General features: G+C 47.7%; 3 protein-coding genes across 5 annotated transcripts; 1 reads left to right on the top strand and 2 right to left on the bottom strand.

The window, feature by feature from the left end:
- Positions 1-28,665: 28,665 nt before the first annotated feature.
- LOC132438486 (antileukoproteinase-like) lies at positions 28,666-30,807 on the bottom strand. The gene is made up of 4 exons (XM_060032702.1): positions 30,705-30,807; positions 29,865-30,023; positions 29,466-29,615; positions 28,666-28,879 (listed from the first exon to the last, which is right to left on the bottom strand). Exons 1-4 carry the CDS (start codon positions 30,784-30,786, stop codon positions 28,875-28,877), a joined length of 396 nt encoding a protein of 131 aa, XP_059888685.1. The 5' UTR covers positions 30,787-30,807; the 3' UTR covers positions 28,666-28,874.
- Positions 30,808-42,867: 12,060 nt separating this feature from the next.
- Positions 42,868-54,930, bottom strand: MATN4 (matrilin 4). 3 transcript variants are annotated; one of them, XR_009522199.1, is made up of 11 exons: positions 54,725-54,930; positions 52,148-52,261; positions 50,833-51,402; positions 49,977-50,099; positions 48,035-48,157; positions 47,822-47,944; positions 47,606-47,728; positions 45,603-46,016; positions 45,349-45,501; positions 43,624-43,730; positions 42,868-43,208 (listed from the first exon to the last, which is right to left on the bottom strand). XR_009522199.1 is itself a non-coding variant. In XM_060032700.1 (11 exons), the coding sequence occupies exons 2-11, from the start codon at positions 52,224-52,226 to the stop codon at positions 43,158-43,160; spliced, it is 1,875 nt and encodes a 624-aa protein (XP_059888683.1). In that variant the 5' UTR covers positions 52,227-52,261; positions 54,725-54,930; the 3' UTR covers positions 42,873-43,157. The 3 variants fall into 3 exon arrangements, 1 of the variants encoding a protein (XP_059888683.1); XM_060032700.1 differs by lacking the exon at positions 43,624-43,730 and adding an exon at positions 43,297-43,403 and having other exon boundaries at positions 42,873-43,217; XR_009522198.1 differs by lacking the exon at positions 42,868-43,208 and adding an exon at positions 43,296-43,403 and having other exon boundaries at positions 43,608-43,730.
- On the top strand, positions 53,441-63,009 carry RBPJL (recombination signal binding protein for immunoglobulin kappa J region like). The gene is made up of 12 exons (XM_060032701.1): positions 53,441-53,459; positions 54,693-54,801; positions 56,074-56,199; positions 57,395-57,465; positions 57,635-57,750; positions 58,018-58,192; positions 60,398-60,535; positions 60,950-61,059; positions 61,333-61,485; positions 62,234-62,389; positions 62,522-62,625; positions 62,736-63,009. The coding sequence occupies exons 1-12, from the start codon at positions 53,441-53,443 to the stop codon at positions 63,007-63,009; spliced, it is 1,551 nt and encodes a 516-aa protein (XP_059888684.1).
- Positions 63,010-70,445: the final 7,436 nt, after the last annotated feature.

The raw sequence follows: 70,445 nt of genomic DNA, 5'->3' as shown, positions 1-70,445 counted from the left end.
TAAATATTCACTGACAGATGAATGGATGAAGAAGTGGTACACATACATGATGGAATATTGTCCAGCCAAAAAAAAGAAAGAAGGAAATTTTGCCATGTGTAACAACATGGATGGACCTAGAGGGCGTTATGCTAAGTAAAATAAGTCAGACAAAGAAAGACAAATATCTCACTTAAACGTGGGATCTAAAAACATCGAACTCACAGAAACAGAGCTTAGAATGGTGGTTGCCAGAGGCTGAGTGGTAGGGGAAATGGGCGATGGTCAAAGAGTACAAACTTCCAGTCAAAAGATGAATAAGTTACCCCCAAAAGATGAATAATTTTCAGGGATCGATGTACAGCATGGTGATTACAGTTAACAAAACTATTGTACGCTTGAAAGTTGCTATGAAAGTAGAGCTTTAAGGTTCTCACTGTAATAAAATGGTAAAATTACAATAAAATGGTAATTATGTGAGATAAAGAACGTGCTAACTAACCTTATTGTGGTAAGCATTTTACAGTATATAAGGGTATCAAATTATCCCATTGTACACCTTAAACTTACACAATGTTTTATGTCAATTATACCTCAATAAAGCTGGAGGGAAAATCAAAATTACATGAAAAGATACAGTCATAGAAGTCTTTTCCCATCCCTATCCTTCACTCCACTTCCACCCAACCCTTATAGGTAACAATTTTATTCCTTTCTGGTTTATCTTTCTTATATTTTCATTATATATATATATATATATATATATATATATATATATATATTCTTATTTGGATTTGTTTCTTACATGAAGGATATCTTACTTTATACATCGCTGTCACTAAACAATATAACTGACAATTACTCCATCTCAGCTCTTAGGGAACTTCCTCATTCTATAGTGCCCCAATATTCTATTGTGTGGTTATATCACAGTTTACTCATCCCATTTCCTTGTCCTGCACAGATAAGCAATCCTTTGCCGTTATGAATGACGTTACAAATTATGTTAGCGTGATGGTTGACATATGTTTTCAGGGTAGCTTCCTAGAAGTTAGACTGTTGAAAGGATAAAAACATGTAGTTTTGTTAAACATTTGCTCAGTTCCCATCCCCAGGAACTGCAGTATTTTGGATTCCTACCAGCTATGTCTGAGAAGGATTATTTCTTCATAGCCTTGTTGATGGAGTTTGTTGTCAAGCTCTTGAATTTTTGCTAGTCTGGCAGGCAGGAAACAGGATAGTTTCAATGTGTAATTTTCTATTCATATACCAATATCACAGTGCTTTAACTATAGGGGCATTATAGTGTCTTCTGACATATGGTACGGCTAGTCTTTTTGATGATTTTCTTTTTTAGGGGTTTCCTACTTTTATATGAAGTTTAGAATCAACTCCTCAAAAATTATTGGTACTTTATTGACATTATATTAATGAAGAAATTTGACATTTTTATTATGCTGTAATCACTCCATCCAACAACAAGGGATGTCTTCCCATTTAAGTATACTTTTGAGTCTTTGAGAAATATTTTAAAATTTTGATATTTTCCCATGGCATTTATTTCTAGTGTTTAAGTGTTTTGTTGTATTGTAAATGGGACGTTCTCTTACATTAAATCTTCTAACTTCTTGTTTATGTGTAAGAACATCAGTGATTTTTGATGTTAATATAAAATATTATTAAATGATTTTATCATTTATACACATTAGACTTAACATGGAATCTCTTGGCTTTTATAGATACACGATCATGTTATCTACAATGATAATTTTATTTCTAATTTTTAAAATCCTGTGCAATACATTGGCTATTTCTTCCAATACAATATGAAATAGTAGTGAAGTTAGTGGACATCCTCACCTTCTCCTTAATCTTAATGGAAAAGCCTTTGAGATTCTCTATTGAGAAGGTGTTAGCGCATTTTTTAGTTTATCAAATGCACATATGGTTTTTAAAAATAATAAATGGGGCTTCCCTGTTGGCGCAGTGGTTGAGAGTCCACCTGCCGATGCAGGGGACACGGGTTCGTGCCCCGGTCCGGGAAGATCCCACATGCCACGGAGTGGCTGGGCCCGTGAGCCATGGCCACTGATCCTGCACATCCGGAGCCTGTGCTCTGCAACGAGAGAGGCCACAACAGTGAGAGGCCCGCGTACCGCAAAAAAAAAGGACCAGAGGAACCAGAGGTTGTGCAAGGAACAGAGGAGAAGAGATACTGCTGCAACATGAATGATAGTTTTTAAAAGGACAATCAAAGAATGAGAATAATGACAGATGAGGTTAAAAATTCTAAAAAGAGTGGGGGAAAATAAATATGAGGAAACCATTCAGAGACTAGAATTACAAGTTAGAGAGATGGAAATAAGATGGAAAAATAAGAAATTTAGAGAATCAATCACTAAGATCAAATCTGGCTAATGAAACTTTCTGAAAAGGAATCACAAAAATGGTGGTGGTAAAATTATTAAAGAAATTATTTTAAAAAAAAGAAATTATAAAACATCCCAGAATTGAAATGCTTAGTGAGTACCCAGTTCACAAACATAAAACAAAACAAAACAAAACAAAAACCACCTACATTAAGGCTAATCATTGTGAAACAGTACATCAAGGATAAAGAGAAGATTCTATAAGCTATGAGATGGGTGAGAAAGAGAGTCACATCGCATTCAAAGGATGGGGAATCAGGATGGCATTTGACTTCTCAGTAGGAACACTCCAGAAGTCAGAACAAAAGCAATATTCTCAAATTTTTGAGTGAAATTATTTATAATCTTATTCTAAGCCAAAATATCAACCAAGTGTGAAGGTAAAATACAGATGTTTCCCAAAGTGCAATGTCTCAAAATATTTTCTTCCTAGGTACCATTCCTCAGGAATCTACTGGAGAATGTGCTCCAATAAAATGCAGGATGTAACAACAAAGAGAGAGAGAGAGATGAAATCCAGGAATAATATAGGAAAGGAGCCAAGATAATAATTGCCAAGATCATGGCAAAGAAAAGCCCAAAACTGGAGCAAAAGAATGGAACACTCCTGGAGAGGCATCTCATAGAAAACAAAATGGAAATGACTAATGGGCCGAATAATGGCTCCCACAGAGGCTCACATCCTAATCCATGGAAGCTGTGAATGCTCCCTTATACGGCAAAAGGAGCTTTGCAGATGTGGTCAAATTAAGGGTATTGATTATTGATATGGGAAGATTATCCTGTATAATCTGAATGAACCTAAACGTCATCACAAGTATCCTTGTAAAAGGGGGGCAGAGAGAGATTTGACAACTGAAGAAAAATTAGGAGATGTGACAATGGACTCCCTGGATCACTCATACCAGTAATCCTCAGCTTCACCAGGCAGTGCCCAGGGAGAAGAGACACCGCCCTGGCCTCTGTTGCATCACTTGGGAATTCTATAGACATCTCATATTCCAAAGAGAAGGTCCTGCCCAGAAAAAGTAGTTCCCGCTGGATCTAGGTGTCCACTTCAGTTGGGAGTTAGTCAGTTGGTGACCCAGTCAGTCATTTAGACAATCTGTCCGTCAGTGCCACATGCCACCAGCCACCAGCACTGCTTGCGGGGACCCTAAAGGAATCGGTTGCTCTTCCAGGAGGTGTGTGGACCTCCGTTTGTGGTCTGAGATGTGGAAAGGGTTGAATTCTTTGCTAAAGCACAGACCCAGGGCTGGGGTTTTGCAGCATGAGGAGATCAGGACCTCCTGTAACCTGCACCTCTGCCTTGTCCAGTTGAGGCGGAGCCTGGGAAATGCCCAGGAGTGTCTGGCAAGGGCAGGAGACTCTATCCGCTTCACCAATGTAAGAAGGACAGTTAGTGCCGGGGTAATAACCTCGAGGGCCACAAGGGCAGGTGTGGGCACATGTGTGTTCCCTCATGAAAGCTAAAGAGGAGATCCAGGCTTATTTCAACGTCCCCAATCCATCTTCCACTTGGTCCAGACCCACAGGAAGGGGCTCTCTGCCCTTTTCCCTCTGCTAGGCTTCCCTGTCCTTCAGTATCATCCCCACTCCCAGTCCTTCAGCAAGAGCCCCCCCCCCAGAGTCAACATCTCAGCTGTGTTCTCTTAGGAGCAAACTTAAGCCAAGGGCTCGAGAGCACCCAGGAGAAACTCGTAAGGGGTTGAGGGGAAGAAGCAAAGCAATGGCATGATTTCAGAGGAAGTCCCAGCCTCAGCCTGATCCCACAGGGATCTTTGAAGCATTAAAAACAGGGATTTTTTACATTTTTTACAAACTCCCATACTGGTCAGACATTGCCTAGGAGCCGAGGCGAGATCACATAAAGTCCCAGGCATTTTTGGTTCTTCCTCTGGGCAAAGTCTCAGAGTGAGTCCTTAGCAGCAAAACACTAATCTGGGTCATAGCCATATAGAGACAATCAAAGGTATTGAAGGAACCTGGGCATGGCAGCAACAGTGTTCAACGCAGCCAGTCACCTGGGGCAGTGCTCCCATCTCAGACATTTTTGGCATGAGCCCTGGAAGAGAGAGCAGCTTTGATGGGTCAGGAGGTAGCTTTCAGACTACAACCTGCAGCCCTGCTCTATCAGTTAAGGAGAAGGTTGGAAGGTGTCTTGTGGAGCCAAGCAACTGCAGAAGGTCCTCCTGCCGAGATGAATGTCAACAACAGCCAGTGCAGAAGTGTTTCTAAATGTTGCAACGTCCTGTGTAGGCAAGCAATGTATTTACCCCATAGAGGGCAAGGAGGAAGTCCAAGCTCAGATCAAAGTCCTTCGATCCAGTTGGCCTCAGTATCCCGGTACCCCAGACCTATGGCGAGTGGGCGCCTGCCTAGTTATTTCTGGCAGAGCCTTTGCAAGGCCTACCTGCAATTAACACCACCGTTGCCCCAGGCAAGGTTTCCCACAGGGTTACCTGGCACGGTGCTTTCTCCCCTCTGAAGGCCCTGGAAGGAAGGTCATCTTAGACTGGAAAAGAAGCAGGCAGCTGTGGTCCAGGGCACAGGAACCTTGAAGTGGAATAAAAACTGCTTCTTGTTTACAGTATGATTATGGAGGATGACTGTATCTCTTTGAACCTCAGTTTTTCCCTCTGCAAAATGGACATGACCACATTCATCCGTATGACGTCCTACCCAGGGCTTTGTCATCCATAAAGCGCTGTGGGCACTGATTTCCTCCTCTGGGTTCTGGGTGATTAAAGCCCAGCAGCACCACCAGAGTTGGGGGCCCCTCAAGACTCCTCCAGCCAGTGTCCTGACTTTCCTGATGAGAATCCTGAGTCAGTGAATAGCTAGGATTGACCCCAAGACCAGGGATCCTTTCATTTTGCCACCTTGTGCCTCTTCTTTCCTGCCCCAAGTGGTCTTGGAACTTGACGGCCAGAGGTCCCCCTTAAGGTGGAGGATCTGGAGGTAAGGTGGCTGTCCCACAGTGGAAGCTGTCATCGAATGTTCTTTCTGCAGACGGATTATTGCCCATGTGGTGAAGCTGAGGATTCCTGGTATTAGTGATCCAGGGAGTCCGTTCCTACGAAACGTGTAATACCGGGCATTCCAAACTGAAGCCTCGGTTCTACCATGAATACTTCCTCTGTGTCTGGTCTTTTGTGTAGCCCTGACACCCAAAAAAGAGCTGAGCACAGAAAATGTGTTTTGATCAGAGAATGAATAAAAAGCACATGGTTCTCTCTACATACCCAGCATCTGTGATTCATAGAGTCTGCCCTGGTAGCTGGGAGTGGGTGTTAACATAGAGCCTCTCTCCTATAGCGTGAATCCTAGTACCAGTGGGCATGCTCTTCCCCTAAGCTATGCATACTGTCGGCAAGCAAAATTTGCCACCCCAAATCGTGCCTCTTTGGCATGAAGATTAATTTAGGCTGATTATTTTTAAGGCCCAAAAGACTCAGGAAGAACCTTTGACCTTCCCTCTAATTGCCTAAAAGACATGTAGATAACATTTTTTTTTTAGATTTCACATATAAGCAATATCATATGATATTTGTCTTTGTCTGACTTACTTCACTTAGTATGATAATCTCTAGGTCCATCCATGTTGCTGCAAATGGCGTTATTTCATTCTTTTTTATAGCTGAGTAGTATTCCATTTTATATATATATATATATATATATATATATACACCATATCTTTAAAAAAAATGATACAAATGAACATATATACAAAACAGAAATAGATCCACAGACATAGAAAACACTTACGGTTACCAAAGGGAAAAGAGGGGGAGGGATAAATTAGGAGTTTGGAATTAACAATTGCACACTACTATATATAAAATAGATAACCAACAAGGACCTACTGTATAGCACAGGGAACTATACTCAATATTTTGTAATAGCCTATAAGGGAAAAGAATCTGAAAAAGAGTAGACATAGATACATGCATAACTAAATCATTACTTTGATGCACACTCAAAACTGACACAACATTGTAAATCAACTATACTTAAATAAGTAAATAAATAAAATTTTAAAAATAAATAAAAGAAATGTAGATAGAGGACCTGTTCCAGGAAGGGAGATATCACTGGAGAAAACTGTAGTATGAACTAAGTGTGTAGACAGGAAGGAACCTAGCAAGGTCTGTTTGTTTTTTTTTTAAATTCCTCTATGTGTCCATTATTTCTGTACGGCCCAGCAAACATTTGTTTACCAAACATTTGCTTCTCCATCTCCATATGAATTGCTTTCCTCCTCTTTGAAATTCCAAACTGCTGTCCCCAACATCCTTCCTCCTTTGTCTTTAGCTGAACATGGTATTTAAGGTGAGGGCTTCAGTCATTCTGGCGAGTTACTCAGTTTTCCTGGGTCTCTCCCATGTGTACGTGTTATTAAGCTTTTGTTTGATTTTCACCTGTTAATCTGCCTCATGTCAATTTAATTCATAGACTAGCCGGAAGAACCTAGAAAGGGTGGAGAAAACTTTCTTCCTCCCTGACAATACTTAAAATTCAAATTGCTTTTAGGTTTTTCCTTTTGGCAAGGCTAGGTTGTTCTTGTAGAAAAAAACAAGCAATTCTGCCAAGTGGATGAACCGATTTTCCCTTCTGCCAGCAATATATGTCTCTGTTTCCCCACAGCTTAATAATACATTGTCAGACTGTAAAACTCTGGCCAATCTGATATCTGAAAATGGATATCTTATTTCAGTTTGCATACATGATTATATGAGACCAAATACATATCCAAGCGCACACATAATCATGTACTTCGTGCTGCATTAACAAACAATTGTGAAGTCTCAATGGCATAACGTTGTACAAGTTTATATCCACAGACTCAACAGAATTATGGGGATGTTTGCGAGGACATTCCAACCTTACGTAAATTTCAAAAGATCCATCTGGGAAGAGCTGGAGAGGAAGAAAACCCTGCAGGAAGAAATTCACCTGTGAAGCTCATTTCTGATGGGAGGAGATCTGACGGCCACAGTTGTCATCCAGTAGATGACGGGTAGAGAAAGGGTGTGGTTGATGTTATCCTCCCTTGTTTTCACCATGTTTTCCAGTCTCTATCTTTTGGCCCAATTTGGCAGGTTTCAGCCCTGCTGCCCACCACCAACTTGTTGGCGTGAGACCACTATCTCAAGTAGCCAGCCTCATGGCGAAGTGGTCCTCCATTCCCCTTAGAGATTGTTGGAATATTTCAGAGAACCTTTTCCAAATGTGTCAAAGGAACACTGTAAAAATTTGGACACAGATGACTGTCCCCAAGGACTAGCATGAACTGGGAGGGAGGGATTGGAGCGTGGCTAATAGCGCTTCCTTCATGGGTTCACTCAATGAATCATTTATTGTTTCATTCATTCAACACACATATCATATGTCAGGTTCCCAAACTGTATAGCAATCGTCATCCTTCTGACGACAATTGCAGTCTACACAGGCCTGTTACTGAGCTAGATGCTGGGATTTATCTTTGGTTGAGTTCTCCTGGAAGCAGACCCTGAGGCAATAATTTGAGGACAAATAATTTACTTGGGAAGTGATCCAGAAGCATTTTTCAGAGAATGGGTTTGTGAGATGGGGAATGGACGGAAGCCAAAAAGTGTGCAGTGCTGAGAAGTTTACTGCTGTGGGCAACTGGGGCTCATCCTGTTGGAAAACTCTGGAAGATTTTATAGAACTTGCCTTAGAATTTCCCACCCTGGATGAGAAAGAGGAGGTATTTATCCTCCAACTCCAATCTGTCATTTGCTGATGGCTGCTCCCTGAAACCCCTCAGACAGAGTATCGCAGGATTATAGCAGATGCCACTGGCATGTACTGGAGTGGAGAGTGCCCTGGGACTATGGACAGGGCACAGAAGGGTTAATAGCTATAAGATCTAATCATCAAAAATAGCCAAAAATTTTGGCTGAAATCAAGACCTTAATTAAAAAATACTTTATTGCTAAAAAATGCTTAGAAAAAAAACAAAAGAGACTTACTGTAAAGCTACATGTCTTAATCCACTCAGACTGCTATAAAAAAAAATAACATAAACTGGCTTGATTTAACAACAGAAACTTATCTCTCACTGTTCTGGAGACTGGGAAGTCCAAAAACCTGCAGAAGAAAACATAAGGAGAAAATCTTTGCGACCTTGGATTATGCAATAATTTCTCAGATATAACACCAAAAGCATGATGAAGAAAATATTGAGTGGGCTGTCATCAAAATTAAAAACTTCTGGACTTCCCTGGTGGCGCAGTGGTTGCGAGTCCGCCTGCTGATGCAGGGGACACGGGTTCGTGCCCTGGTCCGGGAAGATCCCACATGCCGCGGAGCGGCTGGGCCCGTGAGCCATGGCCGCTGAGCCTGCGCGTCCGGAGCCTGTGCTCCGCGGCGGGAGGGGCCCCAGCAGTGAGAGGCCCGCGTACTGCAAAAAAAAAAAAAAAAAAAAAAAAAAAAAACTTCTGCTCTTTGAGAAAACACTGTTAAGTAAATGAAAAGACAGGCCACCAAGGGCTCCCAATTCAGAGTCTTTCATATAAAAGAACCCTATTGTGAGCAGAATAATGCTTAGTGCTTTGCCTGGGTGATTGTACATCTTCATGGGGAGCTATGTGAGATAACAGGCTCTCTTTTTAAATACTTTTCACTTTTGTCAAAGTTATACGTGCAAATAGACTAAAGAGTCACATAGTTTACAAAGCATGTTGTGAAGCATAGAGGTCGCTTACCACCACCCTCCCCCTAGAGGGGACCGCTTTTAGTTTATCATCTTGACACTTGTATCCCTGTCTCTAAGTAACATTCATTATTGTAATAATAATGTTACATCTCGACTTTTCAGTTTTAGATGTAATCCATTGACTTCCCAGGACTGAAAACGAGATTTTTGTCCACCTCTTTGCTCCCTACACCTCCAGCACTTCCACTCCCCTCCCTCCCATCAATGTTATATGATAATTGTGATTTCATCAGCACTACTGTTTACAGTATTATGACTATGTAAACACTTGTTACAGTTGAACTATGTAGTAAACCAAACCACTTTTCCCTTCTGGCACAGCTTTTTAATTTTCTCTGATGTGAAAAAATTGTCTGGTTTTGCGTTTGCTTGGTTTTCTATGTATGTATTGCCTATTCAACCACAAATCCCCCAAATCGCCTCTCCATGTATTCACATGTGTGTGTATTTATATCATACTCATAGATGTTCTATTAATTTCACCTTCCAGAAGATGAATTTCCTGGAGCCCTCTGACTCCCTCCAATCTGGGCTGGTAGCTCTGTATTGTTTTTCTTATTTATTTATTTATTTTTGGCTGCACTGGGTCTTCGTTGCTGTGCGCGGGCCCCCTCCAGTTGCAGCAAGCAGGGGCCAACCCTCACCGCAGCACGCGGGCCCCTCCCGCTGCGGAGCATGGACTCCAGGCTCGCAGGCCCCAGTAGCTATGGCACACGGGCTTCAGCAATTGTGGCACACGGGCCCAGCCACTCCACAGCATGTGGGATCCTCCCGGACCAGGGCTCGAACCCGTGTCCCCTGCATTGGCAGGCGGACTGTCAACAACTGCACCACCAGGAAAGTCCCTTTTTTTCCTTTTTTAAATAGCAAATTTGTAATGCTTTTATTTTTTCTCCTTAAATTTCTTTAAAAAAATTTTTTGTTGTTGAAGTAGCGTTGATGTACAATATTATATAATTTACAGGTGTATATAATATAGTGGTTCACAATTTTTAAGGTTTATACTTCATTTACAGTTATTGTAAAATATTGGCTCTATTCCCCAGGTTGTACAGTATATCCTTGTAGCTTATTTTATGCATAATAGTTTGTACCTCTTAGTCCCCTCCCCCTATATTGCCCCTCCCCCCTCCCTTCTGTCCACTGGTAACCTCTAGTTTGTTCTGTCTGTATTTCTGGCACTCAACTGTCATGCTGTTATTTTCTGTCACCATCATCATGGGGGCGCTCTTCTTTTCTGCTCCTACGTTCTATTTTCTGTATTTCATGCATTTTTTCCTTGGTTTCATCTTAATAGGCTTTCTTTTGCTGTTCAGAATTGTCCCATATGAATTTCTCGCCATGTAACCAATGTCCAATAAATGTCCACTATAATCATGAAAAAGCAGTGGGGGTAATTCTAGGGTGTGGGAGAATTTTTTGAGCATGTTAACTAAACTCCTTTTTTTTTTTTGCGGTACGCGGGCCTCTCACTGCTGCGGCCTCTCCCGTTGCGGAGCACAGGCTCCGGACGCGCAGGCTCAGCGGCCATGGCTCACGGACCCAGCCGCTCCGCGGCACGTGGGATCTTCTGGACAGGGGCACGAACCCTCGTCCCCTGCATCGGCAGGCGAACTCTCAACCACTGCACCACCAATGAAGCCCTAACACTCCTTTTTTAACTTGCTATTCAGCTGACTGCTGAGAAGAGCCCTGTTGGTTTATCTCAGGAAATGTGGCTTAAATGTGATTGGCTTCACATTAATTTCACTTCCAACCACAGTGCTAAGGGGTAGTGTGTTCACCCTTCAATGTCCTTCCACCCTTTTCAACTCAAGTCCCCCTCTGTGATCTAGTCAGTTACTATTATTCCTACTTCACAGCTGGGAAGGCTGAGGTCCAAAGAGGTTTTGCTTGCTGTCTCCTCTTCACCTGTCATTCAGCAAGGACTCTCTGTGTGGCTGGCACTGCAGGTATTACATCGAAACAAGTCAGGAGAAAGCAAAAGAAAATGTCACCTACCATTCAGGGAAGAGAGTGACGCTGGGTAATCTGGCAACAAATGTGGCAACGCCCAAGAGTCCCAGAGTGTGGGAAAGTCAGGGCACTTAGAGACGTCCCAGCTAGCCGATTGCTTCAGGCTTCTAAGAACCTCCTTTTTTTTTTTTTTAATTAATTTATTTAATTTTTGGTTGCGTTAGGTCTTCGTTGCAACAAATGTGGCAACGCCCAAGAGTCCCAGAGTGTGGGGAAAAGTCAGGGCACATAGAGACGTCCCAGCTAGCTGATTGCTTCAGGTTTCTAAGAAGCTCCTTTTTTTTTTTTAAATTTATTTACCTTATTTTTGGCTGCGTTGGGTCTTCGTTGCTGCGTGGGCTTTCTCTAGTTGGGGGGGGCTACTCTTCATTGCAGTGCTTGGGCTTCTCATTGTGGTGGCTTCTCTTGTTGCAGAGCATGGGCTCTAGGCGTGTGGTGCAAGGGCTTAGTTGCTCCGCAGCATGTGGGATCTTCCCAGCCCAGGGCTCGAACCCATGTCCCCTGCATTGGCAGGCAGATTCTTAACCACTGGGCCACCAGGGAAGCCCCTAAGAAGCTCCTTTGTAATGCCCTGTTCTGCCCTCTTTGCCCCCTCCCCTATTCCACCCTAAAGGTGGGTGGTCCTCTAGCTTGTTCCTGAATGGCTTCCTGACCAGCCTGGTGACACCTCCCCCTCCAAGTCCTACATTTCCCTTCCTAGGCCTCACACTCTTGCCTAAGGGCAGAAACAGCCAGCAACACTCGGGATGACGTGGTCCCTGTCCTCACCTGAATGTTGGGCTTATGAAATAGCAGCTGGGAGGGCTCAGGGCAGTTCTGGCAGGACCACACTCGTAGGAGCGGGTATAAAGGGTGAAGCCAGCACTGGCTACCACAGCTCCACCTGCCCTCAGGATGAAGCCTAGCAGCCTTACCGTCTTCCTGGTGATATTTGCCTTTGGATTCCTGACGCCCTGGGTTGTGGAAGGTGGTTTCCAAGGTGAGTTGGACTCTCTCAGGCCATACGCAGGTGCCTGAGTCAGTGATAGCTCAGAGTGGGAATAGCCTCTTCCTTGTAGCCTGGGGGCTGACCTTGAAGTCACCATTCCAATGGTCGGGCCTATGGCCCCTAATTTCAAGCATCTCTCTGAGGACTTCAACTTAGGGAGTTTCTGCACATCCAGAAATTTACCTTTCACCAGATGGACCTGTTTACCCCAGCCCCTGTATTTCTTATTTTTCTTTCTCTATAGCTCCTTCTTTACTGTTTTGTTTGTTTTTTTTTATCTCTCTTTTTCTCTGTCACATGATTTTGGTCACTATCTTTTTTAATTTTCCAAATTGGTCTCTTTTTCTCTTAATGTTTCTTATTTTAACAGTCATTCTCTCTTTCTCTATCTCCTTCCCAGTAGATCTGTTCTCTTTTATTTAATCTCTGATGAGTGGCCTCTCCTGGAATCACTGTCCTGTGCTGCCTCCCTCCCAGGCAAACCCGGGCAAGGGATACCTGACCATGAGCTCTAGTTAGCACTTACTGGACCTGGCCTATACTGACTTGCAATGGCTGATTGTAAAATCTTCAAGACTTTTGAGAGCTAGTTGATGTCACATTGGTAGCTTGAAATTAGCCATGATGGGAATATTTACACCACGCAAATTGGCAAACTCTACAAAGTCTCCCTCTTAAAACATCTAGTAACACACCACCATCTATACCTTCTTTCTTGTGCCATTGACTCCCTCCTGGCTGAGTGGTTGGCTGAGCTAGGCACTGCCCCACACCTGCCTTGAAACTAGAATCCTAACAGTTCCCTTTATTCCTTTGGGGTCAGCCACCTGGGTTAGGTTTTCTCTCCTCTCCTGGGAAGCTGATTCCTTCTCCAGGATTGTGGTCATGACTCAGCATCAGCTTCTTCTTCCTCCTTTGTTCTTACCTTTCAGAAAGATGTAACCCTGGAGCCTGCCCCTTCCAACGCCTTAGGAAGTGCATTGGCCATGAACTCTCTGAATGCTGGAATGACTGGCAGTGTCCACGAAGGCAAAAATGCTGCTCCAACGGTTGTGGCCGCGAATGCATGGATCCTGTATTCGCGGAAGACTCAGGTGAGAAAGTAGAGTCTTGGAAATGGGGACCACGGAGATTTGAGCTTGAGGACACGCATCCTGAGGAAGTAGAGAGTGCTCCTCTGAACTGGGATGGAGGCTGGGATAGAGCCAGGGATCCTCCACCCCCAGCTCTGTATGCTCAGGTAGGCAGTGGGTCAATTCGTGAGCCAGTCAGCCAGCTGGCCAATCAGTTAATGAATCAGTCTGTCTGTCAGACACATACAACACTGGTTAGGGTCCCCTTGGTGGGAAGGAGTCTCCTTTAGGACATACACCGGCCTCAGTTTTGGTCCTGAGGTTGGGGAAGAACTGATTTCCATGCACAGGGTGGAGATGGGGTTGGGAGTTTGGGTGATGTGCTAAGGGGTGAAGCCTCTGAGTTGTGACTTTGTTTTTACCAGTTAAGTTCACTCCTGGGAAGTGTCCAGTGGTTACTGGCCAGTGTAAGAGACCCAACCCTCATAAACAACTGCCTGAATGACAGCCACTGCCCGAAGGGTCTCCAGTGTTGCAGGGGGGTGTGTGGGAATTCATGTGTACAGCCGGTTAAAGATAAGGAGAAGACTGGCAAGAGCCACACCCCCCTGTATCCTAATATGGTCTCAACCTCCTGGTGCCCTTGCATGTGAAGGAGGATGTTTGAGGTCTCCCAATACTGCCCCCTCCCCCAAGCAGATCCTCTGCCCTTCAACACCCTTCACCCCTTAGAGTTCCTTAGACAAGAAGTGCCAGGGGGCACCTGTGACAGGTAATGCTGGGTCTTGGGAAGGAAGGCTTCTTGGAATAAGCCAGGAGGAAGGAGCATGTTACAAGGGGCAAAGGTTCTATCTTTTAATATCATCTCTGCCTCTGACTGACTGTGTGCCTATGAGCAACTGACTGTATCTTTCTTAGCCTCAGTTTCCCCATCTGTAAAATGGACACAATTATATCTACTGAGATACTAAATGTAAAAGTGCTTTTTAAGACTTAAAGTGCTGTGTGCATTGAGAGAGTGTTGCTATGGTTATGGCTTCGATTGGCTGGGTTATCTGGAACCAAAGGGAAGTCTAATAAGATGCATAGATGTAGATCTGGCCCAATGCCCTGATTTTACCAGAGGGGAGACTGCAGCAGAGAGCCAGTGAAAAGCCTGGATTCTTTTCTTGATTCCTAGATCAAAGACTGGCACTGTTTCGACAATTCCAGCACCATTCTCTCTCTTTACGTATCCCAAAGGACTTAGGGCCTGGTGGCAGAAGGACCCTCTTGGTAGGAAGGATATAAGGGTCGCTTAAATTGTTCCTGTGCTGAGGATCCGCTTTATTTTCTTTCCACAGAGTTAAATGTGCCAGCGCCATTTGCATACAATTAGCACTTCCTGGTCTGTGTGATTTGGGGATTACCTTTTTCCGCCAAGCTTGGAAAAAATGAGAGCACCTTGGTGAAGATGTGGTTCTGTGACCAATACCTCCTTGGGGGCCAAGATTTGGCCTGTTTTATCTATGTATCCCCAGCATCCAACGTGAAGCTTGGCACACGACAGGAGATGTCTGCTGATTAGTAAATAAATAAATGTACCAGGTTTTCTCTGCGTTTCTGTCTTCCTTGACTCATTGTGTCTGGTCTAGGATATGAGGTGTGAGATGAAGAATAAAATATCTGCATGTGTGGGATTTCTCCCAAAACCTATAAAGTAGAAAAAAGAAAGTGTTTTGGATCTAAGCAGATATGGGTTTAAATCCTGCATCCATAGATTACTGGCTATGTAATTTTGGGCAATGACTTTGTTCCACTGAGCCTTAGTTTTGTCATCTATAACATGGAAACGGTAACAACAATGCCAATTTCATAAAGTTATGAGGATTAGAGGTGATAACATGTGAAAGGAATAGCTCAGTGATTGTCACATACTAGGGGTTCAATAAATGCTAGACTTACCTCAGGGTAAGCAAGGCACAAGGAGTTAAGAAAATGGTTGAATTTGATGACATCAGTATCAAAACTGACAAACACAAGAGTTGAAAGATAAATGATAGCTTAGAGGTAAATATTTGGAATGATTATCACAGACAAATAAACAGAATGAAAACTATGTGAAGAATTTTTGCAAATAAGTAAGAAAACAACCTACCTCTTAGGATAAATGAACTATGAATAGAATGGACGATCAAATAAGAGACTATTATTGTAACAGATGGTATATAGACATATAAAGAGCTTCATCCTCACTAGTTACAAGGAAAAAGCCAGTTAAAACAACCGAACACCATTTTTCATCGGTCAGAATGGCAAGAATTAAAAGTCTACAATATAAACACTCAGAGGCTCTTAATAGTTTGCTGATGGAAGTGTAAATGGGTACAACCACTTAGAAGAGTGATTTGGTTATGCCTAATAAAACTGAAAATTCACATAAGATATCATTTAGCAATTATCTTTCCAGAGACATAGGAGAGACAAAATACCTGCCAATGGGAACCTAACACATGTATTAGGATGTTTAGTATAAGATTGTTCCAAAGAGTCAGAGATCGAGACCAGTCAAGATGGCTCTCATTTGTGAAATGGTTAAATTTTCATACTTCGATACGCTTGCTATGCTATAGAAAAATAAAAATAAATTTATATGAATCAACATGGAGAAATATCACAGAAAACTTATTGGGAAAATCAGACTGGTGATATAAATGTGTCGTATGAAGTATTCATATACGTTTTAAAATTACACATAAAATACCAAGCTGGTTATGGGTATATACCAAAGAATACACACCAAATGCAGGACGATGCCCTCCTACCTAGAAGAGGAAGTAAAAATGGGACTGGTAGTGCTGAATATGGAAAGTGATGATTTATCTTCAAGATTTAATACTTGAACAAAATAATGCCATTTGCAGCAACATGGATGGACCTGGAGATTGTCATACTGAGTGAAGTAAGTCAGACAAAGACAAATATCGTATGATATCGCTTATATGTGGAATCTAAGAAAAGGGTACAAACAAACTTATTTACAAAACAGAAATTGAGTCACAGATGTAGGAAACAAACTTACGGTTACCAAGGGGGAAAGGGCGGGGGAGGGATAAGTTGGGAGGTTGGGACTGACATATACACACTACTGTATATAAAATAGATAACTAATAAGAACCTACTGTATAGCACAGGGAACTCTATTCAATACTCTGTAAAGACCTATATGGGAATAGAATCTAAAATAAAGAGTGGATATATGTGTATGTATTGATATAACTGACTTTGCTGTACAGCAGAAACTAACACAACATTGTAAATCAACAATTCTCTAATAAAAAATTAATTCATAAAAAAAGGATTTAATACTTGAAAACAAAATGAATATATAATGTCCCCACTCTAGGTACTTCTAGGATAAAACATGTCTTTCTCAAAAAACCCAAAACAAACAAACAAAAAAAAACCTTTCTCTCTTTCTTTTTCTTCCAAAAGCCACACCCAACAACGTGGAGAGCAAAAAACAAAAACTCAAAAACCATCTTGGGTGAAACTAGAAATCATTTGTACCCACTGGCTACAATATAGAACTGGAAATCAAATTCTTAAATTGCAGAAAGGTGAAAGCTAATGGTTTGCAGCAGGAGATATTTATGGGAAGCCCTGCAGAATGTTTAAAAGGCTCTGAAATTAAGAGTGGGAAAGAGAGGGAGATTGTTTCAAGGGAGGTGTGCTGTTTTAATATCTGTACAAAGAACAATTAGACTCCCAGGTCTATGCCCATACCTTGGGCAACTCCTAAAGAAGTTAGAGGCTTTGGTCTCTGTAGAAATTGAAAGGGAGGAACCCTGGGTTCAGCCATCCCTGGCACGGGGAAGGAACTGAGACATGGTGCAGAGAATGAGAAGGATCGAAAAGCTCTTGTGAATAGTAAGGTCTCCCAGCAGTCTTCCACTCCGGCTAGAACTTACTGTCAACTAGCTTATCTAAAATCAAATATTTGGACGACAAAGTTAATTTTGCTCTGAGACCCTCCCAAGGTCTATATGGAGGAATCCCATCTTATTGCATGTGGTCCATTAATTCTGCCTTATTGTTTTAAAAGAGCGTCTGCCCGGGCTTCCCTGGTGGCGCAGTGGTTGAGAGTCCGCCTGCCGATGCAGGGGACACGGGTTCGTGCCGCGCTCCGGGAAGATCCCACATGCCGCAGAGCGGCTGGAGCCTGTGCTCCGCAACGGGAGAAGCCACAACAGTGAGAGGCCCGCGTACCGCAAAAAAAAAAAAAAAAAAAAAAAAAAAAGAGCCTCTGCCCTTCCAATCCTCTTGGTAAGTTTTGAACCCATCCTTCACTGACTGACGGGGTTCTGTGCTCAAATCACTTCTTCCTAGTCACTTGATTTCTCCCTTTTTAAGAAGATTGGGGGATGGGGGGATTTTCTTTCATCCTGACTCTTCAAATAGCTCTTCTTTTAGGGAAGTTAGCTTGAGGGGGTATCTCTTACTTCCAACCAAAACAAGCCTTGACTCAGTCTCTCAAAGAACAGGCAACGTGGGTGTTGAGAAACCACTTGATCAGGTTTCAGGAACAGAGGTTGATTCCCAATTTTGCTGCTGACTCATTCTGTGACATTGGCCATGTTCCTTGACTCCTTTGTATAATAAAGGGATGATCCAGTTGAACTGTAAGATTCCACTTTGCTCTGCTGTTTTACGAATTAATGATTCATAGAAGCACCTTTGAGGGAAAGCCCCAGTGGTATGGGCCACGTTCTTGAGTTGGATGAACTCCCTGTGTCTACAGGTTCCCCTCTTTATCTTTCAGCCTCATCTTCTCCAGCTGTTGTGGTCAGCTTCCAGGGCACCTCCTTACCTGGTGATTGTGACTTATGAGGGTCCCAATGAGTCTAATAACACCGTCTCAGTGTACAGATGGGAAAACTTAGGCCCAAAGAGAAGATGTGCCCAAGATCATAGAGTAAGTCGCTGGTAGATCTCAATATCTTTATCTCCAAGCCCCATATTCTTTTTCTTTATTTCGAGTTAATTGTTTTCAGATTACGTAGTGGATACTGTCGTCGGCCGTCAGATCCCTTTAGGATGAAGGCCGCCGAGCCATTAGGTGCTGGGGTGTTGCTGGCTGCTGACGCTGAGAGCTGAGTCCCTCCCTGGGAATTTCCCTGGGCCATAGTGAGCTGTTTCAACCAAGGTTACACCCATTCCCAGGGGCAACCTGTATCCACAGACTGGCTGATGTTGGGGTACAAAGGCTCAGCTCCATAGTTTGATTAGGGGCACCTCTGAAGGACCCTCCCAGCTCCAGAGCTCCCCAGGGGATTGGCTGAGCCTTTGTTGCAATGAATCACAAGTCCACTTCTTTTTCTCCCCAGCTGTGTTTCTCTTACTTCTCACAGGTGTTGCTTCTCAGAATACTCCCCAGAAAACCTCCTACACATAAACATCTGCCCCTAAGACCGCTTCCCAGGAAATGTGACCTAAGGAAGATTATACAAGGTAATCATTGCCAAAAAACAATATTAATATGAAAAACTGCTCTGCTAAAGACAATGTTAAGAGAATGAGAAGACAAGCCACAGACTGGGGACAAATGTTTGCAAAAAAACACACATGATAAAGGACTGTTATCCAAAATAAACAAAGGACTCTTAAAACTCAACAATAAGAAAATAAACAAGCAACTCACTTTAAAAATGTGCCGGACTTCCCTGGTGGCGCAGTGGTTAAGAATTCGCCTGCCAGCGCAGGGGACATGGGTTCGAGCCCTGGTCTGGGACGATCTCACATGCCTCAGGGCAACTAAGCCCTCGCACCACAACTACTGAGCTTGTGCTCTAGAGCCTGTGAGCCACGACTACTGAGCCCATGCACCACAACTACTGAAGCCCGCACGCCTAGAGCCTGTGCTCCACAACAAGAGAAGCCACCACAATGAGAAGCCTGTGTACCTCAAGGAAGAGTAACCCCTGCTCGCCGTAACTAGAGAAAGCCCGCACGCAGCAACAAAGACCCAAAGCAGCCAAAAATAAATACATAAATTTAAATTAAAAAAAAATAAAATTAAAAAATAAAAATGTGCCAAAGACCTTAATAGACATCTCACCAAAGAAGACAGATGGCAAATAAGCATATAAAAAGATGCTCCACCTCGCACGTCATCAGGGAAATGCAAACAGGAAAAACAGTGAGATACCACTACACACCTATTAGAATGACCAAAATCTGGAACACTGACAACAGCAAATGCTGACGAGGTTGTGGAGCAACAGGAACTCCCATACATCACTGGTGGGAATGCAAAATGGTACAGCCACTTTGGAAGCCAATTTGGTAGTTTCTTACAAAACTAAACTTACACTTACCACACAATCCAGCAATCATGCTCCTTGGCATTTACCCAAAGGAGTAGGAAACATATGTCTACACAAAAAACTGCACACAGATGTGTATAACAGCTTTATTCATAATTGCCAAAACTTGCACGTAACCAAAATGTTCTTTAGTTGGCGAATGGATAAATAAATTGTGGTGCATCCAGACAATGGAGTATTATTTGGCTCTAAAAAGAAATAAGCTATCAAGCCATGGAAAGACATGGAGGACTTAAACACCTATGAATTACTAAGTGAAAGAAGCCAATCTGAAAAGGCTAAATGCTGTGTGATTCCAGCTATACGACATTCTGGAAAAGGCAAAACTATGGAGACAGTAAAAAGATCAGTGGTTGCCAGAGATTGGGAAGGGGGAGATGAATGGGCAGAGCACAGAGGATTTTTAGGGCAGTGAATACTCTGTATGATATTATAATGATGGCTATATGTCATTATACATTTGTGCAAACCCATAGAATGTACAACACCAGGAGGGAACCCTACTGTAAATGATGGACTTTGGGTGATTATGATGTGTCAGTGTAGGTTCATTGACTGTAACAGGTGCACCACTCTGGCGAGGGATGTTGGTAATAGGGGAGACTATGCATGTGTGGTGGCAGGGGGTGTATGGGAAATCTCTCTACCTTGTTAATTTTGCTGTGAACCTGAAACTGGTCTAAAAACGTTAAGTCCTTAAAAAAAGAATTGGAGAAACAAGGAATTTCTGGACTCCTTAAATATTATTAAACTCATTGATAAGAGTTTCATTTTTAAAAAGCGATCATTGTCAAAAAATTGGAGAAGTAGAAAAAAAGAACCCTATCACCGCTTCTTCAGCATGTGTGTAACCTACGAGTTTATCTCCTCTCAGGGCTTGGCCTCCTCCCCCTGCTGCAAGATGATACATGGGCTGGACTGTATTTTCCTGAGCCCGGGGTCCTTAGTCTAGAATAACCCTTGCTGGAGGTAAGGGAAGAATACAGCAAGATGATCTGGTGAGGTCTTTGGCATTCCATGTTTCCCAAAGTAATCCAGAGTGGGCATTGACACAACATGGTTAGTGCACCTGCTGTGAACTGCAGATAATTTTCTTTATTTGTCCGCAGGTCAGGTGAATATTGGGTGGATGAGATGAGAGACAGACTGAAGGATAAACAATTCTCAGATCGCGTACAGTCTAAATCTACACAAAGAGAAACATTTTCCGAAACTGCCCGTAATTTGCAAAGCCATCCTCCCAGCCAAGTATTGGCGTTATTTCACGAAGCAGCCCTTTTGCTCCTTTTGAACTGTGGCTCTTGCAATCGATGGGGAATAAGAAGCACTTTATACAGAAGACAAACCAAGGCTTTCACAGGACCACGTGTCCAGGCTCGCCCGAGGTCTCAGGCGGGCCTCTTGCCTCCTCCCCACGCTTTGTCTAGAGGGAAGGTGTGGCTTGTTCTTTCTGATTCAAGTGCGTTTTTTCCTTGACTGTGATTACACTGTATATGTAATTTCATATCCTCTTCTCTGGTTTATGTTATAACACAATTTCCCGATGTCGTACAAACTGCATCAACATCTTGACCTTCATGAGAGCAGGGGCGTCAGCTCTAGCAACCTCAGGTACACCATGCGCTTGCCTGGGAAAGGCCACTCAGGAAACAATTGTTTAGCTGAACTCAGCTAATGACTACATTGTTATCCACTTCAAGGCTTTGTCATCATTTCTGTAACTCCACTGGACAAACCAGTCATTTCCAGTTCTTGATTTCTTTTATAGATTATGTGGATATGTAAATCCTTGTGCATGAATCATTTTTTCTTTAATTCAGATTTCTCTGTTGGATCAGATGCCTAGAGGTGGAATGTATAATCAAAGCATTTGGATATTTTTAAGGCTTTCAACACAAATCATCCCTACTCTCTGCTTCTCCCAAGGCCTTCAACAAAATCAAATGAGACAGAGGACACAAATGATTGTGTTAAGAATTTACAGGGTGCCTGGAATATAGTCAGCCCTCAGGAAATACTCCCCTCATCCCACATGTAAAGACACGCATAGGTGTGCTTGTAAACATACAGATCTGCAATCCAATGCACCCAGCCTATGAGTACTGACGCTCTCTCCTAAATAAAGTATAAGCTCTCCTGGGCAGCTACAAACAGGTATGCCAGACCTGTCAAACTTGACTGTGAATGAGAATCATAAAATGCATATTCTGATTCAGTAGGTCTTAGATGGGCCAGAGATGCTGTACTTCTCCAGCTCTCTGGTACGCCAACGCTGCTGGTCTGTGGACCACGCCTTGAGTAGCAAGCAGGTGTGCCACAAAGACACAACAGGCACATAGAAACACATATGCAGGCATAAGTGAAAACCCACATATGCACATGACTTTGCAATTTCTCAGAAATACTCTAGGTAATAGGAGTCAGATCTCCAAGGGCATGGACCCACATTTCATGGGAAAAATTTGATCTGTTGGCATCTGTCCAGAACCTAAGAAAAGTTAGGCTCTGGGAGTGCTAGGGCAGTGCTAGAGTGGGGTGGGACAGAAAAGGACAGGACAGGACAGTCTGGACATTCTGTCCCTGAAGTAAGTGCTGCTCCCATGAAATGGGGGCTTGGAGTCCTCCTAAACTGTCCGATCTAGACCTCTCTGGTACCTGGAAGCCTTCACTTCCCCTTTGGTAGCAGCAATCTCCTTCCTCTGCCCCAGCTTCCCCAGGGTCAGAAAAGCAGGGAGTATCCGGTGAACTTGTGGTTCACCTTTTCCTTTTCCTTTTCCTAACAGTATCTTTTGTTAAACAGAATTTTAATTTTTGGGGGGGGGGGGTAGTGACAAGAAAGAGCCTTATTTGTTTATTTTTTTCAGTCAATCATTTAAAGTGAACAATTCAGTATCATTTACTACATTCACAGTGCTATGTAACTGCCGCCTCTATCTAGTTCGCAAACATTTCCATCACTCCACAGGAAACCCCCTTACCATTAAGCAGTAATTCCCCCACCCCCAGCCCCTGGCTACCTCCAGTCTGTGTTCCATCTCTGGATTTTTCATATAAATGCAGACATACCATACATGACCTTTTGTGTCCGGCTTCTTTATCCATGTCAGAGCATGTATCAGTATTTTAGTCCTTTTTATGGCTGAACTTCCGTCATAGGGATACACAACATTTTGTCCATTCACCCACCAATGGCCATTTGCGCTGGCTACTAGAAATAGTGCCGACAAGAACACGTATGTGCGTGTACTTTTTTAAAAAATAAATTCATTTATTTATTTAATTTATTTTGGCTGCATCGGGTTTTTTTTTTTAACAACTGTATTGGAGTATAATCGCTTTACAATGGTGTGTTAGTTTCTGCTTTATAACAAACTGAATCAGTTATACATATACATATATCCCCACATCTCTTCCCTCTTGCGTCTCCCTCCCTATCCCACCCCTCTAGGTGGTCACAAAGCACCGAGCTGATCTCCCTGTGCTATGCGACTGCTTCCCACTAGCTATCTATTCTACGTTTGGTAGTGTATATATGTCCATGCCTCTCTCTCGCTTTGTCCCAGCTTACCCTTCCCCCTCCCTGTGTCCTCAAGTCCATTCTCTAGTAGGTCTGCATCTTTATTCCTGTCTTGCCCCTAGGTTCTTCTGACCATTTCTTTTCATTTTTTTTTAAGATTCCATATATATGTGTTAGCATACGGTATTTGTTTTTCTCTTTCTGACTTACTTCACTCTGTATGACAGTCTCTAGGTCCATCCACCTCACTACAAATAACTCAGTTTCGTTCCTTTTTATGGCTGAGTAATATTCCATTGTATATATGTGCCACATCTTCTTTATCCATTCATCTGTCGATGGACACTTAGATGGCTTCCATGTCCTGGTTATTGTAAATAGAGCTGCAATGGACATTTTGGTACATGACTCTTTTTGAATTATGGTTTTCTCAGGGTATATGCCCAGTAGTGGGATTGCTGGGTCGTATGGTAGTTCTATTTTTAGTTTTAAGGAACTTCCGTACTGTTCTCCACAGTGGCTGTACCAATTTACATTCCCACCAACAGTTCAAGACGGTTCCCTTTTCTCCACACCCTCTCTGGCATTTATTGTTTGTAGATTTTTTGATGATGGTCATTCTGACCAGTGTGAGATGATGATAGCAGGCAACTTCCCAGAGCTTTCCTCCAGCACCCCTCGGACTGTGGACCAGCTCTGGCTTGGGACGACCCAGCCAACTTCTCTGCCAACCAGTGGGCTGCCACCACATCCTCTCCAATGAGTCTAAATCCTAACCTTGGAGAGGATTCACTCTCCTGCATTTTGTTCTTTCCCCGACTACTCTCCCTCAGCCCTAGGGTTTTCTTTCTTTCCTTTTTAGTTAATCCCTTGTAACCACTAATCATTTTCATATTAAACCTGCCCTGTTCACATTACTGAGTTCTTTCTGTCTTCTCATTCAATGCTTATACACTAAAGGTCTATGAATCTATCCTTGGCCAATATCGCAATATTTTATTTACTCTAACTTTATAATAAATCTTAATAATTTGTAGCATAAGTTTTTCTGCCTTATCATTTTTTTGATGTTTTTTCAAAATTTATTTATTTTTGGCTGCTTTGGGTCTTCGTTGCTGCACGCGGGCTTTCTCTAGTTGCGGCGAGCGGGGGCTGCTCTTCCTTGCGGTGCGCGGGCTTCTCATTGCGGTGGCTTCTCTTGTTGCGGAGCACGGGCTCTAAGCGCACGGGCTTCAGTAGTTGTGGTGCGCAGGCTCAGTAGTTGTGGTGCACGGGCTTAGTTGCTCCGCGGCATGTGGGATCTTCCCAGACCAGGGCTCGAACCCGTGTCCCCTACATTGGCAGCATATTCTTAACCACTGCACCACCAGGGAAGCCCCTTTCTGTCTTATTCTTATATTCTTCTTCATTTATGTCCTTGCTATTCTTGTCCCTTTGCTTTTCCAAATAAATTTTTTTTCCAAATAAATTTTTAAATAGCTTCTGCAAGATACATACACATGCAAATAAACAAAGCAACAACAACCTATTGGGATTTTCATCCAGGGTGGCAATGAATCTATAAATAAATCTAGGGAGAAAATACATCTTTACAATATTAGGGTTTGCAATCTATGAATATGCTATATCTCTTTCTATTTAGATATTCTTTAATTTCTCTCAAAAAGTTTTACCATTTACTACATAAAGATTCTGCGCATCTTTTCTTAATTTTATTTATAGCTATTTGATTTTTTATACTACTATAAAAATTTCATCTTTAATTGTTTCTTTCTGGGATGTAGAAGTATAATTCACTGTTTACTGCTGAGTGCCTGATCTATCAGCATCAGAGACCAACATTCATGCTCAATATAGAGCCGTTCCCTGGGGTGATCAGCCAGCTACCTGGTGGCAGGTTGATTACATTGGACCACTTCCATCATGGAAGGGGAATAGACACTTTGGATATGAATTTGCCTTCCCTGTATACAATGTTTCTGCCAAAACTACCGAACATGTACTTATAGGATACCTTATCCACCTGTCATGGTATTCCTTACAACACTGCTCTGATCAAGGAACTCACTTCGCAGCAAAAGAAGTGTGGCAATGGGCCCATGCTCATGGAATTCACTGGTCTTACCCGGTTCCTCACCATCCTGAAGCAGCTGGCTTTATAGAACAGTGGAATGGCCTTTCGAAGACTCAGGTAGAGTGCCAGCTGTTTGACAATACTTTGCAGGGCTGGGACAAGGTTTTTCAGAAGGCCGTCTATGCTTTCAGTCAGTGTCCAATATATGATGCTGTTTCTCCCATAACCAGGATTCACGGGTTCCGAAATCAAGAGGTAGAGACAGGAGGGGTACTACCCACTATTATCCCCAGGGAGCCATGAGCAAATTTTTGCCTACTTGTCCCCTTGACTTTGTGCACTGTTGGCCTAGAGGGGTTAGTTCTGGAGGGAGAAATGTTTCCACCAGGAGACACAACGATGATTCCATTGAACTGGAAGTTAAACTACCATCCTACCACTTTGGGTACCTCATGCCTCTGAATCAACAGTCAAAGAAGAGAGTTACAGTGTTGGCTGGGATGATTGATCATGACTACCAAGGGGAAATTGGACTCCTACTCCACACTGGAGGTAAGGAAGAGTATGTCTGGAATACAGGAGATCCCTTAGGGACCTGGTAATATTATCATACTCTGCAATTAAGTCATCAGAAAACAATGACCCAATCCAGGCAAGGCCACTAATGGCCCAGACCCTTCAGGAATGAAAGTTTGGGTCACCCCATCAGGTAAAGAACGATGACCAGCTGAAGTGCTTGCTGAAGACAAAGGAATATAGAATGGGCAGTGGAAAAAGGTAGTTATAAATACCAACTACAGCCATGTGACCAGTTACAGAAATGAGGACTGTAATAGTCATGACATTTCCTCCTTATTTTGCTATAAATACATGTGTATGCGTGTTTATTTTCTTTCTTCTCTTATTACCTTATCATGTAACATAAGATGTATTGACCTTATATCATAGTATTTATGTATCGTTAATTTTATGTCATAGAATTTGTTACTGGATATGAAGGAGGAGAGTAAACATCACTCTAGAGCTTTACTTCCTCTTCTGGGGAAGGAATGAATGTGTTTTGGTTTGTATACAGGATAATTGTACGCTGTCTGGCAGAATTATGACCCTGTCATTGTCTTTACTTGAAGATTAAGTATGGTTTAAAAAGATTCATATAGGTGCCGAGTTGACTTGTAATCATTTATTTTATGTGTCAACTTGACTGGCCATGAAATGCTCGAGTTAAACATTATTTCTAGGTTGCCTGTGAGGATGTGTCCAGATGAGATTAGCATTTGAATCTGTGGACTCAGTAAAGTGAATTTCTCTCCCCAGTGTGGTGGGCTCATCCAATCTGTTGAGGGCCCAGTAGAACAAAAGGTGAAGGGAGGAGGAATTTGCACCTCTTCTCCTGCCTCTCTGCATGAGCTGGGACATCTCACCTCATTATCTCCTGCCCTTGGACTAAAATTCACACCATCAGCTCTAACGGGTTTTTTTAAACTGGCTGTGCCATGAGGCATGTAGGATCTTAGTTCCCCAACCAGGGATCAAACCCGTGCCCCCTGCAGTGGAAGTGCGGAGTCTGTACCACTGGACCACCAGGGAAGTCCCAGCTCTTAGGTTCTTAGGTCTTCGGACTTGAACTACATTATACCACTGACTTTCTTGGGTCTTCAGTTTACATACGGCAGATTATGGGATTTCTCAGCCTCCATAACTGTGTGAGCTAATTCCTCATGATAAACATAAATAAGTAAATACATACATATATACATTGCTATGAATACATTTGTGATATATATATATATATATCTTACTGGTCCTACCAGTTCTGTTTCTCTTAGGGTAGAACCCTAATACTCTATGTTAAAAATTAACCTCAATAAAAGTTGTCAGTGTGAACTTTAAAAAATAAAACAATTGTTTTCATTACTAGTTTGAGCTTTGCCCTACCCAGTTGTAAAAATTCCTCCTTTTTATATAACAAATTTCCACAAATACACAGATTTCCTTTTAGATGTTCTATTCTATTCCATTAGACTATTTGTTTATTCCTATACCAACATCATACTACATTTATTATTATAATGTAAAAATAATATAATTAATAATATTTTGATATGTGGTCTGGCTAGCCTCCATTCCTGTACTTTTTTTTTTTTTAAATTGCAAATACTCCTTTTTATTTTTTATTTATTTATTTTTTTGCGGTACTCTGGCCTCTCACTGTTGTGGCCTCTCCCGTTGCGGAACACAGGCTCTGGACGCGCAGGCTCAGCGGCCATGGCTCACGGGCCCAGCCGCTCCGTGGCGTGTGGGATCCTCCCGGACCGGGACACGAACCCGCGTCCCCTGCATCGGCAGGCGGACCCTCAACCACTGCGCCACCAGGGAAGCCCTATTTTGTCTTTTTTTTAATCGTTAACCTAATTAAGTTCTCTGTTTCCTTTAGAATCCATAGAGCAAAGTTCCCTACTTGGCTCTAGCTCTCGGAATTCCGGTTCTTGTTACTCTTTCCACGCCACTGAGTCAAGAACCATATCACTGTCCTGTGGTTCTGGCCAAGAACATGTCATCAAAATGACCTACCATGACAATACTCCTAGTGTTGGGAAAGGCAGTCTCATGCATGCATCCCCCACTACAAAAGAATGGGCCTTGGACCTGGAATACTTACTTACCAAGACATAAGGAGCCCATACAACCTGTGCCAGGCTTATTGTCATGAGTGGAAATATCTTTCCCTGTTTTAAGCTCAACGCATGCTCCTTTGTTTTGTGTGTGTGCCCTCTGGCATCTGGTTAACCCCACTGCTGTATCTGCCCTCAGTGGGGAAGGGATGGGGTCCTTCTACCGTGTCATGAGAGGAGTGCCTACATGTAAATTGCCCGGTATCAGGTGCCAGGAGAGACTCCCTAGCCATGGGAAATCGAAGCCCGCTATAGAAGCATCTTGTGTAAGTGAAGCATTGTTTCATCCATGCTGTGCTTTCCTTGGAGACTCTGATACCAGCATACAATGGACAGACATATGTGTTTGGAGTCCTCCCTTGGGACTGGTAATCGGGTACACGTTGTTCTGCTCAACACTTATTTTAAGATAGAAGCAATAGTGTCTTGGGAGAGAAGAGAAATGAAAGAGGCTCATGATCACCACAGAAGGAAAGTATCCACCATTTTCTGAGAACCTGCTATGGCCCTGTAACATTGCTCTTCATTTTGCATTGGATACCCCAATGCTCCAAACACCAAACACTGTGACAAGTTGATTTTTATCATCACTTTGCAGGGCAAGAGATTAAGATGTAGGACATAAAGTCATTTGTCCCAAACCACAGAGCCAAGGCTTTTCAGACTCATGATGTAAATTCTGGTCTGTCCAGCCCCTAAGCCTCTTCCTTCCACTCCATATCTGTAAGAGGGAGGCCTCTTATTCAGACATTCCCTCATCATCTCCCACCAAACTGGTATTCCCCAATGAACCACAGAAGCAGGATGTACAGAGAGAAATATGCTCATTTATTTATTGACCAATCAACAGGCATTTGCTGGCAGCCTACTGGGTGCCAAGCCTTTCTGCAAAGAAGATATTGGTGATAGGACCAAGGCTTCACCACGGAGTGCCCCAGTGATCCAAGCGTGGGAGTAGAAGGGAATTCCCACACCACGCAGAGTAGGAATCCAGAGCCACTTCCAAGTGGCAGGAATCAGGCTGTGAGAGAAAATGAGATCAGGACTTCAATACAGGAACCAGCCAAGTCATCTCCACATTCTCTCCCCAAGAACTCCCTTGAGATAGAGAAAATAGCAAGGTGCTGATATAGTTGTGTGAGTCTTGGTATCGGGAGGCTGATTTCAAGTCTCTATTTTACTAGAAAACTCTAAGCTTGGAGCATTGAGCAAGATTATCCTCAAAATCCACTGATCTTTTGGGCTTTGACCCTAGACAACATCTTGGAAATAACCTTAATAATACATACTTAGTGCACAGTGCTTTTGACAATGCACTTTCAAGTTCATTATGTCCATTTTACAGATAAGGAAACTGAGACTCAGAGTCACTTGCCCTGGGGCCCTTATTCAGAAGGGCTGGGATATAATCAGAGCCATGAGTCATCCTATGGAAATCCTTGCCCTGAGGCCTGGGGAACAGGGCTCTCGGAAGACAAGGGAGTCAGGCAGAGGCTTTCCTTGGGGTCCAGATCAGGAGTCCCCCTGTTTATATGCGTGGAACTCCAGAGGGTTGAGACTGAGAGAGCTGGAGGGAAGGAGGTCAGCCTGCCCCAGCCCCTCCTTACCTTTCACAGGGAGCAGGCATTCTTTCCCACAAAAGCTCTCGCAGCACTTTAATTCACCCATGCACTGGCTGTCTGTCTCACATCGATTGGGGGGGTTAAGCATCATACATCGGGTGAGGGACACTGGACACATCCCAGGCTTCTCCTCAACTGATGAGAGTAGAGACATGGGTTAGAAACCTTGTACCTTCCATACTAGCCCCCTGCTTCTGGACCCCAGCCCCTGCCCCAGGCCCTGCCCCAGCCTGAGCCTCCCATCCCCATGACCACAACATCCCTCCTGAGGCCGGGATACCCCCTCAAGGTAGGCTCTGGCTCTCTTCTGACATTGGGCCCCCAGTCAATGCAGGTGGCCAGTTGTCCAGTGCTGCATGGCTGGTGGCTCTCTCACCTCCTCACCTGGGTTCAAGATGTTGACAGGATCCAGGCATGTCATTCCGCAAGCATCAGGGCAACATTTCTTCTTCTCTGGACACGGACGGTCAATGCTGCACTTGGGTTTCTCATATTTAAGGCACTGGGCAGGTTTTCTAGGAGGGCAGTCTCCAGCTTTCAAAGCTTTGGAAGAGAAGTTCAAGAGTTTTGGAGGAGGCTGGGTGTTGAGTAACCATCACGGCTCCTGGACAAAGCACCGCTTTCCAGGAGTGACCCTCACTCAGGGGACCATCCACAAAGTCCAAAGTGAAGTCCCTGTCTGATCTCCATGAAGAGTGACAGGCTTGATGAAATCACACACGTGGTCAGGAGGAAGGCATAGGCTTCCCAGCCAAGGTTTCTTTCCCCAGGGAGAAGCAAGGCTCCACACAGGCAGAGAGGCAGGCTGAGCATGACGGAGATGGAGGGAAATAAACAGAGATAAATAGAACCGACAGAGCAGGTGAAGAGCTAGAGCCAAAGACAGGAAAACAGAGATTAACGGGAAGAACGAGCAAGAGTCAGACTGATGATTGGAGAGCCACTGACCGGGAAATGAGGCAGAGAGAAAGAGAGGGAGAGGAATAAGAATAGAAAGGCAGTGAGACCTGGGCTGACAGATGGCTGAGGAAAAGAAGAATTTCCAGATGCTCAGAAGCTTGCACAGAGACCTTGGAGCCCAGATGGACATGAACACACCCCCAGGGACGTCTCCTGAAACTAAGCTGAGAGATTACAGTCTAGAGAAGGGGCCATCCCCACACCACTACGAGACCCCGTCTCTGACCCTGCAGCCAGGATCATACCAGGGTGACTCCAACTCACCATTTCCAGCACCTTCCACAGCCCAAGGTGCCAGGGTTCCCAGGGCAAGAAGCACGAAGGGGAAGAGACCACTGAACGTCATGGTGAGAGCAGGGGTGGCTCTGCTGGCCCAGCCGCCCCCATTTATACCTTCCCTAGTGGGCGTGGCCTCACGAGCATTTCCTCGGCCCCTCCCAGCTTCAATGGCATAAGCAGGAAGTTTGGCCAGAGACCGGGAAGCTTGATACCGGTCATTCCTGTCCCGAGCAAGACTGCTAGGCCAACAGAGTAAAGGCCAGAGAAGAAATAGGAGAGGCTGGCCTGGGAGATGTCGCCAGGCTGATAAGGAAACCATTTCAGGTGTCCATCTGAGCCCTGAGCATTGTAGGGGCCCCAGGCTCCTTAGCCTTGTTAGTGGAGATGGAGGGTAAAAGGTCAAATGCAAAAATGCTATTTAGACCTGGATTCTGAGCTGAGACGTTGGGCAATGCACCCCTAGTTCTCCCACTCCTGGGGGCACTATGCCAGGCCCTGGGGATACAAAAGTTAATGGGACACATAGATACGACACAGTGTAGTAGGCAAATGTATGAATGTTAGTGTTAACCTAATCTGGATTCAAACCTTGGTACCACAACTTACTATCCGTTGCCTTGGACAAGTCAGAAGACCTTCTAGTGTCAGTTTCTGTAAAGTAGGCACCATTATACTTTTTCTTCTTATAATTGTCATGGGGAGTAAATGCGCCTCTGGCCCAAGGCCTGGGATATAGTAGACACTTAAAAATGGTAGCCATTATAATTATTACTATTATTACAAAATAGTCTCTCTCTGATACACACACATGCATGTGCGCACGCACGTACGCACACACACGTACCTCGGAGCTCACAGAAAGTTATCAAGTCTTCTGCTAACTCGGATTATTTATTATATCTCAAAAGATCCTTAGTCCAACTGACTGTCTGTGGAATCTACTTCTGTACTCTAGAGCCTCTGTCACTGACTCGCTGTGTGACCTTGGTCAGAACACTGCAGCTCTCTGAACCTCCATCTCCCCATCTGTACAATGCGAGGGTTAAACTACGAGGTGAAGTTCTCGTCTAGAACCGGTATTGCCATGACTCAACAGCCCCACACTGCTGACTGAGGGCACTGCTGGTAGAGGCTCTCCTATTCTCAAGGCCCGTCTGGGCTGTGCTCACAAGATGGCCTCTTAGGATCGAGGGTAGGAAGAGAGACCAGGAGAAAGACTGGCGGCTGTTCCTTCGTAAGGAAGGCTACCATACCTCATCTCTGGTTCTTGGCTGTAAGACTCAGTCATGCCTCTGGTTGGCTCTCTCTCTTTCACTCACAAATACCATCTGCCTTGCCATCCACTGGTGTTGGGGGAAGGGAGAGGAGGGGGTCTCCGACATCCTTTATGTCAGATGCTCTTCTCTGGGCCTCGCCTTACCTACTTCTTTGCCTGTTGATTTGTTTCCACACAAGACTATGATTTCTTTGAGGGAGAAAACATGTCATTAAAAGATCACAGACTTTGGAATTACACTGACCAGGTTTCAAATCCTGACTCTCCCACTTAATGAATGTTCCTTTACATAATTATAGCTAATAATTACTGAGAAGTTGTCGCGTTTCAGGCACAGTGCTGAATACTTTGCGTGATTTAGCACCCTTAAACCTCATGACAATATATTAAGTAGGTAATATGAGTCATCCAGTTTGGTCTGCCATACAAGGTGAGAGGAAGAGGAAATACTTTGGGTGAGGTTGGTCAGGGACGGCCTAAGAACTGATGCTTCTTGCCTAGACATGGAAAGCAGCCAAGAGGTACCGTGAGTCCAAAGCTGGGGTCAGAGGAGAGAACCCCTGTGAGGTTCACATCTATAGTTTGTGCAATTCATGTGCCAGATGTGCAGATGATAAATGAGCTCCAGAGAGAAACATCAGTTAGCATAAACTTTGTGTTTGGTGTCATCTTTTAAAAAGGATAGGGAAATCTCTGGTGGTCCAGTGGTTAGGACTCGACACGTTCACTGCCGTGGCCTAGGTTCAATCCTTGATGGGGGAACTGAGATCCCGAAAGCTGTGTGGCGTGGCCAAAAAAAAAAAAAAAAAGGATATATATTTTTATTTTGATGGAGTCAGTTTTACCCATCTGTCCCTCTATGGGTTGTACTTTTTTTTTTTGTGGTATGCGGGCCTCTCACTGTTGGGGCCTCTCGTTGCGGAGCCCAGGCTCCGGACGCGCAGGCTCACCGGCCACGGCTCACGGGCCCAGCCGCTCCGCGGCATGTGGGATCTTCCCGGACCGGGGCACGAACCCGTGTCCCCTGCATCGGCAGGCGGACTCTCAACCACTGCGCCACCAGCGAAGCCCTGGATTGTACTTTTTACGTCAAACCATCCTTACACAATCCTTTCCATTTTGTTTAAATATTTTCACAAGTTTTGTCTTCCACATTCAAGTCATGAATCCATCTGGAATTTATTTATTGTGAATGGTTTGAATTAGGGATCTTGTTTCCATTTTTTCCTATTATGGAATGCCAGTTGTTCCCCCGTATCATTGATCCCTTATTAATTTATAAAACCACATCTATTTTGTACCAAGTTTTTGTATATAGATGGATGTGTTTCTGTGTTCGATTATTACTCAATTTATTTATTCTCAAACCAGTCTTCCTTGGTACTCTTTTCATTAACATCTCCGTTTTACATACCTTGTTGCTTTGCAGCACAAGGCTTTTCTGTTTTACTTATTTAGAATTGTTTTGGCTATTCTTGCACTTTTCCTCTACTACATAAATTTTAGGATCAATTTCTCAAGCTCCTCAAAAAAATCTGTTGAGATTTTTATTACAATTACATCAAAGCTATAAATTACTGAGTGGAACCAAAATATTTACCATATTAAGTCTTCACAAATAAAAAAATGAGCATTACTCTATTCAAGTCCTCTTCAAGTCATATAATAAATTTTAATTTTTTCGTGTAATTCTTGCAAACGTTTTCTTGGTTTATTTTTAGGTAGTAATAAAATTCATGACTATTGTGAATAGGAGCTTTTTCTCTCTTTAATTTATTTGATAGTTTTTGGTGTGTAAGCATGCAACTGGTTTTTTGTATATTGACTTTTTAAAATAAATTTATTTATTTTATATTTGCCTGCTTTGAATCTTTGTTGCTGGGCGCGGGCTTTCTCTAGCTGCGGCGAGAAGGGGCTTCTCTTCGTTGTGGTGAGCGGGCTTCTCATTGCGGTGGCTTCTCTTGTTGCAGAGCACGGGCTCTAGGTGCATGGGCTTCAGTAGTTGTGGCACATGGGCTTCAGTAGTTGTGGCACATGGGCTCAGTAGTGTGGCTCCCGACTCTAGAGCGCAGGCTCAGTAGTTGTGGCACACGGGCTTAGTTGCTCCATGGGATGTGGGATCTTCCCGGACCAGGGATTGTAGCTGTGTCCCCTGCATTGGCAGGTGGATTCTTAACCACTGCACCACCAGGAAAGCCCTGTATACTGACTTTTGTAATTGCAAACTCAATATATTTTCTCATGAATTTTAATAGTTTACCCATGACTCTCTTGAATTTCATCTGAAGACATTCATATTATCTGTACGCATTAACCATTCTATCTCTTCTTTTCCCACCCCTATTCCTCTTTATTTTTATGTCCAGTTTTATTGCACTGGCCTACGATCACTAATCTGATATTGAATCAGAGTGGTGATAGAGGGCAGTCTGGCCTTGTACTGACTTTAAGGATGCTGCTTCTAGAGTTTCACCACTGAGTATAATACTTGCTGTAGGGGCTTCCCTGGTGGCGCAGTGGTTGAGAATCTGCCTGCCAATGCAGGGGACACGGGTTCAAGCCCTGGTCTGGGAAGATCCCACATGCTGCGGAGCAACTAGGCCCGTGAGCCACAACTACTGAGCCTGCGCGTCTGGAGCCTGTGCTCTGCAACAAGAAAGGCCGCGATAGTGAGAGGCCCGCGCACCGCGATGAAGAGTGGTCCCCACTTGCCACAACTAGAGAAAGCCCTCGCACAGAAACGAAGACCCAACACAGCCATAAATAAATAAAATAAAAAAAAACTTGCTGTAGGTATTTGTAAATACCCTTCATCAGGTGAAGAATATTCTCTTTTGTTCCTAGTATAGTGTGGATTTTTATCATGAATGAACATAGAACAATATGGAATGGCTTTTATGAATCAATTTAAAGATTCATTTGAATTCTTTTCTTTAAACTTTTAATTTACTTAATCACATTGATAATTTCTGGTTCTTGAACTACCCTTAAACTCCCGGGATGTACCCTATCTATTTACAAGGTTTTTTAGCACACTGAGAAATTCAACATCCTAACATGTTATTATACTTGTCACTTTGAAATAATGTCAAGCGTATAGAAAAAATTGGAAGAATAGTACAAAGAATTATCATCATATTCCTTTCACCCAGATACACTAAATGTTAATATTTTGCCATGTTTATCATTCTCTTCCTTCCACGTGTGTGTGAAAGATAATGGTTTATTCTGACCATTGAGAGCAAGTTGTGTACATCACACTCATTTATACATGAGGACTTCAGTGTATATTCCCTATGAATAGCTTGATTACATCATTACAGTAGCCCTGATGGAACGTTTAAATATTGGGGTACATATCACTTTACTACAACTTTTCCTTTGCTTTTATTTCATTCCTATAATTACAGTTAGGACACCATATTAACCTGTTTTTGATATTGCATGTATAGCAAAGTTATATTAGATATTAATTTCATTTCAGATTAGTAAAGGGGATATGACTAAAATAAAAAAGGCATCAGGGTCTATAGGGTTGAAAATCACTTATATAGATAATCTCCAGAGAGCCTCTGACTATGGTACAAGTTTGGGCTTGACTCTAGGCAGCAACCCCTCATCCATTTCCAACCCACCCAGAGATCCCAGCAAACAGGGAGGATCCCAGCAAACCATTTCAGAGATGGAGAGCAGAGGCTGTAGCAGAATCTATGGATTGACTTACTAACATCCGTTTCAACCTTTTTGCTGTATCTCTATATAGACCAGAGGCTGGAAAATTAAAAGCTACAATTCTGAGACCAACACTCCGCCCCACTCCCAGAGCTGTGGTTCTGGATGTGATTTGAGTTTCACCAATCAGGTTCATTCTCTAAAGTGTCCAACCAGAACTTAGTCTGGAAGGAAGCCAAACGCAGGGCACAAACCGTGGCAGAACAGCATTCCTGAACTGTGGCCAAGGCAACATGACTCGGGATGTGTTGGGGAGTGGGGGGGAATTTATCCCAGAACCTCAATTTACAGCCTCCTTCTCCAGCCCTTCAAGCGATTTTATAGGATACAAATTCATGATAATAAATAGCTTTCTGCTTACGCTAGCTAGAGTCACTCCTGGTTTTGCAACTGACGCTTAACCAATATCAAGGATGAGAGAGATACAGGGCTTGCCTGTAGTCAATCAGCCAGTCGATGGCAGAGCTGAAGTTCAAACCCAAGCCTCTTTAGGATGTGGCCTCCTGCTCTCCATTCTCAAGCAACCCTCACTTCCAGGACCCTGATCAAAAGTAACCGGGGTAAAAGCACTTCTCAGGGAGACCCCATTGGTGAGGGAGTGACTCCTACCCTAGGGTATGAGGACAGCCAAACACATGATCCCCAGCACTGACTGGATGAGATCAACAGCAGTTTATCGGTTCTCAGCTCGAGGGAGAACACCACACACCACACAGGACCACGTGAGGTTGCACTTGGGGACAGAGTGAGCAACCAAGGGTCGTGGGAGGCAGGGTTAGTAGTGTCAAGAGGGCAGGATGTTCCCTGGTTCCCATATGAGGATGTGATTGGCTTGTTGAAATAATTCCACGAGCTAGCAGGGAACTGAAAGGCGTTACTCAGAGGTAAGCAGGAACCGCGCCTGGTCCTTGATAAGGGGGTTGTTTAGCTAGATGATCTTATCAGTGGGAGCAGAGTGGATAGGGGACCCTGAGGTTAGGACATTCCAGGTCTCCTCCTATCTTACCATATGTCAAGGCAACGCGTCATATTGAATCCTAATTTGAAGTCTTGCATCACAGCTCCCTCGTACAAAATTGTTAAAGTGATGGAAGAAGGTGTTGAAGTTAGAAATGTCAGGTAGATCCTCTCCCTAAGGGGGAACAGGCAGGTGATCTCTTATCCATGGTCCAGGGCAACAGAGGCTTGTGCTCACAAATGGGTTTTGTGTGAGGTCAGCCTCCTTTGATCTTTCACGATGGGGATACACGGGAAATACACTCTTGCAATTGTGTGGGGGTTTGAGGATCACATACTGGACTCTGGATACATCTAGGCTTGCATCACAACAGGGGAGCACAAAGCCACAGGTTATCTCCATCACTATGCTTCTACCCAGCTACTCCCATAGGTGCAGTAGAGCCTGAGGAATACTTTCAAGGCATGGGAAACCCAACTGTTGGCCAACGTCGGACTTGCCCTGCCAGTACAACCTGTAACTTAGTCAGCTTCTGGCCTGTTGGCTTCCAATCGATGCCATGGACTCGCAAGCTTCTGGAAAGCAGCTGAATTGAGAGCACTCACCCCAGCCCTTTCCCCCAGTCTCCTCTCTTCTCCCAGACCTCTGCCTTTCGGCTGCTGGTACTAAGTCAGGGGAAAGCCTCCCAATTTCACTCCAAACATTCTCCCCATTACTGATAAAGTGGAAAGAGCCCTGGACATAGATGTGCTCCCAGAATGGCTTTGGGAACATCTCTTCCCCTCTCTGGCCTCAGTTGCCTTTTCAGTGAAATGGAACTGGTGATACCAGCCTCACAATGTTGCCATAAGAATGACATGGGATCGTATAGGATAAAGAGCCCATCACCATCCCTGGAACATAGGATGGTCTCTGTTCAGGTATGTGACCCTGACTGCCTGAAATCCCACCGTGAAGAGTGTGCCCTGTGGGTGAGCCTTACTCCCTTCCTTCCAGGCTTCTTTTAAAGTGCAGATGCCCCTGGGAGGGGGACACAGAAGTCACTGGTCCCTCAAGGCATCAGAGGCTGTGCAGATGTTTCCTCCCATGCTGAACTGAGATGATGAAGCCCAACAGGGGGAGGGGAGGGGTCTGGGCATGAGGGGCCCAGGCTGGCTGCCCAAACACACCTGCCTTCCCAGAATCATCTGTCACTCCCTTCCTGGCGCACTGAGCTCCCTGCTATTCTAAACGTTTGGCCAATCCTGCCTTGATCAAACAGGCAGAGGATCACAGCCACCGTGTGAGCCTGTGGATGAGGTCACTTCCCACCCAACTGTGAGCCTGTGGGGGTAGGAAGAGTCAGAGATGAGGTTACAAGGGCTGGAAAATAGATTCTAAGAAGCATGTCATTGTGTCTGTCTGTGGAATGTCAAAGAGCTGTAAATTACCCAGAATTCTCCAATAAGGGGTGCTGAAATGAAATATGACACCTACATAGAATGGAATACTATGCAGCCCTTACAAAGAATGCAGCAGGGCATGGCCAGAGGTCTTGGGTGCAAGCAACAGACACACCAAGCCTGGCTCGCTAAGCAGAAAGGGCTCTATTGGAAGGCTAACGAGAGGACCATTTCACAACGCTAGGGGGCACCATTCACACTGTGTTCTGAGTATGTGCCTCTCTCCCACCAAGACTTTCGAAACTGTGCAACTTGGAAGCCTTGCCAGGATATCAGGTAGTTTGTGGAAATAAAAGAAACCAAGAAAATCGGCCAAGGTCACCAGCAAGAATCATCTGGTTAGGGCTCCATCAACGGACTCTCAATACAGTAAGTCCATACATACGAACAAGTTCCATTCTGAGACTGCGTTCCTAAGTCCAATTTGTTCGTAAGTCCAACAAAGTTAGCCTAGGTACCCAATTAACATGATCGGTTGTATAGTACTGTACTGTAATAGGTTTATAATACTTTTCACACAAATAATACATAAAAAACAAACACAGAAATAAAGAAAACATTTTTAACCTTACAGTACAGTACCTTGAAAAGTACAGTAGTACAGTACAACAGCTGGCATACAGGGGCTGGCATCGGGTGAACAGGCAAGAAAAGTTACTGACTGGAGGAGGGAGAGGAGGTGGGAGATGGTAGAGCCGAAGGATCGTCAGCAACAGGAGACGGAGGGCAAGCTGCCATTTCACTCACGCCTGACGTTGATGGCTTAGGTTCTGCTTCCTTGCTGGATTCAATTCTATCTCCCCCCTTGAAAAAGTGATCCAGTGATGTCTGGGTGGTAGCTCGTTTTTTCTCTTCATAGATGACACGGTAGCACTGGATCGCATTCTGAATGGCTGCTGTAACCTTCGTGTACCATTCTACGTTCGGGTCCTGTGACTCAAAAACTAACAGTGCCGGGCTTCCCTGGTGGCTCAGTGGTTAAGAATCCGCCTGTCCCCAATGCAGGGGCAGGGGTTCAAGCCCTGGTCCAGGAAGACCCCACATGCCGCAGAGCAACTAAGCCCGTGCGCCACAACTGCTGAGCCTGTGCTGTAGAGCCCACAAGCCACAGCTACTGAGCCCATGTGCCACAACTACTGAAGCCCGTGTGTCTACAGCCCGTGCTCTGCAACAAGAGAAGCCACCACAATGAGAAGCCCGCGTACCACCGTGAAGAGTAGCCCTTGCTCGCCACAACTGGAGAAAGCCCGTGCACAGCAACAAAGACCCAACGCAGCCAAAAATAAACAAGTAAATTTATAAAACAAACAAACAAACAAAAAAACCAACAAAAAACTAACAGTGCCTCCTCAAATAAAGAAAATTCCCTTGCCGCTTCCTGTGTTGTGAACCTCTGGGGTTCTTCAGTTACTTCTTCTTCCTCTTGTGGCTCCACTCTCTCAATTATTTTCACTTTTGTTTCCATCATTATCACTTGGCACTCCTTAGCAGTACCAGCTACAACACTGCTGCCTTTACGCTTGCTTCCGGACATCCTGGGCTACTGCACAGTACTGTACAATAAAGTTCACAAAAGCACAACCACTTGTACGGGATGCATGCATGGACAATGTACGCCAGACACATGAACTAACTTACGTGATTGGACATGCGAACACACGTTCGCATCTTTGAAAGTTCACAACTTGAAGGTTTATACGTAGGGGACTTACTGTACTATCACTGCACTGCCGTGAATGACTTCCCAACTGTCCCTGAACCTTGGCCTTGTTCCCTCAAGACTCATAGTCCAAGGAGAAAGCATAGAGTTTATTAAACCCCAGCGGTGCATTTTGTACATACGATGTACCAAGCGGAGTTCTAAGAATATAAAATGGATTATCTCATTCAATCCTCACAAAAACCCAGTGGCATAGGGAATACTATCCTCTCCATTATACAGATGAGAAAACTGGGTCTCCTTTGACAGAAGCACAGAGAAATTCAGAAACTTGCCTAAGGTCACACAGCTCATGGCAGAGCTGGGATTCGGATAGGCAGTCTGGCTCCCATGTCTGTGCTCTTAACAGCTGCGCTGTGCCCTCATGCCCACATTCTAGCTTCCAAAGAGTGGATAAAGGAGTTCTGCCTCCTGCAGCCTCCCCAAAAGAGAATCAGGAAATGGACAAGGGAACCAGCCCTTGTCAATACCTACACACAGTTAGTAAATAGCAGGGCTGGTCTTCCAATCCAGGAGTGTGTGGTCACTGCCTAGGAAATGAAGCAGCTTCTAGGCTGGGGTGGTAGGGTCCGCCAGAGTCGGGGGAGGGGTGTGAAGGGGGAGGAGGGTCTTTCGGAGAAGGGCAGGCCTGGCTCAGCACAAGTGCCAGCCCCCAAGGCCTGTAAGGGCTCTGGGACCCAACTCCAAATCAGAGCTCCAAGCGCCATCCAGTGGCTACTGTAGAGATTACAGGAGAAGAGCAGGTGAGAAAAGAAACCCCACGGAAGACAGTCCTGGCCAGCTCCAGGGAGGAGGCCTCACCGTTGCCTCAGTGCCACCCCATCGTTGAAGTCCCTGTTACAGTCAGACCCCCGGTTCTCTCACTGTGATCTTGGGCAGACAACTCTGCCCTCTAGGCCTGGTTTCCCGGCCGCAAAACAAAGGGGTTGGACGGGCACTTTTGCTCATCTGACCCTCAGGTCCAGGTGAGACCTCAATCATCCTGTCATCCTGTAGGTTAAGGTTTGGCTGGAAGTCCCCTCCTCTGTGATTTCTCCCTCCTTACCCGCCCTTTGCTCCATCCCTTCACCTGAAGGGTCCTCTTTCTGTTATAGTCAGGTGGACTTTACCCCCTCCAGCCCTGGGCTCCCCCAACTCGGGGGCTTTTCTCAATCATCTTTCTCCCTCCTCGCCATGGCCAGTGAGGGGCCAGGCATGTGCGTGCTTGGAAGTGCCTGCTCTGAGCTCTGTCCTCCTGGCTTCAAGCCCTGTGTGGTAGGCAGAATAATGCACACGCACGCACACACCCACAGATGTCCACAACTTAATCTCTGGAATCTGTGAATATGTTACCTTACATGGCAAAGAGCGTTTGCAGACGTGATGAAGAGCTTGAGATGGAGAGATTATCATGGACTATCTGGGTCAGCCCAGTATAATCACAAGGGTTCTTATGCAACAGAGATAGGAAGGTCAGAGTCAGAGAAGGCGGTATGATGCCCAAAGCAGAGGTTGAGGTGATGAGAGGAATTTGGTAGTCTCTAGAAGCTGGAAAGGGCAAGGAAACAATTGTTTCCAGAAGGAATGCAGCCTTGCCAGCCCCTTTTAGACTGCTAACCTCAAAAATTATTTGTGTGTTTTTTAAGCCACTAAATTTGTGGTGATGTTACAGCAGCCACAGGAAATGAAAACACACGGGTTCAGCTTCTTTTTTTTAAATCATTTTTATTTGTTTTATTTATTTGTTTATTTATGGCTGCGTTGGGTCTTTGTTGCTGCACGAGCGGCGAGCGGGGGCTACTCTTCATTGTGGTGCACGGGCTTCTCGTTGCAGTGGCTTGTCTTGTTGCGGAGCACAGGCTCTAGGTGCACGGGCTTCAGTAGTTGTGGCACACGGGCTCATCAGTTGTGGCTCATGGCTCTAGAGCACAGGCTCACTAGTTGTGGCGCACGGGCTTAGTTGCTCCGCGGCACGTGGGATTTTCCCAGATCAGGGCTCGAACCCGTGTCCCCTACATTGGCAGGCGGATTCCTAACCATTGCACTACCAGGGAAGCCCTGGTTCATCTTCTTACTTGTCATGTGACTCTGGGAAACTTAACCTCTCTTTGACTCAGTTTCCTTGTCTGTAAAAGGGAATGATAAAGGCAATAATTCCTACCTCACAAGGCTGTGAGAATAAAATGAAAATACCTGCAAATCACTTTGAATAATGCCCAAGACTAAACATGTTAGCTATTAATAGTTAAAAGCTGCCATCTGAGAGCCTAATACGTAGTACCAGGCACAAGGTCAGATGCCTTAGAATAATTTCCTCCATTCTCACCATCACCCTTGGGCATAACGATTTCAATCCCCATTTTACACATGAGGAAACAAACCCAGAGTAATTTGCGCATAATCACTCTAGGACTGGAAGTATTTTCATCTTTGCACTTGGGAAATTGTACCAGTTTGTGCTCTTTACCTAAAGAGGATTCGTTTTTATTTTGTTTTTTTGGAGGTAAAACACAGGCTGGGAAGGCTACTCTGGGCCAGAGGTCCTGGCTGACACCCCCTCCTTTTCCTATCTAGTGCAGGGAGATAAAATCCAGGCGAAACTCACCTATCCTCCCCGCTCCCGTCCCTTTAGGGGATTCGATTACCGCCTCCCGCTTCTCGCCAACACCCCCGCCCCCGCCCCGCCCAGTTCGAACAGTTTTTGAGCCAGACTCGGGGACACCAGGAGATAGGCACGGCCAGAGAGCGAGGTGTCCGATCCGCTGGGGGATGGGGGGCGCAGACTTGCCCAGACCCCCAGGGTACCCGTGGAGCCCCCTCCCTTCCCGCAGCCTGCATAAGGAGCCATCTGTTCTCAGCTGAATAAACAAGCGGGGGGAAGCAGCTCCCGGTCCCCTGCCCCCCGGCCCGACCCCCGCACAATGCGCCTTTCTCCGAGGAGACGCCGCCCGGGCGCCGCCGGAGCGCGCTCCGTCTGGCCTCCCCTCCGCCTGGCGGCACAGCAAGACACGCACACCGACCCCGTGGAAACCAGATTTTTTTGTTCTTTTTTTTTTTTTTTGTAAGAAAAAGAAAACAAAAAAAGAAATCCTACAAAGAACTGAGCGCAGCACGCGTCCCCCACATCCCCTCCCACGATCCCCCGCAGTCCGGCTTCTGGTCCAGGCGAGGCCAGCTCGAGCGCAGCGCTGGAAGCCCGCCAGCGCCTCCCCCCCGACAGCCCAAGCCTGAGGGACCCAGCTTCTGCCCGGCCCCAGCGCCCGGAAGGCGCATGAGGGGGCCCAGTCCGCGGGGCCGCCCCCCTTGCCCGGGTCCGGGCCACCCGCGGCCTTCACTTCTGGGTGGCCAGTTGGTTCTCCACATCCTCCAGGCGCGCCGTCAGCTGGGCCAGTGAGCGGTTAAGGAAGCCACCGGGGCTCGCGGGGGTCCCTTCTCCCCTCCAGTCCGCGCCCCTGGACCCAAAGGATATGATTCTGCGACAGACTCTCGAGCGCCCCCAGCGTGCGGCCCTGGAACTCCACAAGACTTTCGCACTCGCAGGGGCTCCGAAGCTCTGTCCCCGCGCTGATGCCCTCCTCTGGCAGCCGGGCACAGAGAGTGGGGGAGTGAGAAGCTGGAGGAGGACCAACCAGCCCTGGCTGAGGCTCTCCGATATCCCTCCACCCGGCCTACGGCTGAGTGTTCGGGTTTGGGATTTGGACAGACCTGGGATGAGTACCAGCTAGGTAGCTGTGAGATATTGGAAAACCCCCTCAACCTTTCTAAGCCTTAGTTTCCTTACCTGTAAAAATGGATACAATGAGAACACCTTTTCGTCCGGCGGTGCTCAGGATTCAGTGATTTTCGTGTGTGTACACATCTTAGAAGGTTTCTCAAACCTTGATGCTCATTGGAATCACCAGATCTTGTTAAAATATAGATTCTTGTTCTTAACAGGGAAGGGGCTGAGACACTGCATTTCTAATAAACTCCCAAGTGATGCTGCTGCTGGTCTGTGGACCACACTTTGAGTAGCAAGAGTCCACAGCAGCACTGTCCAAATGAAACTTTATGTAGTGAAGGAAATGTTCTGTATCTGCCTTGTCCAGTGCGGTAGCCACAAGACACAGGTGGTTATTCAACTTGAAATGTGGCTAGTGCACCTGAGGAACTAAATTATTTAATTTAATGTAATTTAATTTAAATGGGTGTATGTAGCTAGTGGCTACCTTATTGGAGCGTGCAGATCTAGAGCATTTCCTGTTGCAAGGAAACACTTTATAGGGTATTTCAACTAGGCCAATGGTTCTCCAAGTGTGGTCCCTGAACCGGCAGCATCAGCAACGCCTAGGAAGTTATTAGCAATGCAAATGATCAGATTCCACCCCAGACCTACTGAGTCAGAAACTCTGGGGTTGGAGCCAACAATCTGTGTTTTAACAAACCTTCCAGGTGAGTCTGAGGCACACTAATGTTTAAGAACCACTGATCCAGGGGACTTCCCTGGTGGTCCAGTGGTTAAGAATCCCCCTTCCAATGCAGGGGACATGGGGTTAGATCCCTGGTGGGGGAACTAAGATCCCACATGTCGCAGGGCAGGGGGGGAATAAGCCCGTGTGCCACAACTACAGAGCCTGTGCGCTGCAACATAAGATCCCATGAGCCCCACGCAGCCAAAAATAAAAAATAAAATAAATAAATATTTTTTTAAAAGACCCACTGATCCAAGTCTATTTCCTCATACATTTCAACATCTCTGAAATCCAATTGGTTGCCTTACAATTAAATTTGGCATCCTTTTTTTCTTAGCAGTATAGAAAATAATGAATCTTACAAGGGATGGTATCTTAGATTCACTGAATTCTGTAAACGTGTGCCATTTTTAATATTACAGTACAATGCCTGGCACTTGGCCTTCAATACAGAGTTGCTGTTATGATTTAAAAGTTATATCTTAGTCTGTAAGTCATGTTTATCAATGGTATTGATAACAGGTCCAGAAAGGCTCCTAACTTTGCAGATGGGGAAATCAAGGAAATAAATATATATTAAATATATATACTTAATACACATCTTTGTGCACCTGAAACACACCCAGTCCTGCCGCTTTGCCAGGTCTGTAAAGTTGAATCCCAACAAGGTAAAGGGCTTATGATGTGGCTCCCCTCACCAATGCTGAGTTGGACGTGCCTTTGAAAAAATTCCCCCCAAATTATTCTGAACGCCCACTAATTTGGGGAACAGGTAGTTTAGTCCAGTGCTTCTTACACTTTAACGTAATGCTAATCCCCTGAGGGTCTCGTCAAAGTGCAAAACTGTATTCGGTAGGTCTAGAGAGCGCTGGAAATGCTGTAGTTTTAACAAACCACTAGGTGACAGCCCTGCTGCCGGTCCACGGACCACACTTTGAGTAAAGAGGCTCTGTCCAGCGAGCCCATCCCCTGTCTGTCACTCAACGAAGGGGGCGGGAACGAATAGGACCGGGAGGTCTCGGAGGGTAGGCAGTGAGAGAAGGGGAGGGGTCCCGAGACCGATGTGCTCACCCGGGCAGATGCTGCCTTTGAGGTTCTCCAGCAGGTGCGTCATGGTGCTGAAGTCGGGGGAGTAGGACACGTGCAGCTCCGCTGGCTCCGAGGCGATCTCTCGCAGCTCCTCCTCCACCGCCTTGCCTACGCCCACGGCGTACATGACGATGCCTGCAGCGTCGAGGGACTCAAGGGGGCACCCTAGGTCTCGGGAAAGCCGCCTCCCCGCATCCAACCCAACCTCAGGCCAGCGCGGCCCGCGCCAAGCCCACCTTCCTCCTTGGCGCGCGCCGCCCACACTGAGACGTCATCCTGGGAGCGGCCGTCGGTGAAGACCAGGCCCACGCGGGGCACGTTGAGCGCCCGGGGCCGCGCGCCCTGCGCCTCTGAAAAGCTGTGCTCCACCATGTGGCGCAGCGCAAGCCCGGTCATGGTGCCGCGCTCCATATACTCCACAGCCAGGACCGCCTGCTTCACCTCGGCCGCCGTGCCGTAGCGGCCCAGTGGGAACTCGGTGCGCACGCGGCTGGAGAACTGCACCAGCCCCACGCGCGTGCCTTCCGGGGACACGTCCAGGAAGTCCACGATCTGGTTCACGAAGCGCTTCACCAGCTCGAAGTTCTGCGGACGCACGCTCTTGGAGCCATCGACGAGCAGAACCAGGTCCACGTGGCCTTCCTGGCACCCTACGCCCACCCGAGCAGAAGAGCTGGGATTAAGGGATCAGATCCTTGGCTGGCAGCAGCCACCTGCTCATTCATTCACTCGCAAACATTTATTATATAACAGATACTATGTGTGAAGTCCTTCCTATGCCAGGCACTGTGCTAACTAATAATAATTATTATTATCATCGGTGGCATCATTATAATCTTTGCCATTTATTAAGCGCTTACCACAAGCCTGCTAAAAGCATCTTTTTAATCATCATCATCACAATAGCTACCATTTATTGATCATCTACTATGTATCAGACAGAATTCTAAACTTTACCACTACTAACAATAATAAATAAAAACAAAAACATTACTATTTGACAGCTTACCATGTACCAGGCACTGGGCTAGGTGCTTTATATATTTTTATTCAATTCTCCCAATAACCTTGGGTATTATCCCCATTTTCTAAGAATCTGAGATTCTGAAGGATAAAGTCATTTATTTGCTCTGGATTCCACCACTAGTAGTGGCTGAGCCAGGATTTGAAGCCAGGTCTGTCTGACCCCAAAACCCAAGCTCTTAATCACTCTACAAGATTGCCTCCCCTGTTCTGAGACAGGGACCTTGCTAGGCCCTGAAGGAGGTTCGCCAATAAATGAAACATAATCCTGACCCATAGGATATCAGGATAGAGCAGAGCAGTGAGGCATGCCATTTGCTACCATCAAGGAAAGTGCTTGAATAGAGGGGCTTGCAGGGAGCAAGGTAGGGGTAATTCATTCTTCCTGGAGCTAGTGAGGAAGGCTGCATGGAGGTGGTGACATGTGATTTGATCTTCAGGGATGAGTAGGAGTTCTCCAAGGCATGAAGGGACATTCTAGATGTTGGGGGCAATGTGTGTGGAGGCATGGAAGCTGGGAGCCCTGGACACGTTTGGGAATGGGCAGGCCAGTATGGCTCAAATGTTCAAGTTTGTCAGGAGACAGGCTGATGGGGTTGGCTCAAGCTAGATTATAATGACCTAAGGCGGTGGTTTCAAAAATTTGACCACAACCCACAGTAAAAAAAAATAATAATTAATAATAATAATGTAACAATACATCATGATGCACTTATACTCACATATAATTAAAACTAAGTTTCGTGAAACAATACTTACTCTTTCTACATCCATGCAGTAAACTCTATTTTCTCTCTCTCTTTTTAAAAAAATTTCTAGTTTTTAACCCACTAATTTGATTTTGTTATCCACTGTGGTTACACCCAGCATTTGTGTATCCACTGTGGTTACACCCGCCATTTGAAAAACTCAGGGGTAAGGCATTTGATCTTTATTTTGTAAGCACTGGTGAGCCACAGAAGGCTTTCGAGCAGGGGAGAAATGTGATCAAATATGTATTTTTGAAGTTAACCTTGGCAGCAGGGTAGAAGATTGAGGGGAAAGACATGGAGGCAGGGCATGGCACACCCTCCAACTCCACCACCACCAGCGCACACACACACACACACTCATACCACATTCTTGGGCCACAGCAAGGACAGGACAGAGTCAAGGATAATCAGAACGTGGGCAGTGGGTCAGAGGCAGACAGAACCCCTTCCCACCCATAACTCACGGCTGCAGCTCTTGCCATCTGCCTGGAGCTGCCACCGCTCAGGGCACAGGCAGCGGTAGGAGAAGCCCTCACTCACGCACTGGAACTCGCATCCATGGTCTACGCCGTTGCAAAGGTCCTGGGCTTAAAGGAGAGACAAGACAGAACGAGTCAGGGTGGACTCCACCAGCTAAGATCCCTCGTCGCTCTGCACAAATGCAGGAGACCCCTCCTCACCCTGACAGCTCCTGCCGTCGGGCAGCAAGTTGTAGCCCCCTCTGCAGCGGCACCGTGGCCCACCAAAGGTGCTAACACACTCATGCTGGCAGCTGTGGTTCCCAAAGCTGCAGTGGTCAATGGCTGGTGGGAAGGAAGAGACAGCAAGATGTCACTTCTGCCTGAAGCCATCAGAGACCTTGGTCCAGGTGCTAATCGGGGGGGTTCGCTCACCCCTGCAGCTCCTCTGGTCCTGCTGGAGTACAAAGCCAGCTCGGCAGCGACAGAAATAGAAGCCCGGGGAGCTGACGCAGTGATGCTCACAGCCATGGGTCCCTTCAGTGCACAGGTCGAGGGCTGAGGAAGAGGTGAGGTCAGGCTATGCCCTGGGGCTGCCCTTGTCAGCCCTTACAGCACAACCACCTGGGGAGCTTTTTAAAAATACCTATGCCTGGACCCCAACCACCCAAAATCCTGACTTAATAAGTCTGGCGTGGTACCCAGGCTTCTGTAATTCCTCCAAGCAAAGGCCCCCTTCCTACTGAGCCAAGCGGCCCTCCCAATTCAAGCTCCAGATGTATCCCAGTGGGCCCATGACTGAGCCAGGCATAAGAATGGGAATCCACAGTTGTAGAAGACAGGACCCCTGCCCTCAAAATGTTCACTAACTCACAGAGGAGGACCAGAGTTAGTGAGGCTCTGCCACTTTACCCGTCTGAGCCTCTATTTCCCCATCTGCAAAATGGGGATATAATGGAAGAGAACAGTTGTTATTTACAACTGCCTTCTGAGGAGGGTGAACTATTGCCGCGCTGAGTATCTTCATGGTTTCGATGTGCAAATATGGCCTAGAGCTGAGCTGGGGAATAGGGGCTGGAGAGAGATGAGATGCCCTGCATAAAAGTGTGAGAATGTGGGGTTCCTAGAAAAGAGATGGGGAGTGGAGAGAGGAAAAAAAGGACAAGAGAGATGGTGTGGAGATGATTTACTGTGGGTTGAGTTTGCCAATGGAAAATCCCCTATAGAGGGGTGACTGAGGACTTTCGGGATCAAGGGTGCCTAATATTCAATTATAAATAATGGGTGTTTCTTTTTCTGTGTGTATGTTTGACTTCACTTAGATGTAAGTCACACCTCTGTCCACTCCCCATCTTTAGTAAAATAGACGTATGCGTGACTTAACATATACACGCCCTTGTGTGCACAAGTGTGTCAACCAAGGAAGAGGCTGAGTTACATCCACAGGACGAGAACAGCATGTGTGGACTGAGAAACTGCGCGAGGACCCATAAATTGAATTCAGCAGAAGCTCAGAGCTGGAGGTGACCACAGAATGTAAGCACTTGGGGAATTCCCGGAGATCTTGGGAAGGGTTTTGAATGTTCACAGGTCATCAAATGGGGCTTCACGCCAGCCTTTTCTAAGCCCCAGAAACAAGAAGACCCCAGCTGACATCTGGGTTATTGGAAACACAGGACCTCTTTTTCCAGAATGTGGTGAGCTTGAGAGATGATGCATGTAACTAACACTCCTAGCTTAATGTCTGATGCTAACCTGGCATACAGTAAATGACAGCTGCCGTTATGATCAAAGGATTGGACATACATACACAGGGGGAAAAATCCTAACTGTATAAGCAAGGCATTGTGTGTCATAGCTTTTCAGAAAGCAAACATGAAGAGCCAGGCCTTGAGAGATCTGCAGCTGCAAAGAGGAGTGGCAAGAGCAGCCCAGGTGAGCAGCCCGGAAAGAACTGAGATGCAGAAGCAGGAATGAGCAGCGTATATGGGGGTGGGGAATGTAGGAGATGTATGGAGACCCCAATTCTGTCAAGTAACAGAAACAGTAAGGATATGCCTGTGAAATTACACAAGTTTGGGAGCTGTTTTGAAGCCAGGTAGGAGATGAGCCTGAAAGAGGGGGGAGACAAGGCTATAGAAAATACACTTAACTGTATTAACTGTATGACCTCTGTGAGGTCAAGATTTCTAGCCCTGGTCCCACCAAGGACTTACATGACCCCAAGCGACACCTTCCCTTTCCTAGACTTGTAAAGTGAGGGAGCTGGACTTTGACCTCCAAAGGCCCTTCCAGACTCATTGTACTGATGCTAGGCCAATGGGGAGCCACAGAAGGCTCAGGAGCAGTGAGACTGGAGGGTGGGGGTAGCTCTCACCCAAACAGCTCTTGTCATCTGCTGCTAGCCGGTAGCCGGGGTTGCAGGCACAGTGGAACGTGCCGGGGGAGCTGACACATTGGTGCTGGCAGCCGTGTCCCCCCTCAGCACACAGGTCCTTTCCTGAGGACATACAAGAGTAGAATCAGCAGGGGACAGATGGGGAGAACCCTCCAACAAGAGAGAGCTGAATGAGGTCAGAGCAGACCCCATGCTCAAGGATGTCTTTAGATGGAATATGACTTGGTTGAGAGGGGCCAATACAGGTGGGAGGTCTTAGGGAAAGTATAGGTCCTCAGTGGCCCCTGTGAATAGGCTCGGAAGACAGGAGCACGGGGCCAGAGCTGTCAGTGGGAGAAGGGAAGACTATACGGTGTAAAGTAGAGGAAGAAGAGAGATGCTAAATCAAGGTAAGCGGCATAACTCAAGGTGTGACGAGAACAGATCTTGCAGCATTGTGGGAGGGGCTAAAACGAGAGGGGGAGGGGTCATCCCCAAGTGGGCGGGGCTTGACGCCCGGAGTGGGCGATGGCTCTCAGCCTTGAGGGGTGGTGCTTCTTGTGTAGAGAGGCGGTTTTGGAGTTAGACATTAAGCCTGTGGTAAACCACAACAGCTCATCAAGGTACGCGGGCACGCTAAACGTTGCTCCTTGTGGGCGAAGCCTTGAGCAAAAATGGGCAGAGCTGGAATTCCACACAACCCGCGGTAAGCCAGGGCAACTCCACGGCCTGTTGGGAGGGGCTAAAGATGGCGTGGGCGGGGCCAGCCGGGAGGGGGATAGGATTCACTGTGGTGGGAATGAGAATCGGAGCGGTTGGAGAGTTCGAGTCTCGCTCCAGCGCTCCCCTCACTCACGACACAGCCGGCGCTGGAACTGAAGGCCAAATTCCTGGATACGGTCGAAGGACTCGACGAGGAAGACGTGCTCGTCCAGCGGGGGGGACGCCATGGCGCGCAGGGAGGCCACGTCAGCGCGCTGAACCCCCACGGCATAGATCTCGATGCCGCGGGCGCGCGCCTGCGCCGCCACTTCGGCCACACGATCCTGGGGCCGCCCGTCGGTCACGATTACAGCGACGCGCGGCACGCGCGCCTCCGGCGGGCGCGCGCCCTCGGCCACACTGAAGGCCACGTTCATGGCGTACTGGATTGCCAGCCCGGTCATGGTGCCCTGCGCCAGTGGCACTAGAGTGCGGATGGCGCGCTCCATATCCTCGCGGCGTGAGAAGGTTCCGAGCGGGAAGACGCTCTGCACTTGACTCGAATACTGGATCACGCCGACGCGCGTGGCGTTGGGCCCCACGTCCAAGCTGCGGAGGAGGCTCACCAGGAACTGCCGCATCGTCTGGAACTCGAAGGGGCGCACACTGCGCGAGCTGTCAATCACGAACACCAAATCCAGGGGCCCAGTACGGCACCTGGGACCTGCGAGGAGATCAGGGAGGACTTTCCTAGGTTAGCCAAGCCTCACGTCCCGGGAGAACCCCACAGAAACCCAGGGCGGAATGGTGCTCTCACGGTGTAACAGCGCCCAGCACAGTCTTAACCTAGCAAATGCAGGTTAGCTCCATCCACTCACGCAGCATTTGAGGAGGGCCTGGACTGGGAGACTGCACCAAATCTCTATCCTACAGCTCTGAGGGCTATACTGAGGAGGTGTTATCCACTTGCAAGGAGGGCGAGGGGACGTCGCAAACTCAAATGCCTACAGGAGTTAGGCAGGCAATATAAATAAATATAAATAAATGAGTGAATGTGATGGGTTAGGACGGAGGACCCAGAGAGCCTCTATAGCTCATAAAGTGGGCAGCTCCAGACAAATGTTGCCTTGCAGCTGTGAGATCTGCCAACCCCATGTTGGCAGATCTTGGGTCTTTTCAAGAGAAGCCCAAAATTAGGGTTTTTATGTGAAATCTCCTGATTTTTTTCAATTAACTTAAAAAAATTAAACACCAACTGGACAGTTCTGCATGAGCCCAACTTGGGTACCTCCAAGCCACATCCTGCAGATGGGAAAGCTGAGGCCCAGAGAGTTGAAGCTGTGAACTCGAACCCAAGCGCTATGGTTCCAAAGCTCTTGTTTTGCTCTCCCCAGCAGGCAGTTGGCTGCAGATGGAGAACCTGCTTTTGCTCCCCTCCCCCTGCTTCTGAGGGCTGGGTTCTGGCTCACCTGCGAACTGGAGCTGGGTTTCCCAGGGCTGGAGAAGGAGCAGGAACATGGGCAGCTGCGAGCATAGACGCCCCCTCATCGCCCTCGGGGAACAGAGAACAGGGGTATCAGAGCCTGAAGGGAGGAAGGAAAATAGCAAAGCAGTAGAATTTGCAGAGTTCTTATTCTAGGTGATGGGCATTTTGAGGGGGAGGAGGGTCATGGGTTTATTTTACTAATCTCTCTAGTTTTGTGTATGTTGAAATTTTTCGTAATAAAAAAATTTCATCACGGTGAGATTGCTGGAAACACAAGGAATTCTGCTTTGCAGAACTGCAGAATAGTAAATACATAGAAATGAAGAGTGGCCCCCGCTCGCCACAACTGGAGAAAGCCCTCGCGCAGAAATGAAGACCCAACACATACAAAAAAAAAAAAAAAAAAGATACAGAATTTAAAAAGGAAAAGCCTTGGACTTCCCTGGTGGTCCAGTGGGTAAGACTCCGCGCTCCCAATTCAGGGGGCCTGGGTCTGATCCCTTGTCAGGGAACTAGATCCTGAATGCCACAACTAAGACCCGGTACAGCTAAATATATAAATATTAAAAATAAAATAAAATAAAAAGGAAAAGCCTTTCCTTAATGCCAGCCACGATGTTAAACGTTTTTCATGCATCGTGGCATTCATTGAACCCTCTCGACAATTCTATGGGTCTAAGGCTGTTGTTGTTCCCATCGCACAGATGAGGAAACAGGCTCAGAAAACTTCAGCGCTAGTACCCGAAGTCGCGCGGCAAGAAAGTGGCTGCACCAGGATACAATCCTACGCCTGCGGGGTTCCGAGAACCAGCCCGCGTGAACCTTTGCAGAGGGAAACGATTCCCCACCGCACCCCCTCCTCTCTGCATACAAGGCGCCTCTGTGTGACTGTCCTCCCGCCCACCCCCCCAACCCACCCCACAGCCAAACAGGCACCGCCCCATTGCAGGCCTGCATCGCGTTGGTCTAAACCCTCCACGCAGATGAAGTCGCGACTTGGCGCCGCCCCTTCCCGCCAGCTCTCAGGAGAGGCCGCCAGGGAGCGCCTTCGCGCGTCTGGCTGTGTTGGCTAGGTGGCCGTGGGAAGCCCACATCTGCCCAGCAGGTGCCCCTGCCCAAAGCAAATAGGGGGCTGGGAGCCCCAGGGCCTTGGAGATAAGGCCCGGGCAGAATATATCCGGCGTTAGGGCCAAAGAGCAGAAGTGCGCAGGGTTCCGGGGACAGTGGCATTGGACGCGCCCCGGACGCGAGCCGGCCCGGGCCTCGGAGCGCAGCCATGGACCCTGTGGGGGCAGGTGAGCGCTCACTCTCCCGCGGCCCTTGGCGACGCCCCTTGAGAGTCATGAAGGACTCCCATTATACAGATGGGAAAAGTGAGGCCCAAGAAGGTGGCCCGCCGAGCTGCAAAGGAACCTAGGACTCCTGGCTTCCCTTCTCCCTTCTGAGCTGTCTGGCAACCTGACCCCTAGGCGTCACCTCTTTTCCTTCCATTCGCTCCCTGGGTCCCTACCCCACCCCCACCCCCGCACCCCCTGCTGAAGCTGTGTTAGCCATTTTTCTGTTTCTGTTTCTTGGCAGAGGGGGCCAGCTGACCCTAATCCAACCGCAGCCCCGCCCCCTCCCCAATTCCGTGAATGGTCCTATTCTGAGCAAGGTCGGGTGCCTGGAGGGAGCGACAGGCGCCCTTCCCGTCCTGGATCCTCACCGTCTTCGCCTTTCAGGCCTGGTAGAGGAACAAAAATCCCTCTGGCAGGACCCATCGTGGGAGGGTGACTAAGCCAGATGTGCCAGCTGGAGGTGGGAGGGTGTGGAATGCCTTCTCCAGCTTGGGCCACAGTCAAGGCAGGCGAGCACCCTTGCGGAGTATGAGGGTAAAGGCACAGGGGCCTTCGCTGCCTCCCATCCGTTCCTACCTGCAGAAGCCTCTGAGCCCCCAAACCTTGATTAAGTTTCCCCTTATCTTGCTCTTGGCCTGAGCCAACATCTCGCCTGGCGCCCCACCTCCACCCAATCCTAGAAAGTCGAAATAGTCCTTGCCTCAAAGTTCATCACCTTTCCAACCCCTCATTCTACAGAGGAAGAAAGCAGGACCAGAGAGGGTAATGTCTTGCCTGGGTCACACAGCAACGTGGCAAGGTGACAAAGCTGACACTAGAACCCAGAGCGCCTCTGAGGCGGTTAATCATAGCTTTAAGAAGAAATGCCCTTAGGGTGGGGAAAGTGGACTCTTGAGGGAGGAGAGGTCTGCGAATAATTCCTCAAGGGTTGGCTGAAGAATAAACACTTTGAGGACGTTCCGGGGAGCGGCGTGGGGGGGGGGGGACCCGGGGGGGGAGGTTCCTGGAGGGAGGAGGTCAGGGAAAAAGTCCCCCCCTCTCCATTTTGGCGGCCGTGCTGGTGGGGCCTCAATTTGGAAAGGACCCTACATAGGTGGGGAAGGGCACAGCAGGTCGGACGGGGGCATCGTAGGCGGTGCAGCCGCGCTTAAATATGGTCGCCTGGTCTGGCTGGATGCCTGCTCCCCGCAGACCCCTCAGCGCACCCAGGCCCTCTGACTCACCTAAGCCTGCCGGACAGCTCGGAGGCGCGGCCGCAGAGCGGAGCCGACGGGCGGAGCCTCCCGGACAGTTGGACCAGGTAACGGCGCAGGAAGCGTGCCCGAGGTGCGGACGGCCAGGCAGCTGGAGCGAGCGGAGGCGGCGGCCGCATTTAACCCGGGGGCTGGCGGGTGGGGAGGGGGAACGCGGGCCGCGACCCCTCCCACTGGTAGGGAGCGACTCCCCTTCCTCCAAGGGCTGGGGCGGGGCCCGCGCGGCGCCCCCTGCTCCCGCCACCCCTGGAGCCGCAGACGCCAGCTGCGGGGCCGGAATCGGGCTACGGTTGGAGGCTGGGCGGCTACGCTCTCCGCAGCTGGAATGCGTTGGAAGCCTCCGAGGCCCTTCCCCGGGGAGAGCCCCAAGGGGCGGAGCGGGGCCTGGCTCGGCCGCCGGCTGCTTGGCTCCGCTTCCGAGGGCGCGGCCCGGCTCTTATCCCCCGCCGTCCCCTCCAGGGGTGGGGAGAGGTCCCGCACTCTGATCCTGCGAAGAGGGTAGCCTCAGGGTTCATTGCTCTTCCCAGGCCCCACCTGGTAGTCCCTCAAATTCCGCCATCACCGACGCCTTTCCACGGTCTCTGCAATTACTTAGGTCTTGGGCCCATCACCCTCACCCATCAAAACTCCCAGGCGAAGACGCCACCAGGCCCCTAGGCTCTAACTGGCCCACTCCACAGGGCCGATGGAGGCCCTGTAATCAGGAGAAGGAAAGCTAAGACAGCAACAGGCACCTTCTCTTGGGAGAAAGGGGGCTGAGAGTGTTGCTTTAACCTGGAAAAGACGAAAATATTCCCCCAGGATCCTGGGCACAGAGTTTGGGGGCCCATCCATTTTCCCAGGCATCTGCAGGTACGCGAGAGAGCACTCTGGTCCAGGGGTCCAGCAAAAGCTCCCCCCCCCCATCAAGACTGCACCGGGGTGGGTCCCCCCAGGGTGCAGGGAAGCCAGGCGCCCTCACAAACTCTGCCTCCATCACAAGACCGGCACAAGCGGGGCCTCTGTGGCTCTGGGGCCTCTCCCCAGTGCTCCAGGCTGCAATGGGAGTGGAGCCAGACTTGCAGAATGGCGCCTGGGTGGTCCCGGGTGGGCTCCAGGCAGACCTCAGTGAGCACCACGCAACCCAAATATTTAGCCCACAGCTTGCACCCAAGTCCCCTCCCTTGCCTAAGGCTTCTTCTCTTTGACCCCCAGGGGGCAGACCTAGAACAGTCCCTTCCTCCCATTCATTGCATTCCACCTGCCCCCTTCGGGCGCGCTATGCCACCTCGCCCCTTGACGCTCCCTGCTGTGGGCGGCCGGTCTGTCCCCACTCCCAGGTCATCCCCAGAGCCCGCCGCGGTCCTGAGGGAAGGTGTGCGCCAGTGCCTACAGCAACAGTGCGAGCAGACGGTGCGGATCCTGCACGCCAAGGTGGCCCAGAAATCATATGGAAATGAGAAGCGGTAGGTCCCTCAGTGGCCCTCCAAGGTCCCTGCGACCCGACCTTCTGCCCTGTGTGCCCCTCCCTTTTTAGTGTCTTTTAGAACCTGGAGAGGACTCAGGGCTCAGCTATTGGCCAATCAGGGGCCTTTTCCTTCAGCCACCATCAGCCCTGACTTCGGTTTATAGCAGAACCTCCCTGTGAATCTCTAGTCCCCATTCACTCCCTCATTCACCCATTCATTCATTCTTTCATTCCACAACTACCTACTGAGTGCTTATCATGTGTCAGGCTCTCTGGCACTGCTGGGCACCAGGCGTACAGTTGAACAAGACAGCTATGGTCCCTGCACTCCTGGCATCTTCACTGTCGTGTGGGAGAGACAGACAATAAACTCCTCACAAATCAGTAAACAAGAGGCTTCCAGATTGTGGTGAGAGCTAGAAGGGAAATAGAACCAGGAAAGGTGATAGAAACTGAGGAGCGGGGATGTACTTTAGCTAGCAAGGTCAAGGTGGTAGAAAGACCCTTTAAGGAGGTGACATCTGAACTAAGACTTGAATGTGAAAATGGAGCCAGACATGAGAAGATCACAGGGAAGCGTGTTCCAATTAGAAGGAACAGGAAACACAAAGACCTTGACACAGTACTAGCTTGGCCTGTTCCAGGACAAAAGAAGTCAGAGTGGCTGGGATTAGAGAAAGAGGTGGGCATTGCAGGAAGTAAAGTTGGAGAGGCAAGCAGCGGCCAGATCATGTGAGGACTTTGAATTTAAACGGCTGGAGGATTTTAAGAAGATGAGTAACATAGTCTAAAAAAATTTTTTTAAAAACACATTCTGGCTGCTGTGTGAAAAACAGGTTGAAGCGGGTAGGAGTGGAAGCAGAGAGGCCAGTTGGAAGGCTGCTGCAGAGGTCCAGGCAAAAAGCTATGGCAGTAGGGACTAAGGTGGAGGTGGTGAGAAGTCAGTGGATTCTGGATATGTTTTAAAGGGAGTGGATAGGACTTACGGATGGATTGAATGAGGAATGTGAAAGAAAGAAAGATTCGGGTGTTCATGGGGTTCACAGTCATGGAGAAGCCTGGGGAGAGCGGTGAGAAAGATGTGTGTGTGGGGGGAATCAAGGATTCTGTCTGGTCTTTGCTACCTTTGAGACGCCTACAGGACAGTCAAGGGGAGATGGATACACGAGTCCAGCGCTTACATGTCTCCGCAGGTTCTTCTGCCCCCCGCCCTGTGTCTACCTCGCAGGTCCCGGATGGAGGGTGAAGCCAGTGCAGGGCCAAGGTGAGGGCGGACTCCAGGGATGCCGGGCGCCACCCTCTGTAAGGGGACCCTCAGTAGGGCTCGGGAGCGGGGCGGTTCTCAGTCGCAGTCTCAACGCGCCCTCTGGCGGCGAGAACTAAGCTTGCCTGACACTTGAGTCCCTCCAGAGCCCGCTCGCGTCCCTTTCCAGCCCACCAGGCAGGGGAGACCGGGCCCATCGTCTGCGGTTACATGGGACTGGACGGCGCGTCCGGCAGCGCTGCCGAGACGCAGAAGTTGAATTTCGAAGAGCAGCCGGACTCCAGGGTGAGAGCGCATGGGAAGGGGGTTCGATTCTTGCTCCCATCCTTGCCTCTCTCTTTGGGGCAGGGGGGCTCCTTTACTCCCCTGCAGAAGCCAAAAGATAGGTGAGGATGCCGAGAGACCGGGGTTCTGCCTTGAGGGTGCGCCCAAGAGCTTGGACGTGCAGCTTCATGTCACGTCCGACGGGGCGGACGTCAGATAACTGGGGAAAGTCAGTTCATCCAGGGACTGAGGGCTGGGTGAGACGACCCATCTCCGCCAACCCTGTAGGAATTCGGTTGCGCCAAGACCCTGTATATCTCGGACGCAGACAAGAGGAAGCACTTCCGGCTGGTGCTGCGGCTAGTGCTCCGAGGGGGGCGGGAGCTGGGCACTTTCCACAGCCGCCTCATCAAGGTCATCTCCAAGCCCTCGCAGAAGAAGCAGTCGCTGAAAAACACCGATCGTGAGCGGGGTGGAGCCTGGCCGCTGGGCGGGGCGGGGAGGTGCCCCTGGTCTGGAAGCTGCTAGGTTTGGGAGGGGGGAGGGGGAGATGCCTGGATTGTAGGGTTGGGGTCAGAGTGGGAGAGGTGGAGTTTGAGTCGGAAGGGGGCGGGGTCTGGGTAAGTAGGTGTGTGGCTTAGGTCGGGGAATGGGAAAAGTTGGAGAGGCAAGAGCAGAGGGAAGGGGACAGAGGCCGACTTGAGGTTGGGGGGTCCCCAAAATGGTCGGCAGGTGCTGAGCCAAAGACAGATTAAAAGTGATAATGAGGGCTTCCCTGGTGGCGCAGTGGTTGAGAGTCCGCCTGCCGATGCAGGGGACGCGGGTTCGTGCCCCGGTCCGGGAAGATCCCACATGCCGCGGAGCGGCTGGGCCCGTGAGCCATGGCCGCTGTGCTCCGCAAGGGGAGAGGCCGCAACAGTGAGAGGCCCGCGTACTGCAAAAAAAAAAAAAAAAAAAAAAAGTGATGATGAAAGGGCAGGGGAAATTCAGTTAAAAATATTTATCCAGTGCCTGATATAGATGCAAGTATCTGTTCTGGAGGAACGGACAGCCTAGCAGAGGAGAGAGACACACACAGCTGATCAAAGAGACAGTTTGAGATAAGTACTGCCCTGGATGCCAAGTGACAAATCCCAGGGCTGATGGCTTTGAAAATACGAGGAAACAAAGCCTGAATGACAATGACAACATCACTGCTACCCTCGCTGGAAGATGGAAGGGAGAAGTAGGGGACGGGGGACTTTCTTGGCAGGTATATACATACATCACCCTGTTTGATGCTCATCCTTGTAAGGTGAGTCATCGATGAGGAAAATGAGGTTTGGAACGTTCATGCATTCATTTAAGAAATATCTGGGCCTAGGACTTCCCTGACGGTCCAGTGGTTAAAACTCAGCGCTTCCACTGCAGGGCACGCGGGTACAATCCCTGGTCAGGGAACTAAGATCCCACATGCCATGCAGCGTGGCCAGAAAAGAAAGGAAGAAAGAAAGAAAGAGAGAGAGAGAGAGGGAGGGAGGGAGGAAGGAAGGAAGGAGGAAAAGAAATATTTGGGCCTGTCACCTTCAGGTGACTTGCCTAAGTTTTCCCAGCTAGAAAATGGCCCACCCAGGGTTTGAACTTGAGTCAATGTGACTGTGAAGCCCAGCTCCCACCCCTACACCTTACTGTCTGTTAAAAACCTTGAAGAATGTCTCAGATCCAGGCAGTGCTCTGGCTGGCCCTTGGTGTCAGGAAAGGGCCAGGCAGGGGTAAAGTGGTGTAGTGTGATGGTTTCGAGTGCAGATTCTGGGGCCAGGCGGCCTGGGTTTCGATCCTGGCTCTGCCACTGGCTAGCTGTGTGATCTAGAGGGAGTTGTTCTCTTGAGTAGAGATAATATTATCTACCTCCGAGGGTTGTTAAGAGAAGCAAAAGAGCTAACACATTTTAAGCATTTAAAACAGTACCTGAAACACAATAAGCATCAGCTATCATCATTATGCAATGGATAGGAACTTGGGTTAAGTATACATTGCGCACCAACAGTATGCCTAGCGCTGTGAGGGGAGAGAGGGCGATGACCCAGTGCTTTCTCCCCAGGTGGTCAAAATCCAATTAGAAAACAAAGTGGCTGCTCTGAGCCCGTGTTAAAAGGCTGGAAGAGATCAATGTCAAGCCCTAGAAATGTACTGCTGTTTCACACCACGCAGCCTTTGCTTACGCAGCCCCCTGAGCAACTCCTACCTACTTCATGCTTCCCAGCTGAGAGTATAACCTCCTCCAGGAAGCCCTCCTTAACCCAGCCAGCCCTCACTATATCATATGGAAATTTTATATTTATTCCCTGTCTCCCCTCTGAGACTGTGAACTCCTCTAGAGCAAAACTGGGTCTAATTCACCCTTTGGCACCCAGTACCCAGCACAGTGCCAGCCACCAAGTAGGCACTTAGTAACTACTTGATAAAATTCTGTTTATTGAACTGAAGGATGCCCAGGCAGCAAAAAGAACCAGACAAAGGTACAGAAGCAGGACTACAGCAGGTGCTAGATAAATAGCGGTGACATATGAATGCCCAGTGTGTCTGGGAATTTGAGCCAGACTGGCTCAGGGGACAGAGGATGGGAACTTACCTGGCAAGTCCAAGGGACCAAGCCAGGCAGGGGCACTGATTCCACCTCCCCTCACAGTGTGCATATCCTCGGGCTCAAAGGTCTCCCTCTTCAACCGCCTGCGCTCCCAGACGGTCTCCACGCGCTACCTCTCTGTGGAGAATGGGGACTTCGTGGCCAGTGCGCGCCAGTGGGCTGCCTTCACTCTCCACCTGGGTAATCCCACCAGCAGGCCTGGGGCTGGGCACTTCACATGCATTCCCTTTTTAAATCTTCACAACTCCTCAAGGAAAGTAAAATTTGCCCCATGGAACAGAGGCTCAGAAACACAAAAAGACTTGCCAAAGGTCCCAATGAGTTGGTGACTGATCCAAGCTATTCAGACTCCAGTGTCCAGCCCCTTCCCTCAACTCAGCCCCCACCCCAGGGGGCAGACATTCGCAAGGATGGCCACAAATGACATCTCCAGGCTGAGAATCTTCAGCCTTAGCTGCCTTCCTGTGTGCCAACCTTGCCCATAAGACCCATGTGCAATGTGAGGTGGAGCTAGAGGCAAGAAGGGTGGGATTTGGGGCAGAAGCTTGGAACCCCTGAAACCCTCCTTCCTTCCCTCCTTCTTTTTACTCCCAGCTGATGAACACTGTTCCCAGGGAGACTTCCCGCCTCGAGAGGGCTATGTCCACTACGGCTCCCTGGTGCAGCTGATCTGCACGGTCACGGGCATCACACTACCTCCAATGGTATGGGAAGGAAGGGCACAGCTGGAGGGGTCACCCCAGATCCACACAGAGGGTGTGACCCACAAGTGCAGCGCTGGAGAGTGAGAGCCCAAAGCATGATGACACCTATCCTCACTTGGGATACTCAGTGCTTTGTGGGGCTGGGTGGAGGTCGAGCGCTGGCGTGGGGGGAATATGCCAGTGTCCTGCCTGGCTACCGAAGAAAGAGAGAAGGGAAGCCTGTGGGCACCCAGGCAACTTGCTGCCACGCTTCCTCCCACCCTTTTGCTGTAGATCATCCGCAAAGTAGCTAAACAGTGTGCACTCCTCGACGTGGATGAGCCCATCTCCCAGCTGCACAAGTGTGCATTCCAGTTCCCAGGTGGTCCTCCAGGAGGAGGTGGCACCTACTTATGTCTCGCCACAGAGAAGGTGGTGCAGTTTCAGGTGAGAAGCAGAGAATATCAGCACCAAGGCGTCCCAGAAAGTCAGAATGCTGAGAACGTAGAACGTAAGGTCACCATCAGCATCATGGCTGCTACTTACTGAGCAATACTGCCTCCCGTGGAACGTTAGAATCGTAGACTATCGGGACAGAATCAGAGAATGTAGACAAAATAGTGATAATGGTGTTGAGCAATACTCCTTCCCAAAGGATATTAAAGTCATAGAATGTTGTGATATAAAATTGTAGAATGTAAATTAAAATAATAATAAGTAATAGTATTGAGTATTATTGAGCAAAGACGATTAGAATCGTAGAATGTTAAGACAGAATTGTGGAAAATTACTATTATTATCATAGTAATAATATATTACTATAAATATAAATAAACTATTATATTATCATAAGAGAGAAAACCATAACATGTAGAAAATAACATTATTATTCAGCAATAATCCCTCCCAAAGAATTTTTAAATTTTGGAATGTTAGGGCACAGAATTGCACAATGTTTAAAAACATGGAATTCTAGAATTCTAAGAAAATACACCTTTAGAAACCAGCTAGTCCAGCGAGCTGATTTAACTCTAAAGAGAGAACTTAAGGGTTTTGTCCAAGCTCACAGGGCAGGTAAACCGCAGAGCCGAGGACCAGAACGCTAGGAACGCGGAAGCCTCTGCACTGCGCTGGATGGACGCGCTGACAGCCACCATCCGCGGCTTCTGCGCCATCCCCTCGGATCTCCCCCCAGGCCTCCCCCTGCCCCAAGGAGGCGAACAAGGCGGTGCTCAATGACAGCTCTTGCTGGACCATCATCGGCACCGAGTCAGTGGAATTCTCCTTCAGCACCAGCCTGGCGTGTACCCGGGAGCCTGTCACTCCGGTGCCCCTCATCAGCACCCTGGAGGTGAATCGCGCGCTGGGGGACGCTGGTGGGCGTGGATACCGACCGCGCTGGAGGGTGGGAGTGCAGGTGAGGGAGGGCTGCGGGCTCTCGGCCACCGCTTCTCCCACACCCCCTGGTCTCACCCTCCCCCAGCTGAGTGGCGGGGGCGATGTGGCAACACTGGAGCTCCACGGTGAAAACCTCCACGCGGGGCTCAAGGTTTGGTTCGGGGAAGTGGAGGCCGAAACCATGTACAGGTATGAGGAGGGGGGACTCCCATGGGTCCCAGGGAACGAAGCAGGTTAGGGGTGGGGGGATGCATGTCATCACTCTCACTGCAGCCCTGACCTCGATGCCCCGCCCCCAGGAGCCCGCGGTCCCTCGTGTGCGTGGTACCAGACATAGCCGCCTTCGGCAGCGACTGGCGCTGGCTGCGCACACCCATCACAGTGCCCGTGAGCCTCGTGCGTGCCGACGGCCTCTTCTACCCCAGCGCCTTCTCCTTCACCTACACCCCGGAGTACAGCGTGCGGTCCGGGCCTCCGGGTGCCTCTGCGCCCGCCGCCGACGCCGATGCGCTCCTGGAGAGCATCCACCACGAGTTTACACGCACCAACTTCCACCTCTTCATCCAGACGTAGCAGGCGCGGGCTGGACGCGGGGCCTGATCCCCGGCCGGTTTCCTGGGTCCTGGGCCCTGCCCTCTGCCCCTGTGCTGCGGAATTGAAGGCTGCAGCCCGAGCAGCAGAAGCCTCTCGCCCTAGAAACCCGTCCCTGTGGGTCTAACACGGGTCACTCGCTCATCCTTTTCCAGCTAGGAAGACACGACCTGAGTGACGTTCCCTTTGTGTCCAGTCAGGAGTGTGGCTTTCCCTGTCTTTGTTTCTGGTTCACTCTCTAAATCAATCACACACTCTCCGTCCCTCAGTAACTTTGTAAATCTCTCTTATTTGTGCATCCCTATCCCTCCATCTTTGTCTTTCTCCATCTCTCTATGTGTCTTGCATACAGTTCCACACACTCTGAAAAGTGCGTGAAATTCCAAGCCTAGAGCATTTCCCCTCCCGGCAGCTGTGTTTCCCCTAGAAGAGGAAATCCATAGTTTCACACATCCGGGCAAGGGGCAATGGACTCCTGAGGCGTGGCCTGCTTGCCCTGATGTACCAGGTCTTACGTGGAACACTGGATCCCACTCAGAGCACTGAGTCCCTTCGGGAGCATGGGGCCCCCGCCCTGGAGTACTGGGTTTCAGCCTGCAATACAAAGCCCTAACCCTCCTTATTCTTCCTATGGCTGGAGCCAGGCACAGTACCCATGCGGGCTGTTTGGTCTCTGGTCCACAACTTTGGTGGCTGGTTAGGTCCTTGGTGTGGTGGTCAGGTCTTGCCATCTAAACTGTCTACCCAGGCATTTCTCTCACAGGCCCAGTAAAATGCAGTCCTGAGGGTCAGAGATTGCTCTGCTGTCCTATCCAAGGCAGAGTCTGATCTGTATGACCCACCTCCACACAGAGGGAGGTGCCTCAGTGTACTTCGCCCCCCGTACACACAGAGGAAAGGACCACACGTGAGATGGAGAAGATAGCTTACATTTGTGACCCTTTCTGGAGGAGGAATGGGGGTTCAGAAGCAGCCAGCATCCCTGAGTCCCTGTCCCTGCCCTGGGGACCACCTGTTGCCTCTGGGGATAAGTTACCCTACTAACTATCCCTCCACCTCAAGCAGAGTGGCACCCCAGGCCCAGGGGCAACCACAGGACACAAAACAAAACTTTCCGAAGACAACTCCAGGCAGAACTCCTGGGATCAACTGGGCGATAAGCCAGCCAAGAAAGTAGCTTCTTTGCTTGGAGCCCAGGGACCAAATCAAAATTCATCCCTGCCCAGCCTTCCCACCCTCTGCCAAGTCCACGCTCTACAGGGAGGGTCCTGGGTCGGGCTTTTGGAACAATGAGGCAGATCTCAGAGGTGCCAGCTACTTGTACCAGCCCCTGGGGGTGCCGAATGGGGAGAACTGGTCTGAAATGTGGGTTGAGAGTTCTCACCCCTCTGGGTCTTCCTTTGAACTCTAAGTTCATTTCCTGTGACACTCTTCCCCTAGAACATGGAAACCCCCGTGAAAAAGAAGCAGCTGACATTTCCCAAGGGGGCGAAATGGGCTTTGCTCTTAGGCTCCCCAAAGTCTTGGCTAAGTTCTGTCCTCTGCCATCAGCAAGCTGAAACCCATAATGATGGGAAAAGAGAAGCTTGTTCAAAGCCTGGCATGGCCCCGAGAGTGGATCCTGGCTGAGGAACGCAGAGAGCAAATTGATAGGAAATGTCCTCGACATGAGTGCCTGCCCGAGGAGAGTCTGAGCTCACTGCTCCGGGAAGATGTTGAAGCAGGAAGCCACTTGTAAAGAGGCTAAGAGGAGTTTCGTAGCACATCACATGGGGAGTTAGGGCTCAAGGGCCTTTCCAGCCCTGCCCTCAAGAACTTCCTCTACCGCTCCACAAGGCAGGAGTCCTAGAAGCCAAGGACCTAGGTTGACCTGAAAGGCCAGGCCCAGCCATGCAGCTCTGTCTTTTTTTGCACTCCCCTCAGGGCACCCCAGGACCCTTGGTTCCACCTACGCACCCACCTGAAAGTCTGTGGCCTCAGAGCTCCAACCCTGGCCCGTCTTCTGAGTTCCAGCTGCTGGACTGTCCTTGGACGTCTTCCCTGCTGCGAGCCTGAATCCATCTAACATCAAACGCCCCTCTCTCTCTCCTTCCCTTTGGTAGAATAGGTTTCTTCCTCTACTCCACTGCTGCCCTGTTCTCCAAACTCAGCTCACAGAGTAACTTCTTCAAGATTTCCACAAGGCAAGACTGGCTACATAACTTGTAGGACCCAGGGCAAAATGAAAATATATGGCCCCTTGTTCAAAAATTATTAAGAATTTCAAGACAGCGATAGCAGAGCCTGAAATCAAGGCAGGGCCCTGCTAAGCACAGAGCCTTGTGTGACTTTCAAGGTCACAAGCCCACGAAGCTGGCCCTGGCCCCAGGCTTTCCACTCTTTTTCCCATAGAATCCCACTGGGACCATGTACTGCCCACCTTGGATCAAAGAGCTTTATATATGCGTCAATTGTCCCCTCTAGACTGTGACCTTCATATAGAAAGGAGCTCATTCAGGTGTGTCTAAGAGGTGCATTACAACGCCTTGAACAGAGTCGGCGCTTAATAAATACCAAATTGCATGGCATTGCATTGGCAGGTATTTGGATTTTCCAAGTGCAAAGTGAAACCAGCAGATGGCACTGTTCTCCTCTCAAGAATTGAGTTTGTTTTGTTTTGTTTTGTTTTGTTTTGTTGCGGTACGCGGGCCTCTCACTGTTGTGGCCTCTCCCGTTGCGGAGCGCAGGCTCAGCGGCCATGGCTCACAGGACCAGCCTGTCCGCGGCATGTGGGATCTTCCCAGACCGGGGCACGAACCGGCATCCTCTGCATCGGCAGGCAGACTCTCAACCACTGCGCCACCAGGGAAGCCCAAGAATTGAGTTTTCATTTATAGCTGGAAGAACTGTTGGGGTCCTTAAAGATAATCTTAACTCTTCCATGCTCTCAGGATTAGAACTCCACAGGGTTGAGAGTCATTACTGTGGTCCATATTTCCTCCTCATTTTACACATGGGGAAACTGAGGCTCTGAGAGAGAAAGTCCATGAACCTGAGAGCAGGTTGATGGCAGCACCTGATTTGAATCCTATATTTTTAATGCTAAGTCTGGGGCTCTTGAGATTCTTTTCGTTTTCTACTTAATACTCTTAATTCCCTGCTACGTGTAGGTAGAATGTGTGTTTTACAAGGGGCGGGGGGCGGGGGGATGAGGCAGGGCACATAGTGTACTCTCACTACGAATAAGGTCAAAATCTCCGTTCCAAAATCTCCCAATTTACCAGCTCTCATGCTGCCTGAGACCCCACTGGGAATAAGCTAATCTTCCGGTTTAAGCATTGACCTTTGGGTTTCTCTCTCTGTTCCGTTTCTTTTCAGTTGTTTCCTCAAGTAGAAAGTCATTATATAACCAGTGTGGGTAAAATTCTCATACCCCTCCTCCCTGAGGATGCTGACAGCTGTGGGCACAGACCGTGAAGATGGCAAGGGAGAGAGGAATTAGCTTTAAGGGGAACGAAACCAGTAAGATGATATATACTAAGTTTTGCAACGTCAGCCCTGACCATATTCACCCAAAAAGGCCCCCCCAGGCAGACCTGGCTCTGTTCCAGACTCCAAGGGACAAAAGGCAGGCCGCGCAGCGGTGCTACGATAATGATTTCTGTGGTTAAGTGGTAAACACCTGTTACGGCTGGCTGTTCGCCTCCTGGGGGGACGGGGAGGGGCAGGTAAAGTTCAGGGATGGGGGCAGGGGGTAAGGCAGATCCTCGTGACCAAGTTCTCTATGGACTCACTCTGGTTATAGGGCATTGAAGTGGGCCTCACTCTGCCAAGCTCATCCCCAAGCCGCCATCTGGTTCTAAGTATCCTCCTCCCGACCCTGGCTGGGGTCCGGAAGTACACCAAGAGCCCCTCATCCAGCATGGGAGTATCCTGGGCTTGGCTGGTTGTGTCCTGGTATATACATATACAGATGGTCCCCAACTTACCATGGTTCAAATTACGATCTTTTCACTCTGCGATGGTGCAAAAGCAATACGTGTTCAGTAGAAACTGTACTTTGAATTTGGATCTTTTTCCAGGCTGGCGAGATGCAGTCAGGTTTTCTCTCCTGATGCTGGGCAGCGGCAATGAACCTCAGTTCCCAGTCAGCCACGTGTTCGTGAGGGTGAACGGCTGATACACTGACAACCATTCTGTTTCTCACTTTCAGTACAGTATCAATAAATTACATGAGAGATTCAACACTTTATTATAAAATAAACTTTGTGTTAGATGATTTTACCCAACCGTAGGCTAATAGAAGTGTTCTGAGTACATTTAAGTGGGGCTAAGCTAAGCTAGGATGTTTGGTAGGTTAGGTGGATTAAATGCATTTTCAACTTATGATATTTTCAACTTAAAATATTTTCAATTTACGATGGGTTTATCGGGACATAGCCCCATTGTAAGTCGAGAAAGTATATATGTACACTATATGTACATATATACATTCCCTTCTCACACTAATGACTCATATGTATTTTCAGAGAAGTCACCTTAAAATGAAGGAATGCAGAGCTAACAGTGACATTCAGACGACAGCCAAGCTGTATGTACTAGGTGGGTGAGTTTGTCTAGTTCAAGGCACTTAACCTCTCTGTGCCTCAGCTTCCTCTTCTGTAGATGGGGAAAATAGGATTGGTTTCGTAAGATGTCATGAAGAATAAGATACATGGAAAGTACGGTCAACAGTGGCCCAGAGTTAACCACTTTATATGGGCCAGTTGCTGCCATTGTTACTCCAGAGGCCCTTTTAGAGACGATCCAAACACTGCAATTTTCCTCCGACAGATGAGGAATCTGATGGTCCAGAGGAGGCAAGTGACCTTCCTGTATTCGTGTTCCATGTTACATAACTAATTAGCACAAACATAGCAGGTTGAAACAACATGGCTTACTGTCCCCCAGTTTCCATGGGTCAGGAGTCCACACACAGCTTGGCTGGGTCTTCTGATGAGGGGCTCCCAAGGCTGTCATCAAGGTGTCAGCCAGGGCTGCAGTCTCTCCGAGGCACAGGGCCCTCTTCCAAGCTCACATGGTTGTTGGCAAAATCCATGTCCTTGTAGCTGCAGAACTCAATGGCAGCTTGCTTCTTCAGGGCCAACAGGAGAGCCTCACTCTCATCAGGAAGGTCCCAGACCCTCTTATCCATATTTTCAACTGATTAAGCCTGGCCCACCCAGGATAATCTCCCTTTTTACTAACTCAAAAACCAACTAATTCAGGACCCTAATGACATCTGCAAAATCCTTTCACAGGTGCTACCCAATGTGCCCTTACCATGGGGGTGACATCCATCATATTTAGAGGTCTTGCCCGTACTCAAGGGGAGGGAATAGACAGGTTATGTACTCCAGGGGGCAGAAATCTTGGGGGTCACCTTGGAATTCTGACCATCCCATTCCCCAAAACCACATAGCAAATTATTGGCAAGGGGGAATCCATTTGGCCTATAGGCCTCTCTCTGCCCCAGGAAGGAACTGCCCCATACAGGGGTCAGTGCTTCTGGTGCTTCAGAAGATTGGCAGGATCATGAACAAAACTGGCCCAGTATTGTCCAAAACCACTCTGCATCCCCTGCCCAATTCTCAGAAATAATATGATACCAAGCTCCACTCAGAGTTAGCATTCCACATAAATTAACCCCTGTCCAGAGTTGACCAGCTGGGGTGCTGTAAGAACCAGCCTTTAAGATGGCTTCTGACGAGTCCTGCCTCCTGCCTTCTGTAGTCCCCTCTCACAATGAATAGGGTTGACCCCTTTGATCAATGGGATTTAGTAGAAACGACAGTGTGCGACTTCTGAGGTTCGGCCATAAAAGGTGTTATAGCTTCCACCTGTCTCTCTTAGATCACTCTTTGGGAAGAGCCAGCTGCTGTGTCATGAGGACACTCAAATCAGCCCTATGGGGGTCCACATGGCAAGGAACTGAGGACTCCTGCCGACAGCCAGCACCGCTTGCCATGTACGTGCACCATCTTGGGAGTGGATCCTCCAGCCCAGTCAAGCTTTCAGAAGACTGCAGCTCTGGCCAACATTTTCACTACAATCCCATGAGACTCCAGAACCACCTAGCTAACTCCTGACCCGTGGAAACTATGTGAGATATTTACATTGTGATAAATCCCTAAGTTTGGGGGTAATTTTACACGGCAATAAAAGATACAGGGCTTTCTGGAACTAATACCTCACCCAAAAGATGTGTTTATGATGAGGATAAGGTGCCACTTAGGGAACACTTCCTATGGACCAAGTTCTGACCCACCTCCCTGGAGCCCATTGGAGCCCAAAGTAACAGCTAATGAAGGTGAAATCCAAATCCCGGGATCCTGAGCTAATCTCACACCATCCAACCTAGCCCTACCGCAGTCGATAATGTTCTATATCTGCTCTATCCAACAGAGTGGGCACCAGCCACGTGTGACTACTGAGTACTTGAAATGTGACTAGTGCCACTAAGGAACTGAATTTTAATTTTTTGAATTTTAATTAATTTTAATTTAAACACTCACATGTAACTAGTGGCCACTGGATTGGATAATGCAGATCGAACACATGGGAGGAACTGGGACTTCCCTGGTGGTCCAGTGGGTAAGACTCTGCACTCTCAATGCAGGGGGCCCGGGTTCCATCCCTGGTCGGGGATCCTGCACGTATGCCGCAACTAAGAGTCTGCATGCCACAGCTCAGAAGTCTGCATGCCGCAGCGAAGATCTCACGTGCCACAACTAAGACCCAGCACAGCCAAAATAAATAAATAGATAAATTAAATTAAATTTAAAAATAAAAAAAAGGATCTTACCCACCTCAGAAGGTTGTTATGAGGATCGAGAGGCATCAATGGTATCTGACCAGAGCCTACCAGCTTCGATGCCCAGAGGCCAAGCAGGTGGACAGACTGTGGCAAAGCAGAGAGCCTGCATCTAAAACAGGTACCCGCCCATCAGCAACTCCCAGCGGTTGCCATGCAGCCTGAGAGTTGCCAAATCTTGATTTTTTTCCCCCAGGGAGAAGTAGGGAATCAGTCTGGATTTTTATGGGAAACATCCTCACTTTCATAGTCGGCAACTAATTCAAGGATTTCTGCGTTTGTTTTTGAAACACGGTGCCGCTTAAACAAAAGTCCGAGGTAGGCAAGACATGGCCCACCGGCCAGTGTGCATGTTCTGACTTTCCTCCCTCCTGTCCGGGCTCTTTCCTGGCGTCTTACATCTCTGCCTCTGGTGTCTGGTGGCAATTACCTCAGGCTCCACTGAGATCAAGGGAAAGGATGACGTCTGATGAACTTAAAAATGATAGAGGCAGGCGATCTAGAAAGTACCAGGTTTTATTATCTTTTTATCAAAAAATCAGTAACAGACAACAGTGTGAGGTGCTCACTCCCAACATGGCCAGAG

Source organism: Delphinus delphis, chromosome 15 (genome assembly GCF_949987515.2).
Source record: "Delphinus delphis chromosome 15, mDelDel1.2, whole genome shotgun sequence".
Lineage (NCBI taxonomy): Eukaryota > Metazoa > Chordata > Mammalia > Artiodactyla > Delphinidae > Delphinus > Delphinus delphis.
This window is presented reverse-complemented; position numbering and strand designations above follow the sequence as displayed.

Excerpts from the sequence above, each read along its gene's own strand:
- LOC132438486 (XM_060032702.1), bottom strand. The coding sequence starts at position 30,786 with ATGACGTTCAGTGGTCTCTTCCCCTTCGTGCTTCTTGCCCTGGGAACC. Across the intron at positions 30,024-30,704 it reads TGTGGAAGGTGCTGGAAATG|CTTTGAAAGCTGGAGACTGC; the intron begins GTGAGTTGGAGT and ends TCTCTTCCAAAG. Across the intron at positions 29,616-29,864 it reads TGTCAACATCTTGAACCCAG|TTGAGGAGAAGCCTGGGATG; the intron begins GTGAGGAGGTGA and ends TACTCTCATCAG.
- RBPJL (XM_060032701.1), top strand. Across the intron at positions 56,200-57,394 it reads TCATATGGAAATGAGAAGCG|GTTCTTCTGCCCCCCGCCCT; the intron begins GTAGGTCCCTCA and ends ATGTCTCCGCAG. Across the intron at positions 57,751-58,017 it reads AAGAGCAGCCGGACTCCAGG|GAATTCGGTTGCGCCAAGAC; the intron begins GTGAGAGCGCAT and ends CCAACCCTGTAG.
- MATN4 (XM_060032700.1), bottom strand. The coding sequence starts at position 52,226 with ATGAGGGGGCGTCTATGCTCGCAGCTGCCCATGTTCCTGCTCCTTCTC. Across the intron at positions 51,403-52,147 it reads AACCCAGCTCCAGTTCGCAG|GTCCCAGGTGCCGTACTGGG; the intron begins GTGAGCCAGAAC and ends ATCTCCTCGCAG. Across the intron at positions 47,945-48,034 it reads GGACCAGAGGAGCTGCAGGG|CCATTGACCACTGCAGCTTT; the intron begins GTGAGCGAACCC and ends CCTTCCCACCAG.